General features: G+C 37.4%; 1 protein-coding gene and 2 long non-coding RNA genes across 5 annotated transcripts in view; 1 reads left to right on the top strand and 2 right to left on the bottom strand.

Moving 5' to 3' along the window:
- The window catches only part of ubtd2 (ubiquitin domain containing 2), a 65,988-nt gene extending 61,319 nt beyond the window's left edge, over window positions 1-4,669 (bottom strand). The window contains exon 1 of the mRNA NM_001002718.2: window positions 4,484-4,669. Coding sequence (NP_001002718.2) covers window positions 4,484-4,565 — 82 coding nt within the window. The 5' untranslated portion in view covers window positions 4,566-4,669. The remainder of the gene's footprint in view (window positions 1-4,483) is intronic.
- LOC141379892 (uncharacterized) lies at window positions 4,532-8,955 on the top strand. 3 transcript variants are annotated; one of them, XR_015520617.1, is made up of 4 exons: window positions 4,626-4,914; window positions 6,794-7,852; window positions 7,992-8,570; window positions 8,833-8,955. It is a non-coding gene; the product is annotated as an uncharacterized LOC141379892 (long non-coding RNA). The 3 variants fall into 3 exon arrangements; XR_015520618.1 differs by lacking the exon at window positions 8,833-8,955 and having other exon boundaries at window positions 4,532-4,914; window positions 6,794-7,802; window positions 7,971-8,429; XR_015520616.1 differs by lacking the exon at window positions 8,833-8,955 and having other exon boundaries at window positions 6,794-7,840; window positions 7,971-8,540.
- A 14,974-nt stretch (window positions 8,956-23,929) lies between these two features.
- On the bottom strand, window positions 23,930-32,905 carry LOC147838924 (uncharacterized). Its single transcript, XR_015520656.1, has 3 exons — window positions 32,233-32,905; window positions 24,202-24,350; window positions 23,930-24,056 (listed from the first exon to the last, which is right to left on the bottom strand). It is a non-coding gene; the product is annotated as an uncharacterized LOC147838924 (long non-coding RNA).
- Between the last annotated feature and the right edge of the window lie 39,184 nt (window positions 32,906-72,089).

Below are 72,089 nucleotides of genomic sequence, written 5' to 3'. Positions count from 1 at the left end.
GCCTCTGAAAACATTTTTCACAGATGCTGCTGCTGCTGTACAAGAGTATTAGAAAATGTCCACATTTCAATTGTAGTCTATTCCAGCCAAACAGACCATTAATATCAATTACTAACTTGGCACTGGGTGATTAAGATGTCCAGAAATATTCACACCAACCTCTGAAGTGGTCAAGGTTTGACTTGTTAGCGTGGTCTAATTAACTCTTGCCAGTATAATAAAGCAAAAAAGAGACTTTCTCCACTAACAGTCATTTAAAAGGAGTTATTTAGACTTGCACAGTAAATAAATCACTGATATCTTTCATTGAATTATAGCCTAGTAGTTTTGTCAGTCAGAAAAGTGAAAAATTGAGTGACGATTTTTTAAGAAAGCATACATGTTTGCAGATTTCTCTCAATATTAGTGCAAAAAAGCAGAGTTGGCTTAAGAGCTAACTGAGGACGATAACCATTTAATCATAGCTATACATTTCTTTTAATTATAGGGTAGAAAAAATCGGCTATCATGACAGCAGGGGACAATATTGTAAGAGAAGGATTTTTTCAGCAGATAAACCTAGAGTTGTGCTGACACAGATAAAGATACAGTGATGTAGTGTATCGACAATAGACTGAGATATCGGGAACAGCTAATACCTCTGACAAAATCAAGATAATATATAGCTAGTAGATCCAGAATGAGTAGATTCAGCTCTAAAAGCAGTTTCACCACAAATGCAGTGACATACGCAGAAAGTAATGTATATTTACTGTAGAATAGTCTAACCATGGTTTAAAACTTGACGTTTCTGTGAACAGGAAGTTGCTGCAGACTTTTCTTTTCAGTGTGATGATGGCTTATTTTCAACTGAAACTAAATATTGAGTAGGGGCCGGGGTTTTATTGTTGTGCACGTCCACTCATCTTTCACGCACAACAAACTAACGGTTGGAGGAGGGACATGGCTAAGCATATTTTGCCCAAGATGTCAGACTGACATCATCAGAGAAGGACTGTCATCAGAGTTCTTTTAAAGCAAGTAATTTCACACGGCAGCCATCACTGAAACGCCTCTCAGGCAGTATATGCTCGGGCGTTCTGTTTGAAGGGAAACATCAAACTCTCCAAAATTGCCTGCCAAGCTTAAGATTTAAATTTATTTTAGGAATCACCAATAAGATTAAAGAACAACTGTCACTTTAGTTTAGTTTCGAAACATTCAAACACACAAAATCTGCAGAAACTCTCGTCTGGTCTGGGCCAGTTTAGCGATCAATGATTAGCTCCTGTACTAGAAGGCGGGGCTTAATTTGCCGTATTGATCGTTACACTTTTCTCCATGTAAAACTACACAAGTGACATGCCTTGTGTATTCTATAGTCTTTGCTGCTATTCCAGAGAATAAGCACATTTTTATTAAAACCAGATTTTAATTAAAGATTAAAAATTTTTTTCCAGTGGATTAATTTGCATGGATTAATAATTAACCTTAGCACTGACATTTCTGCGCTAGCAAAAATAAACTATGTTAATGTCATGTTGACTAACTTATTTGTGGTGTAAGTGCTTACAATACAAAGCACTAGGAATGCACCAATCCCTATACTTGGATCAGATATTGGTTCGATACCTCATATTTTTGCTGGATCGGGTATCGGCCAGCTGGTACTGATCGAAATCCAGTCAACAAAAGCCATGAAGATAGCCTATTATAAGGGTTTAGAAAGTTGTCATGTAGGCCAACACAAAAATCTATTCAAGTGCTTAAATTCATGTTCACTTCAGCACTTCCCGCCACTGTGCCTGTCAATCATTCTCCATTCATTTCCAATTCAAACTGTGTGTCTTTCATATATTACTTGAGTTTATCGCCAGAACTATAGAAACTGTGCATAAAATAATAATTAAAAACGGCACAGTGTCGAGACTGGATCTGTACTGGTCGACACTCAGAGTTTTGGTATCGGGATTGGATCAGTTCCAAAAAAATGGTATAGGTGCATCCCTACATAGTACTGTATTATTTGTATGTAATAAACAAACATATCTTTATAAAATATCTTTTTATAGGGTACCTTACCAAGTTTTGCTTGTTTTGTGTTGCTTTGTGCTAGAAAGATGTTAAACTCTAACGGAGGCCATGAGAATGGCTATAGCAATTTAAGATAATCCAAGCATCCACTTTTCCTAAATTCATCATTCATTCATTTTTCTTCAGTTTAATTCCTTTATTTATCAGGGGTCGCCACAGCGGAATGAACCGCCAACTTATCTAGCATATGTTTTAAACAGGGGATGCCCTTCCAGCTGCAACCCAGTGCTGGGAAACATCCACACACACTCATTCACACTATGGCCAATTTAGTTTATTCAATTCACCTATACCACATGTCTTTGGACTTCTGGGGGAAACCGAAGCACCTGGAGGAAACAACGGGGAGATCATGCAAACTCCACACAGAAATGCCAACTGACCAAGCGGAGACTCTTCTTGCTGCGAGGTGACAGTGCTAACCACCAAGCCACCGATCGCCGACGCCTATTTTTTAAATAAAAAAGAATCAGCTGCACAATCTAAAGTGAAACAAGTGGGTGTAATGAAACAGCTGTGTGATACTTGCTATAGTTATAGCACTATAATGAACCCACAATTCAAATTGTGAGAAAGCACCATTTAGGCCCAATCTCAATTCTATTTTTGTATCCCTACCCCTTCCCCTTAGCCCTTGAAACAGAGTGTAAAGAATAAAGCTTCAAAATGTACCCCTAAGAAATGAAACATTGGCATGGGACGATAGGCGTTTAAGGTATACCGCAGTTTGGAAAAGTCAAGATTTTAAAACCACCAATATTTTCTGTAATACTGTTCCTAAGGTGTGTGTGAGATTTTTTATTTACATATTTCAGGACAAAAGTATCACCAGCAGAAAATATATCGAAAGATACCGTTTTAAGTTGTAAAGAAATCTGTGTTTTTGAAACAAATGAAGACAGCAGAAATCTTAGTCTGACATGTTTACTGCTCCAAAATACTTTAAATGTTTCTCAAAATAAAACATATTGTGTTCAAAGGGGGGAAAAGTTGTTTTTTACCCAGATATTTAAAAATATATATATTTCAGAGCAGTAATCACAAAACCGTGAAACCGTAATATTTCTATCCAAGGTTATCATACCGTCAGAATCTTATACCAACGCATGCATAGACACCACAAGACGTGCACATGTCATCGCAATCCCTTGCTTCATATGAGATCGACAAAGGCAATTGCTGTAGTTATTCCAGTTGCGCTATTTGTTGGTATTTATCTTCCAGAAATCACTAATATATCGTGTTATCATATCAATATAATGTGGCATTGTATAATAGGATTATAACTATACTGTGCATTTACACTGTGGCCATATTCATCTATGTAAACACACTAAAGTATTATTACATTATACCAGACACTGTAAAAGGGTCACTCTCAGCCACTAGACTTTTCTGACGGGGTATTCCGAGCGTCAAAGTGACTGAATGTTGTGGGACTACTATACAGGAGTTATTATAAGGGATTATAGATAGCGACATTTAGCGTTTTTTATTTTATCAGGTTATTTCCTAAAGCATTACGGTGTGAATTATGAATGTATTAAAACATATGCTTGTTTGTTGTAAAAATTTGTAATAATGACAAAAAAATACCAATTTGTGCATCTTCTGACTTCTATGTTTAGCCATGCTATAAACCAGCTTCACCTCTATCTATATGATTTCCCTATTTGCAAAGAATACTTTTATATATGTGTGAATATAAAACCAAACTGCTTTGCTTGGCAATACAACTCAATTGTGTGGTTTCCTATAAATGTTTTGAGGGGGGAAAAGCAGGATGTGTATATTCAACATCACATGCTTGCATTCATGCTGCCGGTGTGAATATTCAGCACAGGCTGTGCTTATCAGCCCAATCTTTGCCATGCTGTTATTCAGTACAACAGCACTCGTGAGTATGAGAATAATCTAATGAACAACCCTGATTCAGGATGAAATGACGTTTAAACCAAAACAACGTAAAATAAACAAAACAAACATCATGGCGAGGAGTAACCTGGCGTATTTCTGCATTCCAGGGCAAAACCATGACCCACATTTTCTTAAAAGGAGCAGAAACAAACCCACACTAGCCATGCAGCTAACACACACTTCTCTTTATACTGTATATATAACACACACAGCTAAAGCTAACCAGCTAGTAGGAAGGTGTTATATGCAAAACGACTCACTGCCCAAAGACAAAGGGCGGCGGGGGAAGAATTATGAAAACATTTGCATAATCACAAAAATCACAGTCTTAATTGTTCCTCATGTCCGTGAAGAGCGGTCGAGCTTTACAAACCCACCACGATGTTTCAGAGCCCCAACAAGCCGAGAAGGAGACAAGGGAAGCAGCGCAGACCCCCCAAAAAAACAACAGCACAAATTGACTCGCATTTCCTGGAAACGCTTCGCTTCCTACCTCCGGTTCCGTCCGAGTTTTCGTTTAAACTGCCTGAAGAATCATGATGACTGCCCACACAGCCACCCATGGATGTTTTCATGCGCCTCTTCCCCCCGCGGACCCGCTCTGGTTCGGTTTCCCCCCGTCCTCTCTCTCTGCCGGGATAGAGATTGACAGGGCGCGGGCATCAGCTGTGGAGAGGCGGGGCGGGTTTATGCACACGCGGCTGTAACTCAAAGCCTAGGCATCTGCCTGTTCGCCGAGCGTTCGGAAAGCGCACACTCGAGGTGCTGACATGCTGTTTAGGTAGGCTCCTCGGTAGGTTTCGAGACGCGGCCAAGGTGTTCGTCTCTAGTCCGCTCACGGTAAAGGAGCTGAGGGTGATGGACAGACAACGCTGCTTGAAGAGTGTATATTGATTATATGCTAAAGAAAAAGGGATTCAAACTGTAAGTCTTAACTGTAAGACACGTTAAACAAAATGTAGGTCTTGTCTGTAGGACGTGTTTCCTTGAATTAGTTTTACGCGGTTTTTAACGTGTTTTCAACGTTTATAACGGTTGCTCTGTTTTTGTATAATAATACAATTTCCAATAATTCGTTGAAATTCGTTTTAAACGAAACTAAAAATATATCAATTATCAACGCCTTGCGGCCCCAGTTTGAAAACCCTAGTTTACAATCAACATAATAATATCAACAACAACAACAACAACAATATATATATATATATATAATTGAAATTATGTTACTCTCAGACTCATGAGCGCACACAAAAACACTAGAAGAGGAATGTAAATATTTAATAAATACAAATAACTTTAGAAAAAAATTAAGAAAGAAAGAAAAAACAAAAATACAATACCCTCCTAGGGCTTGAGGGTCCACATATGTGGACAGCACATTTTAGCTCTTAAGTGGCTATTTAAAAACTTTGAATGTTTTCTATTTTGTTACATGTCATCTTGCAACTATTTTGCAGCATATGAAATGTCCAAAACCCTATTTTTAACTGTCCAAAAAAAAGTAGTTTTTTTACTCTCTGATAGTCAAAGCAAGTAAAAAATCCTTTGTTAAATATGAATTAAAAACATTCAGGAAAAAAAGTGTTTTATGTAAATTCGGACCACAAGTCCACATCATTTTTCTCTAAAAGTACATCATATCACAAGATAATACGTAGATTTTTATTCTTATTAGGTTCCAATAAGCCCAAATAGCAAAGAGAAATAAAAAAATGCATGGAAAAAACACCCTTGGCCTTAACTAATAAAGGCACATGGCAGGTAGGGTGCAGTGAAGAGTGCAGTACAATGAGACTTTGTTAAAGCGACAGAGCTATTTTTTACAGTAGGCTAGACCTATATAATAAAAATAATGATATAATAATAATAATATAATAACAGCAATTAGGGTCCAACATCATATTTGAAAATATGCATCCATGGCATCTAAAAAAATGTAAACAGCTGCTGAATTAATGAGGCTCTAACAATTTATTAATGCGTTTTACTGACTCATGATTAATATTTTTTTTCTCTTTTAATGCCAAAAATGTCTCTTCAGCTATTTGTTTGGAACTGATGTGTGGCGCGCCCTAGTGAACAAAAGTGTGCACTACAAAGTGTACACTGCTGCGGACAGATTTGCAGGCCAAAATGTCAGCGTTTATAAAACTACATTAAGAAAATTTTTTTTAAAGTTTAATAATTAGAACATTTAATTAAAAAAAAAGAAAATTATGATGAATAAAACATATTTTACATACATTATTGTTGTTGTTTTTTTTAAATATAATAAAGGATTAAGTGAACTATAAGGGACTCAAAGGGTGACTCGAGAAGCCATGATTATATTCTGATACTAATACACTGGGCTCTTTGTGGGACTTGTGGTGGTGGGGCAGTGGTTTAAAAATACAAACATCACATAATGAAACTATTAAATAATAAATTAAGGTAATAAACAGATATTTCGTATGCCTCCATGGCAACCTGCTGCAATGTCATGCCTCAACTAGATGATAATTGTATGTCTGCACAATATGTAAACACCATCTGATGCATGTGACTCATAAGAGAAGTCAGGGAGGACGTTCTCTGATGACAATCAACAACAGAAAATCATTAAAGACTGTATTTCCAGACCGCTGTCTCATAGTGCACATAGTGTCTCATGAGAGCATATAATAATATGAATATAGTGAGTACTCAGAGTTTCCATTTGACATCATCACATTGTATATGTCATAAAGCTTATTAAGTCAAAATTATTTGAAATTTAAAATATTTTTAAAAAGTCATTGGATAACTGAGGATTGTTCTGTAGACAATGCGGGAGATCTGCAGAGTAAATGGCAACATCAATAGCCTGAGGTGTCAAGACATTTGTGCTGCCCATTACATTACCATCCACAGGAGAGGGCAAATTCTTCAGCAGGACAACGCTCCTTCTCATACTCCAGCCTCCACATCAAAGTTCCTGAAAGCAAAAAAAGTTCAAGGTGCTCCAGGATTGTCCAGCCTAGTCCCTGGATATGAACATTATTAAGCATGTATGGGGTAAGATGGAGGAGGCATTGAAGATGAATCCAAGGAGTCCTGATGAACTTTGGGAGTCCTGCAAGAAGGCTTTTTTGCCATTCCAGATAACTTTATTAATAAGTTATATAAGTCATTGCAGAGATGTATGGATGCAGTCGTCCAAGCTCATCGGAGTCATCCAAAATATTAATTCTTTTTCCACTGCACCATGACTTTTATTTTATATTGTACATTATTTCCGTTAAGTGACAAGACTTTTGTCTAAGCAAAGTCAGACCTTACTGTCCTAATTAAAAATCAAGGCATCAGATTTTATTTGGTAAAATAAGGGTAATCTAGAGGCTATTGCCTTCCTTATTAGCCCCTTCTGATACCAAATGATCAACTAGAAGTCAAGTTATTATTTGTTGTTCCTAAAACTTGGATAGAAATAATACTTTTGTCTTCAACTGTATTTAAATACTCAACACAGGGTGGCAGCAAACTACTGAAAGAAGAAGTGTGGGACTTTGAAAGTGCATTATCTTGCGTTTTATTTTGGCTTAACTATAAATACTTTGAGGGGGATGGGAATCAGTATGTTTTCCATGGAGTTATGAATTTATTGCCTAGCTTAAATTGAATTATGGAAAGCTCCAAAACAGTCGATTATTTGTTATTTGTTCTAATATTTAGCTAATTATTCAATAAATAATATGTTGCATAATATCATATATAATAAAATAAATGTTTTGATACTGGCATATGTATCTACATGCACAATTGCATTTTAAGCCGTCTTTTTCATTATATAAGTGAACTGCCAAAAATATAAATTTGCCCTAAGTCACAGGTGTCAAGCTCAGTTCCAAAATGGACGCAGCTCTGCACAGTTTAGTTCCAACCCTAATTAAACACACCTGATCAAACTAATTAAGTCCTTCAGGCTTGTTTGAAACCTACAGGTAAGTGTGTTGGAGCAGGGTTGGAACTAAACTGTGCAGGGCTTCGGCCCTCCAGGAATTGAGTTTGACACCCCTGCCCTAAGTGTACACTGTAAAATTACCTTTCATTTACAGTAAATTTCTGGCTAATAATTGCATTACTTTCACAGTAAGGTACTGTATGTAAATTCACAGTAAATTACTGTGAGGTACAATAATTCTGTAAGTATTTCTAAATATGAAAACAAGTGCGTGTACTATAGCATTAGTTAATGTGAATTAATTTCTGTTGAAAAAAATAGTAATAGTGTTTGAATTCCTATAACTAACGTGCAAGATATAAGATATCTCATGTTTTACAGTAGTTTGCTCTAATCATGATGCCTGTCTTAAATTCACAATAAAATTCTGAATATGTAAAATTAAAAAGTTAAATCCTGTAAAGTGCCACTAATGTAATTTACAGTGTTAAATTAAAGTAACATGTTGTGAAATTTTACACATCCCTTTATTCATGTGCTTAATACTTTCAATACCTTGTGTCATTTCATTTTATTACACATAACATAATTTTCTTTCTATAAATGGATTATTTTGGTTGTTACTGACATCAATTAAGTTAACAGCACCTTTAAGGGGGTCACACACCAGATGTGCCGCTCAGCGACACGCTGCACCACACAGTGCAATGCATTTTAGAATTGTAAACATAAACTTCTATCAGGGTACGCACACCAGCGCTGCAAGTCAGCAACTCTCAGTGGTGCCCAGCTACGCCTCAGAACACTGTTCATATTTCTGCCATGCCACAGAGCGCCATCTGAATAGTTCATTTTAAATAACATGCGAATGTGTGCATTTGATGTGCGATACTTCCAATTGTCATGTGCACGCTGCTGAGCACATCCGGTGTGCGACCCCCTTAAGAAATATGATTTCTGAGAAAGCTATGATGTTCAATGCTTATTTTATCCGCTGTATGTATTTATGTATGTATATAAAACAACAACCAATTGCATTTAAGTATCAAAAGTCATCTGTTGTTTTATTTATTTATTTATTTATTTAATTGATAATTCAACACTTTTAATTAGCATTAATATATTAATATAATATTTTTTATAGGTGTAATAACACATTTTTTTCCCATCGTGATATACTAGATTGATTTAACCCTCATGTATAAATTAAACAGTCATAATTAGTGTTCAATTTTCATGTTAATTATTTATGATTATTCCTAATTGATGATATTCTTAATTGCTGATAAATATAAATATTTAATAAAATTGAATCAATAAATTAGCACTGTGATAATGTGTGTCATTAATAATGAGTCACTGCGCAAATGAACATGTTTTAAAAGAGATTTACAATCCATTCTGAAACATTAACATTATGTAGAGTTAAAGATGACATTATTAGCCCTCCTGTAAAAAAGAAATGCAGTTTTAATAATTAATTTCTAACAATCTTGTTTTTATGACTGATTTTGCTACTTAATTTTTAAGACACTTAGCTTAAAATCCTATTTAAAGGCTTAACTTTGGTAATTAGTTTAGGTTAACTAGGCATGTCATTGGACAACAAGAAACTATAAGAATTTTTTAAGGGGGCTAATAATATTGATCTTAAAAAAATAGTTTTTAGAACAATTAATCAATTAATCAATAAAACTGCTTTTATTACAGCCAAACTTAAGAAAGTTTTTCTCTGAAAAAAAAAGGAAATACTGTGAAGATGTTTTTAAGTATTTAAAAAAGAATTCAAATTTCACAGGAGGGCTAATGATTTTATCTTCAGCTGTACATACAGTAAGTCTATCGTAATGTCTATCGCAGGGGTCTCAAACTCGCGGCCCATTTGCGGCCCTCAGTGCAATATTTTGTGGCCCGCGCCGACCGCTGTACTCTGACAGAATCAGCGGAGCGGGGAGAGAGAGCGCTCCCCGCTCCGCTGATTCTATCTGTACACAGCGCGCTTGTCACTCAATGCGCGTTGTCGCGCGCGTTCTGATCAGCTGTGTTGTCGCGCGCGTACTCAAGAGCGGTGTTATCGCGCGCCTACTGAAGGGCGGGCCGAGGGTGTGTCGCGTCGCGGGGGCACTTTCTATGCAAGACTAAAAAGGGCATGTGCTCTGCACAGGTTGAGCCCTATGTGTGCACGTGCCTGCCCTGCATCTTATGATATTATAGGTAGATACAGACTGGTACAGACTGATGTGACTGGAGTGGGGTGGGGGTGTTTTATTTATACATATATACGCCTTTTTTTTAGGTGAGGGAATGGAAGTTTTGAGTGAGTTCCCCCACTTTTTTCCCTAGGACTTCAATAAGTCAAAGTACAGGTCTAGACTTGATGATCATCTTCAAGCCATACTGAGGGTCTCAAATGCTTCCACTCTTAAGCCAAATGTGGTTCAGATTTGTGAGAAGAAGCGCTGTCAAGTCTCTGGCAGCAAGAAGTAGGCAAAAGATGCCATGTTCAGAAGAACTGTTCATAATCTTCACTCAATGTTCTATTAATGTTCAGGACACTTCATGTTCAGAAGAAATAATTAAAACTGTTAATAATGACATCTGAGGACTTTTTTTTGTAAAAATCCCTTATGCGGCCCAGCCTCACCCAGACTTTGCCTCTTGCGGCCCCCAGGTAAATTGAGTTTGAGACCCCTGGTCTATCGTAATGTATAAATGAATCTAGTTTATTGTAAGTCAAAGATATCAGAATACATACATGTAATTAAACTGCATTTGAACTGTTTGGTTTGAAATGATCTTATAACGACAACGTAAAGAGTAAAATAAGTTGTAATAACTGATTACTCCAGCTACTGATATTAAATGAGTTGAAACCAACACAGGCTGATTGTGAAAATGTAGCTCTTTATACATTTCTGAAGGTCGCATATTATATAGCCAGTGGACTGTTAGGCTGCATTTTGTCTTTAAAGCAAATGCTACGGGGCTGTATGACACCGTTCTTTTTTGCTCTTACTGTACCAGCTGACCGCTTAACTCCATGTGGGCAGCTTTTCCACTGTTACCGTTTTGCCCAGTGGCTCGTCACGTACATCGGAGAATTTGAGATGTTGAGCGGATTTGACCGTGACAACAGGGTTTGAATCTGGTGAAGAACGATTCCAGAATGCAGGTAAGACAAAAACAAAAGGCAAAAAATAAAATAAAATAAAAACGTAAGTTTTTATTTTTTCTGGATTGCTTTAGAAAACACTGTTGGTTGGGTTTATGTAAGTGTGTGGGCAGGTCAATCGTTGCTTTTGAAAACACTATCAGTTGGGTTTAGGGAAGGAGCAGGGTGGGTCAGTTGATCAGTCAGTCAACAGCGGACTCTGGTGGATTTATGTGAGTTGAGCTGGCGAGTGAAATTTGAGATCTCAACAAGCGTACACAGCGCCTCTGGTGGATTTGCGAATACAAAAACTTTTTTTATTTTTTATTATTTGGCATATTAGCTTTCCAGAAATGTATATAGGGGTACGTAATCAGAATGAGCCTGGGTTGGCTAATGACAACTAAATGGTTTTATGTTTAATCCACTTAAATCTGTTAAATAAACTTAATGACTTTGTGTTGAGATCATATAAATGAACTGTGTGGAACCCTCATCTTTTCCACTGTGCAGGGTCAAATAAAGAAGTGCTGTTTCCTCTGGGTTTTCATTAATGAGGTTGTGTTCACATATTCTGACAAACAAGATTTTGTACTTTTGCTTTTAGTGTAGGCTGAACACCTGCTGGCAAAGTGCGAACCATTTACCACTCTTCTTTCAGGGCCATTCAGACTGATCTAAAAACAGTCTTTGCCGGAGATGAGTCAAATTATCTTCAGGGTGATGTGAAGACTCTCTTAAGCTGTGTGCTTCTTTCTTTTTTGCACCTTTCTGTCTCGATTGTCTTGATTTATTCATTTGCCTTCTGACAATCCTGTGTTTCGCTCTTTTATTCAGTTCTTTTTCAAGTCTAAAAACTGTTTCTGCACCTGAAAATATAAAATGAGCAAGAAAATTACCTTCGTCGTTCACAATGGAACTGAATCACATATTAAAAGTCTTAAGATAACAAGACTCCATTTAAAAGCCTCATTTAATGACATTAAATTGTTAAAGCATTACGTTTTTTACAGTAAATCTACAGATGGGAAAGAAACAGTACATATTGATGTACAAAAAAAGTTAAACTACTATCTTAATTTAAAGTACATTTTCACATAGGATTTTATTACATTTGCCTTAAAGGTTCAAGACACCTTGGAGTACTTTTTTAAAAAGTTTTTATAAAAGATTTGTGTGTGTTAAGCAGGATTTAAGACAATGTTAGCACCTGTTAGCTTTATTGTGGAGAAAACTGGATAGTTTTGAGCTTTTGTCAGCTAATTTCATCTTCTGGGTTTAAAATATTTTTTGGGGTCATATCAAAATCGGTGACGTAGCCTGAATCTGCTAGTGAAGTGATGATGCGTCAGTTTCTCATTATTATTTATAGCAGAGCTTTCTAATGAGAAGACCCTGCTTCTAAATTATTCATGAGAGCATGTGCTTTCCGAAGACAAAGCAGACCTGCCAATCTGTGAGACCCAATGACTGGCGCACATCATGGGTCGTATGTGTTTGTTTCCATGAGCCACGCGGTTTGTAGCATGTTTTTCCCGACGATGCTTGCCGATAAAGCAAAGATGTTGGTTTGCAGAAAGTGTTTTTGTCGGGAAAGCTGTACGAGAATAGGAGAATGGCGGACTTTGTCTTTTATCTGTAAAACTGCATATCTTCATCTTTAAAATGTTGCCAAACTTTGACATATGCCATCAATGACTGATGCAGAAAAGCTTATTCATGCTTTTATGACCTCTCAATAAGATTATTGTAAAGCAATACTAGGCGGTTGCCCTGTTGGTCTAGTATAAAAACTTCAGCTAGTTCAAAATGCAACTGCTAGAGTGCTTTCTAGAACAAAGAAATATGATCATAATGCTCCAGTTCTTTCATCATTGCATTGGCTCCCTATTAAATATTGTATAAAATCTTTAAATTTCATTGACTAGCTACAAAGCCCTGAACGGCTTAGCTCCCCAGTATTTGGGGGAGCTAATGGTGTATTACTGCCCAACACGTTCTCTATGCTGAATTAATACTATAATTAATTACAAGCTCAACTGAGCCAGATTTTTTTCAAGTTTTTTTTTTCCCTTCACTTTTGCCAATTGGTGAAGTTTATTCCTTGCCGCTGTTGCCACTGGCTTGCATGGTTTGGAACTTGTGGAGATGCACATCAATGGATTAGCTCTTCAGTGGTTAGACTTTCAGCAGTGAAAATTAAACCACACTGAACTAAACTGAACTAAAACTGTTTCTATTTACTATAATCTTCTATGAGAAGCTGCTTCGACACAATCTACATTGTAAAAGCGCTATAGAAATAAAGATGAATTGAAAACTGAATTGAATTTTATCAGTTGAGTTTGTGACCATTCAGACACATTGCCTATATCCGTGCTGCTGTGTTCACACATGTTTAAAATCCTCCAGATTACCGACAGGGCTAATCGTTGAAATTGATAGGGCAAGGGACCTGCTGCACTGTTATCCACTGTTTATTATTAATAAATTACTTAATTAATAATTACTTAGGTTGCGTCCGAAACCACATACTTCCATACTATATAGTATGCTATAATCAGTATGTGAGCCGAGTAGTATGTCCGAGTTTATAGAATTCGAAAATCAGTATGCGAGAAGTGTCCGTATGGCTCACTAATTCCGGCGAGCTTCTAGACTGCGCATCTCTTGATGCCCCGCGAGCGAATTCATGAATGTGAGTAAAGTGATGCAACTGACGCAGGTAGGTCATGTGACCATGACAAAATGGCAGATGTAGTACGTCCGAATTCTATTCACAATGGTCACATTCATACTGTATAGAAAGTACTTTTCTAACGGCCGAGTACGTTTAAATTCAAATGCAGTACCTACTGTGTAGTAGGAGGTTTCAGACGCAGCTTTACTGTTTATTTATTTGCATTTAAACTTTGTAAACTATTAAATTATGGGTCTCCTCACAGTTTGTGTCATATTTTGTGAGCCAACTGACAACAGTTGTTTGCTCCACTCTTTTTCCCCTGTACTGCCAGCCACACCCTCTCCTCCCTCTGTTCACAGCGCTCCATGCCCATCTCGGAGAATTTTTTTTTAAATTTCTGTGGTAGACTTGAACTATAACAGAGGGGTTCAATAACCCTTTAAAGCAAAAAAAAAAAAAAAAAAAAAAAAAAAACCCTAGGAAAAATTAAAAGCATTATTTTTCTCAAAATAGTATTTTTAATTCAAACCAGCAGTTTCAAGCAAGAAAAAAAAGTATAATTTGAGGGTAATTTAGCAATTTAGGGATAACAAATTACAGCCATTTATTTTTAGGTTAGTACAAACCAAAATTAATCATTGATCTAATGATAAAATTATATTTTTTCTATAATAAAAATCTATGTTGTACCAAAGTAAAACAAAAAACAAATTAATGTCTTTATAGTAAAAATTATTTTAACTTTTGTGTGAATGTAATTTTGTTTTTTTAACCACAACAAATATTTTTGATTGAGATTAAATTAAATTAACCACATTTTCTGGTGTAAGTGAAGTGGGGGTTGGGCTTTTGCTGTTATTACCCCAAAAAACTGGACCAAGCTTCCACCCCACATTGTCCACACTTCGACTTTATCTGTCTGTAAAAACCTTCTGAAATGGCATCTTTGCTCTTCAGCATTTAAGCCTTTTTTATGTTGAGTAGTTTGTCTTATGTTTTAATTGTTATGTTCTGTATGACTTGTTATTTTAATTAGTACTGATTGTGTTCAGCACTTTAGGCAACCTTGTCTTGTAAAAACAAAAAAGTGTTATATAAAAAAGCTAACTAACTGAATTTTAAAGTTTGAACTCAAGGTAAATTATAATTTGTAAAAGACAACATTTTTAGCTGTAACACATTAAAGTATTTTATTTAGGTTAGTACAAAGTATAATTTTTTTCAGTGTATAATACATAAGTTTAATATGAAGGAACGCTGACAAAGGAGTGTGGATCCAAAATGCAGGTTTATTAAAAATGGTCAGGTAAGCAATGGTCAACCGGGTCAAACAGATGTACTGTATACAGGAAATCCAGAAATGTGGTCAATAAACAGGCACTTGACCAAAATGCAGGCAGCAGACAATGTAAATGAACAAAACAACAATCAAGGCAAGCACAATGATCACAATACAGCTAAAAATACTCAGCAATTATGTCTCTGTGCTGCTTTTAAAGTCCATGAAATGAGTTATGAACAGCTTCAGCTGTATGTGTTAGCAATCAGCAGAAAACCGGAACAGGTGTGAGTCAGTGGTGCATGACAGGATTTGTAGTCCATATGGTGACAGATTTGTAGTCCTGAGTGAAAGTGAATGATTCCCAGTGATCTACAAGCCTGGATCATTGGTGATTGTGACAATAAGAGATGCAAGATTAATAAAACGAGAGAATAAAGTTTTTTTCATAGGTTATTGCCTTAAAAAGTTTGTACCTAAAAACTAGTAATCGTAAATACAACACCAAGTGTGTTTAAGTTAATGGTTGGCAGTGTACCACATTACATCTTTTGTCTGTTTTGATGCTTCAAAACACATTTATTTATGCAGAAAAAAATTCAGAAATTAAATCTAAAACTAAAATAAATTAGTTTATTTAAAATTTGACAGGGTAATGCAGCATAGTTCTCTGAAATGCGCCAAACACACTCTACACAATATTTGACTATTAAAACTACTAATATATGAAATGATAAAGTAAAATCAATAATTAAAAAACATCAAATACTATAAATTATAAATGATCTATACAACAATTTAAGAGCACGATATCTTAAGAAATCTTAAGAATGTTTAGATATTTATTCTAAAAAAGAAACATTTCTTATAATCAAATTTTGAAGCCAATTTGTTTGTTTGTTTGTTTAAACTTTATTAATCCCAAAGGGAAATTCACAAAATTCAGTGGAAATTGAAATTAAATTGGCGTATGTTTTATTTTTTTTAATTTCTTGTATCTTTCTAACTCGTTTTTTTTTTCGTTGTTTTTTGTTGCCCATTCACCAACATCACGTTTCCCTACTGTAATTAAAAGTAATTTCACTAAAAAAGATTTAGTGTTGCTGTTGATAAAAAGTGACCAGTAATATAGAGCATTAAAGTTCTGAATATAAAAATATTCACATATGGGAATAAGTTATTAAAAATTAAAACTTTGCAGACAATGAGGATGCTAATTTATGGTATATTCTTTTGCCGAAGACCTTTTTTTTTATTATTATTGACTGCCAAAATGACTAGGTTTCTTGATTTTGCTAAATGATTCTTCATCAGCCAGAAAATTAAAACAAACCTAGCAAAAAAAAAAAAAAGCTTTTTAGCACCCAACCACCCACCTTTATGAAGCACCGCAGATGACATATTATTGCCTTATTCTCTTTTCTCCTCATTCTATACTAAATAGCAAAATACATCAAATATATTGTTGCTTTTGACCTTATTCTATACATCCCTACAGCAGGTCTTAATCTAAATGGTTTAGAATACTTTGAAAAGCTTAAGATATGTAATACCTAAAAGTAAAAATGTATTTATATACACCTTTCACAGAAAAGAAGCAACAAGTGCTTTACACTTTTCTCTGTTTAGAATCAATTCATTTCAGTGGATGCAACATTTACTCTGTCTTTTTAAAACTTTTTTTTAAAGTTTATTAATAGAAGAGGCTGGGCAACCAGCGAATAGAGCATTAAAGCAGGGGTTTTCAAACTGGGGGCCGCCAGATGGCGCTAGGGGGGCCGCAAAAAAATTTAGATAAGGGGTAATCAATGGGCCCACATGGATGAATTTTGTGTCCCGCATCATTCTGAAGGTTAATATATTTTTATTATAATTTGAGCTCAAAAGTACTACAAAAATTAAGCTTTATGCTTATGTCATTTAAATGCAGTTGACCCTTTCGTGAAACAGGAAAAGAAGCGCAGCGGCTCGCCTCTGTGCACGGGGACTTTTATTGAATAAGCGCTTTTGGCCGGCCGCTTCCTGTGATTTTTGGCGCTTGTCTGCCGCACCTGACGGCGTTTACCTTTAACTTACGCTTACCTCTTTTACGCTAAACAACTAAATGAATGCTCAGGTCTATTTACTGACAATATTTCAGTTAAAATACATGATCAATAAGAACATTATCGGAGGCTGAAAGCACTTCCCTGTTTATGGCTTGCGTTCCTAAGTAAGCGATCAGCTGGGTGCTGCGGAGTGCGCGCCTCTCTGCGCAGGCTTCACTCATAGGAAACAAATATCATTTTAAAGACACGGCACAACATTGCACCTCGTCCACAGTGTGACAGGCTTTACACTTTGCATTGTACAAATATAAGACGGTCCTCTTTGCAGCATGGCAAACAAACATATTAAAATTGTAAAGCAAAAATTGTAGTGTCACTCCTGCTACACTAATGACAGCTGGATGAGCTCTGCAGTGGACCTCTTACTCACATTCGTTCATAACTGGATGATTAAAAAAAACTAAATTGTATACACCCTGAATAAAACCACTATAGCCTATAAAAATTATAATGTATCTGTTTGTGTTATGTTATAGGGCTAATTAATTATTAAATATTAAAATGTATTAGTGCTCCATATTTAATAGAGCTCAACATATCTGATCAAATTTTAATACTCTGAATATAAATACAAGATGTTCCACTTTTTCCCATATTTATTTGTGTAACTAATTTAAATGTAATGTTCAGTATTATTATTAATAGAACAAACTGGTATGAACATTTTTAAGTCAGCAAAGCTTCTAAAATTATGCAAAGTAAAATTTGTGGCTCTTTGAACTTGAATACCCAATTCTAGATTTCATTTAAGAAATAGTTTTTTATCAGTGTAAGTCAGGATTGTCGACCTGAGTAAATTATGATGTGCACAAAAAAAAAAGGAATAAAAACAAACAAAACACACTGAACCACTACAGCCTCTATTGTAGTATTGCTAGTTACAACAGTACAGTTAACTGTTAACAGGCTGATGAATGACAAAACTCTTTAAAACTTCAAAGCTTTAAATCTTTAGATACATTTAGACTCTCAGCTGTAAGGGTAAATACAGAAGAGTCTAGCTGTGCATAGGCAGAAAAAAAGCATAAAAATGGCATAAAAAACTGTGTAAACGTGATGACTTAAACACAAAATATGGCTTGATGGAATCCAGTGAGAGCAGACCACAATAAACACTGAACATGAAGATTTAATCAATAGATTGAAGCACTGAAACCATGTCAACTCAACTAACATCTTACAAAAATTAATCCAGATAGTGAATAATATAGAATTATTGAATAATATATAATAATATAAATGTATTGAATGATACAATTATAAAAAATTAAGTACAGTTGTTAATTTGAGGGCGTGGCGTCATTTTTATTTTTTGGGGGTCCCTGAAAGAATTTGCCCTACACAAAGGGGCCCTCAGCTGAAAAAGTTTGAAAACCCCTGCATTAGAGTAATGTAATCTAGTGGTCATAAAAGCATGAACTAGCTGTTTTGCATCTGAGACAGATAACATGCCTTGTAACTTGATATTTCTGATTTGTCTGGGTTTAATAGTAGAAAATTGTTGGTCATCCAGTCTTTAACATCTTTAATACACCCAGTTAGCTTAGACAGTTCAGATGTTTCATCAGACTGTATTGAAATATATAAGCAAATTTATCTGGATAGCAGTGAAAACTGATCCCATGTATATTGTAAACAACAAAGGGCTTAAATTGATCCTTGATGCACCCTATACTTTACTGGCCTATCTTGTGAAAGTTGTTGATTTATATTTACAAACTGGTAACAGTCAGTAAAGTATGACTTCAATCATTGTAAAGCCTGTCCCTGGACACCTATAAAATTTAAGTGATCTATGAGGATACCATGATTGATAGTGTTGAATGCAGCACTGAAGTCAACTAATACTAGTAGTGAGATGCAGTAAATTGTAGCTAGCTTGAAAGGGTTTTGTAGGTGACCTAGAGATAAAGAAGAGTTGATAACATTAAGAAGAGGTTCTCTTACTACAGGTCAAACTCTTTCAGTAATTTTGTTGGAATTGGATCTAACATACATAGCTGATTTATACCTATTGATAACTTTATCTAGCACTTAAAGTTTATACATCTGGAAAACTAAAACCATTGACTTCTTAAAGTCATTGTTTTTCCTACTCTGGAAGTCAATGCATTACACTATTTACATTACACTCTAAAAACAATGCTGGACTGTTGTAATCCAATGTTTGGTCAAATATGGACAAACGCAACTGAGTCTGACTTAGAAGCAATATTAGTAACTGAAGCAGAAGCAATTGTCAGCCATGCCACCGCTTTAACCCTCACTCCAGACAAATGTCATGTTGTTCACTTGTGATGTAGCACAAAAATGAGGGCAATTTGCCATCCTTGTTAAGCACAACAGTACTTAGAACATTGTGTGTTCAGTGAAATGGAGCAAGCTAATTAGCCTTGTCTTTTTGCATCTCAGCAGAGATTCGATTTTATTTAACCATTTCTGCTCTCTACATTTATTCAATATAATTTTGAATTTAGACGTTTTTTTTTATTTGTTTATTTTTTAAAGGCTGGATTGTACAATGTTGGTTCAATTATGGACAAACCCAAGAGTCTATTCTTTTTGAATATATTTATACACATTTATAACCAACTGTAGGGGTAGTGCCAACATTCGCCTCATTTAAATGTGAAAAAGAGGAGCTCGACACTATTAGCTTTTAATTCACCCTGACAATTATTTGATCGTTGACATTCATGAGCAAATCAGCCATGTATGACCGCAGGGCAAGTTGTTTCAGACAGTTCACAGCCAGGCTACTGAGAAAAGTCAATATCTTGTGAAAGGTGTATAGTCACCCAAGGGGGTTTCTATAGATGTGTGTGTAAAGAAACAGCTGAATGCGAGCTTTATACCTTTTCATTGAACTCATACTGTGACAATTATTGTTTTCTGAGATGCACTGAAAAATATATTTTTGTGTAAACTGAAACATGCTAATACACCGTTATTGTTATAAACCCCTTTCACAGCACAAAAGGTTCTTTAGATTACTAAAATGTTCTTCACACTATGAAAACTGGTTATTTAAAGAACTGTTCACTAAATAGTGCAACCAAAAATTGCATAAGCTAAAATTGTCTGTACTGTGAATGCGTGTGTATGGTTGTTTCCCAGTGATGGGTTGCAGCTGGAAGGGCATCCGCTGCGTAAAACATGAGCTTGATAAGTTGGTGGTTAATTTTTTTTTTTTTACATATTTCTAATCATAATAGTTTTAATAACTCATTTCTAATAACTAATTTATCTTTGCCATGATGACAGTAATTAATATATGACTAGATATTTTTCAAGACCCCAAGTGACATTTAAAGGCTTACGTAGGCTAATTAGGTTAACTAGGCAGATTAGGGTAATTAGGCAAGTTATTGTATAACAATGGTTTGTTCTGTAGACTATCGAACCAAATATAGCTTAAAGGGGCTACTAATTTTGTCCTTAAAATGGTTTTTATAAAGTTAAAAGCTGCTTTCATTCTAGCTGAAATAAAACAAATAAGACTTCCTCCATAAGAAAAATATTACCAGACATACTGTGAAAATGTCCTTGCTCTGCTAAACATCATTTGAGAAATATTTCAGATAGCAAAAAGAATTCAAAGGATTTCAAAAGGTATAATTAATGCCACAATAAATGTTTAATATTGGTTGTTCATTTTGAAATAAAAAATAAAAGTAGCAAAATGTTCGTTAAGAGTTTTTTTTTTTTTTTTTGCTGTAGGAAACAGCTGTGCTGATGAGAAGAAAACCCGACTGCTCTTTCATGACATTGAGATGCAGGTGATACAAGGCTATCTATATTAAAGAACTGCAAATAAGCAGATATTATAACAATTTATCAATAAGCACACACACACACTTCTCTCGCTCTCCATGGCCGTGGTTTTCTTGATCTAACGAAAAACAAATGACGGGGAGGAGCTGAATTCTGTCGCCATTTTCTTATTAAATTCAAAGGGGCCTGATGCGATAATTTAGTGTACAGTTTTTAAGCTATTCGCAAAAGTTTTAGGGGGCTGAGCAGAAATATAGGCCTTGCAACACCCATGAGTTCAGTTATGCTGAAAGTATGCAATCAAAATGGATGGAAATTATATATGGAATCAGACATAAATCTCATTTGTTTGTTTGTTGGCCTAAATACTTTTAATGGCATTTTGATTAAACATCTTTTTTTATTTTTTAAGAATAGCAAGTAAAACTTTAGTTTAGGGACCAACATAATCTCATCTGTAACTTGATTTAGTGGCTAATTCATATAAATTCGTACAATTTAATTTGTACAATTTAGTACGATTTGCTCATCACCCAATGACGTTTGGGGTTAGAGGTGGGGTTGGGTGCCACGCCTCCTTTTTAAAATCGTATATTTTCGTCTGACTGAACTCGTAAGAATTTGTACAAATTAGCCACTAACCTGGCAAAACGTAAAATACTTACGTTTCCTCATGAGATCAGGCTGTTGGGACCGATTCTCAGTATTACATAGTGGCTAATTATCTGCTTATTATTAAAATATTGACTCTTTATCAGCACCTATGTATAAAGTGCATATTCTACATGGTCTTATTCTATATTCCCTAATACTTCAACCTAGCTAACTATAAAAATGCAGCCAGTTAGGAGGTTGCTGATGCAAAAACCATAGTTATTATGAATTGTACTTTAAATATTAAGCATGAACATTATTCTAGACAATTGGTGTCGAAAAAGTTCCTGCAAATTTTGAAAGCAGTTGAATTACTTATTGGGCCTAAATCCTGTACACAGCAGATCTCACAACTCGACCTACAATTCGAGGGATACAAAGTTATTAGAGGGATTAGAGGGATACAAAGTCATATATCCCATGCCACAAACACTCTGGAATAGCCTTCCTGATAATGTCCGAGGCTCAGACACACTCTCCCAATTCAAAACTAGATTAAAGACATATCTTTTTAATAAAGCTTACACTCATCAATTAGCGGTATAATACATAAATGTGCTCCACACAGGTTTCTTCTTGCTTCTTTACACTATGAACAGCAGCTACGCTAATTATTCTCTTTATTCTATGTTTCCACTTGGGGATCCCGAGGCCCTCAGACTATGGAGCACCACTGATTCAATTCAAGCCCAGCGACGAGATGATCCCAAGGTTTCCATATCATGGACCAGGCTGTATTCTGAGCTGCTGCTGTTTTGGTCATGGAAAAGTGGAGAGCATAAGACTGATTCCTGTGGCGCTCCAGGTACAGACGAGTCTTCGCTGAGGTCCTGCTTCCGGCCTCCGACGCCTTGACTGCAGCTCTACACACGATGTTTGGCCAGTGGAAAAACGGTGGTGCCCAATTGAGGTTTTTCTCAAGGTTTTTTAATTTTTCACTTTTGTCAATTGGTGAAGTTTTTTCCTCGCCGCTGTCGCCACTGGCTTGCATGGTTCGGGATCTGTAGAGCTGCGTATTAATAGATTGCTCTTCAGTGTTTGGACTCTCAATAGTGATCATTAAACCACACTAAACTGAACTGAACTTAAAACTTTGAAAACTAAACTACAGTGTTTCAATTTACTATGATCTTCTATGTGAAGCTGCTTTGACACAATCTACTATACATTGTAAAAGCGCAATAGAATTAAATGTGAAATGAATTTGTTGCGAATAGAGGAAAAAATATCGACACGTTCAAACACATCATGGAATATACACTTGTATAATGACTAAATTTCTTTGTATAGCAGTATCAATCTCAGAACATGTAGTACAGAGTTATGAGAATAATTGAAACTCTCTGCTGTCATTCTTCTGCTAAGTAGGCAACAGCTTCTCTGCAGGGGTTCACTAGAAAAAGTAACAATCATGAGCCTGTAATTTACCATCCAAGTGATTGCGATGAAAGAACACAAGCTATTGTGATTGTGGTTAATGTTATCATCATTTTCTGCACTTAAAAGGTGAATGCATGAAATGTCAGAATTGCATTAATGCTAATAATATTCATAAACATCTTTAACATTAGTATTGCTACAGTATATATCAGAAGCAGATTCAGGTTGCTGCTGACTTGAGAACTGAATGGTGGCTAATTTGCAGGCATTGTATACGAGTTGTGTGAGTGTAAAAAGCACCAGTACCTTACCTCACTCACACCTTAGCAAATAAATGCTAATAGATGCTAATGGCTAAGACAGCTGTCTAACTCAGAGTGGAATCGAACGATTGATCTGTTGGGCCAACAAATGGCCTTTGGTTTCTCCTCTTATCAGTGACCTTGTCGTTGATGGACTAATGCCCTGTGCAACAATAAAAGTTGACAAAACTCCCTGTGTGCTATTTATATCAGTGTTAGCTTAGTTATGTGCAGTATATGTGCAGTGTGGTTGTTCAATATCAGAATGGCTGCTTATTATGAAAGCCTGTTCCACCTACTGAATAAAAAAATATAGAATAAAATAAAATAAAAAATTATAAACTCAGAATTCTGAGTTATAAAGTTCCAAATCTTAGTAAGAAATTCGCAATTCTGAGTTATAAAGCCGCAATTCTGAGTTTATAAAGTTGCAATTCTGAGTAATAAAATCAGAGTTCTGAGTTATAAAGTCGTAATTCTGAGTTCTAAAATAACAATTCTGAGTTATAATGTCGCAATTCTGAGTTCTAAAATTGCAATCCTGAGTTTATAAAGTCGCAATTCTGAGTTAGAAAGTCGCAATTCTGAGTTAATAAAGTCCCAATTCTGAGTTATAAAATAATAATTCTGAGTTATAGTCGCAATTCTGAGTTATAAAATAACAATTCTGAGTTATAAAGTCGTAATTCTGTTATAAAGTCGCAATTCTAAGTTAGAATGTCGCAATTCTGAGTTAATAAAGTCCCAATTCTGAGTTATAAAATAATAATTCTGAGTTACAAAGTCGCAATTCTGAGTTATAAAATAACAATTCTAAGTTATAAAGTCGCAATTCTGAGTTAATAAAGTCCCAGTTCTGAGTTATAAAATAACAATTCTGAGTTAATAAAGTCCCAGTTCTGAGTTATAAAATAACAATTCTGAGTTATAAAGTCGCAATTCTAAGTTATAAAATAACAATTCTGACTTTATAAATTTGTAATTCTGAGTTATAAAGTTATAATTCTGATTTAAAAAGTTGCAATTCTAAGTTCTTTTTCAGAATTGCAAGTTAAAAGTTAAAAGAGTTTCCCAAAAACGTAAAATTAAAATTTCAATATTATTTATCTATTATATGTCTAACAATATGATTTACATTTTGTTGCAGTTGTTTTTTGTTATTTGTCTGACTTTATAACTCGCAATTCTGACTTAATAATTCGCAATTCCGACTTTATAGCTCACAATTCCGACATAATAACTCAACAATTCTGACTAATAACTCGTAATTCTGACTTTATAACTCGCAATTCCGACTTTATTACTCACAATTCCGACATATTAACTCACAGATCTGACTTAATAACTCGCAATTCTGACTTTATAACTCACAATTCTGACATAATAACTCTACAATTCTGACTAATAACTCATAATTCTGACTTTATAACTCGCAACTCTGACTTTATAACTTGCAATTCCGACTTACTAACTTGTCCAACTTTATAACTTGCAATTCTGACTTTATAACTCACAATTCTGACTTAATAACTTTTAATTCTAATGTTATAACTCGAAATTTTGACTTTATAACTCGCAATTCTAACTTAATAATTCGCAATTCCGACTTTATAGCTCACAATTCCGACATAATAACTCAACAATACTGACTAATAACTCGTAATTCTGACTTTATTACTCGCAATTCCGACTTTATAACTCACAATTCTGACATATTAACTCACAGATCTGACTTAATAACTCGCAATTCTGACTTTATAACTCACAATTCCGACATAAGTCAACAATTCTGACTAATAACTCGTAATTCTGACTTTATAACTCGCAATTCCGACTTTATAACTGACAATTCCGACATAATAGCTCACAGATCTGACTTAATAACTCGCAATTCTAACTTTATAACTTGCAATTCCGACATAAGTCAACAATTCTGACTAATAACTCGTAATTCTGACTTTATAACTCGCAATTCCGACTTTATAACTGACAATTCCGACATAATAGCTCACAGATCTGACTTAATAACTCGCAATTCTAACTTTATAACTTGCAATTCCGACTTAACAACTTGTCCAACTTTATAACTCGCAATTCTGACTTTATAACTCACAATTCTGACTTAATAACTCTCAATTCTAATTTTATAACTCACAATTCTGACTTTATAACTTGCAATTCTGACTTAAAAATTTGCAATTTTGACTTAACACGGAATTCCGACTTTATATCTCACAATTTTGACTTTACAACTTGAAATTTTGACTTAGTAACTTGTCCGACTTTATAACTCGCAATTCTGACTTAATAACTCACAATTCTCACTTTATATCTCGCAATTCTGACTTTATGACTCACAATTCTGACTTAATAACTCTCAATTCTAATTTTATAACTCACAATTCTAACTTTTTAACTTGCAATTCTGATTTAAAAATTAGCAATTTTGACTTAACTCGCAATTTTGACTTTACAGCTTGCAATTCTAACTTAGTAACTCGTCCGACTTTATAACTCGCAATTCTGATTTAATAACTCATCCGACTTTATAACTTGCAATTCTGACTTAATAACTCACAATTCTCACTTTATATCTCGCAATTCTGACTTTATAACTCACAATTCTGACTTTATAACTTGCAATTTTGCAATAACTCGCATTTTCGACCAAATAACTTGCAATTCCGACTTAATAACTCGCAATTCCGTCTTTACAACTTGCAATTCTGACTTTACATCTTGCATTCCGCCTCAATAACTCACAATTCAGACATTCTGACTAAAATATGTTCAGTTTTTCCTCACAGTTCAAAGACTAGCAGTACAGTGCATATGACGAATACAATTTATGGTAAAATACTTTAGTGTTTTTTGAACAATGCTATAGTAAAGTGTACTATTCTGCATATATTATAGTATTTACAACACATCGGTAATGAATACTTTGAACTGTATTAAATACTGTATAGTTTAGTTTTTACTAAACTATAGTGTATTGTACTATATTTTAACCTGAAAGACTACAGTGCTGTATTCTCATGCAGAACTCTCACTGTGAATACAGGCATTCATTGGATATACAGAAAAACAGCATGTATAACTCTCTGTGTTTGCTATAAAAGAATAAACCATTAAAATGCTTGTAGTATTCATACCTCTAATGAAAATTCTGCTGTACAGGCATTGAGAAGCATGTCTGTGGTGGCATTTTGTACCAAACATAAAAGCATAAATAAGCTTTTCTGCATTGATAGCATATGTGATTGATGGCAACATTTTTAAGATGAAAAAATGCAATTTTACAGATGCTTAAAATCTGGCCTTCAATCGACACCCCCAAAAGTCACCCCCAAATCTTAGACTGAAGATGAGGACTGAACTGAGAATCCATCAAGGGTTAGACAGTGTTCTAGGTTTTTGCGTGTGAGATTTTTAGGTCCAATAAGCAAGACCTCAGTTTTATCTGAATTTATTAATAAGATGTTTTAGTCATCCAATTTTTAATATGAGTGTGGAGAGGTAAGCGTGATCGAACACCCAATAAGGGGGGAGAGCATGCTAGGAGCCCGGCGGCTAATCAGCGGGTCAATCAGAAATGATAAATAACACCTGTCTTTCTAGTGATTGGGCCGGAGAGACTCCCTTCTTAAGGAGAACGGGAGGACCAGTCGGGAGAGGAGAGAGCACACACACACACAGACAGACACAGTTTGCAAGTGGTGTGCAAAAACAAAATAAAATATATTGCTTACCTGATATCGCCGACCCTGTCTTCTTCTTCCCACACAACAACGAACTATACTACAGTGGTGCCGAAACCCGGGAAAGGAGAAGAGCCTAACTGCCAGAATGACCACTCCGTCAAGAATGCCATAGCGGAAGCTATCCAGGCCCTCTCGGTCCTTCACCAACAACAACATGAGACGCTGGTGGAACTGAAGAACATCCAGGAACAACATTTCCAAGTCCTCATGGAGGCCCAGCGGGAGGACCGCGAGCAAATCCGGAGTCTGCTGTCCCAGGGGATCCGGCCCGCTCCGACATCTGCCGCCCACCCTCCCATCGCCTTACAGAAAATGGTGCCGGAGGATGATCCGGAAGTGTTTCTCGACCTTTTCGAGAAGATGGCGGAGGCGTGTGGCTGGCCGCGAGCCGAGTGGCCGGTAAGAGTCATCCCGCTGCTTTCGGGCGAAGCTCAGATCGCAGCACAACAGCTACCGGCCCAGAATCTCCTGGAATACGCTCATCTGAAGCGAGCTATTCTCCAGCGGGCCGGCCGCAACCCGGAGGAGCAACGTCAGGCCCTTTGCGTTCGCCCAGCAGCTCCGTGACGCCTGCCGCAGATGGCTGGTACAGGATGGCCGAACCACCGCCCAACTGGTGGATGCCGTGGTGCTGGAGCAATTCATCACCCGCCTCCCCTCCCGAACATCGGAGTGGGTCCAGTGCCACCGGCCTGACGATCTGGAGACGGCCATCCGACTGGCGGAGGATCACCTGGTGGCGAGTTCCAGGGTCGGCGAAATAACCTCTCTCTCTTCTCCCCCTCTCTCTCTCTCTCTTCCTGTTCCCAGGCCCAGACTGCGGGGACCGCCCACACCTGCACCCAGACGGTGGTGCGCAATGGCGGATCTGCCAAAGGTCCCAAGAGGGGTGGGGCCCCATTCGGGCAGAGCAACGACCCCTGGCGGTTACCCAGACACTCCCAGGATTCTCTCCGGTTCAATCGGTTGCTCCTGCTGTCCCCGGGGGTATAGTGGGAAGGTCCGGGCCGATGCATTTGCGTCGCGGGCACGAGGATAGCACACCAAAAATCTGCTCCGTGAAGGAGGCGAGTGCGCTGATTCGCGTCCCCGCCACGCCAATCGTCGCCCCTGGTCGCAACGGGCTATACTGGGTACCAGTGAGTATAAAAGGGGGTACATATCAAGCTTTGGTGGATTCGGGGTGTAACCAGACTTCCATCCACCAAAGCCTGCTTCAAGACCCGGCATTGGATATGAGCCGCACGGTAAGGGTAAGGTGTGTGCACGGGGATATAATTCACTACCCGCTAACGGCAATAGACATTCAATTTCAGGGGGAAAAAACATAGAGTTAGCAGTTAACCCGCACCTCAAACACCCGCTAATTCTGGGAACTAATTGGCCTGGATTTAATAGATTATTGGGAGTCTTATGTGCGGGTGGTTCTTGGAAGAAGAAATCGCCGGATAGGGGGCGGGTCGCTCAGCTGGGGGAATCCCAGGCGGTGAGGTCACGCGCTGACTCAGGGGAAGGGCTGGGAATTTCCCGGTGTAAGGACTTTCCCCTGGAGCAGTCGCGTGATGACACGCTAAAACATGCACTCAAAAGAGTGCAGATTATTGATGGGAAAATCCTCCAGCCTGATAGATCCCTCTCCTATCCGTATTTTGCGGTTATTAATGATAGGGTGTATCGAGTGACCCAAGACGCTCAGACAAAAGAAGATACAACCCAGCTATTAGTACCAAAGAGCCGCCAGGAAATGCTTTTTCAGGCGGCTCATTCTAATCCTATGGCCGGACATTTAGGTCAGGCGGCCACACTAAATTGCCTCATGACCCGATTCTTTTGGCCGGGCATTCACGGTGACGTCAGCAGATGGTGCGCGGTGTGCAGTGAATGTCAGCTGGTAAATCCACCGGCCGCCCCAAAAGCGCCGTTGCGACCTTTACCAATTATGGAGATCCCCTTCGAGAGAATTGGTATGGATCTCATCGGGCCATTAGAGCGATCTGCATGCAGGCATCAGTTTGCATTAGTTCTGGTGGATTATGCAACCCGCTACCCGAAAGCAGTCGCGCTCCGTAACATCTCAGCAAAGAGCGTTGCGGAGGCGCTGTTTCGCATCATCTCCCGTGTGGGAATCCCCAAGGAGATTCTCACTGATCAAGGCACCGCGTTCATGTCACGCACGATGCACGAGCTTTACGGATTATTGGGCATTAAATCTATTCGCACCAGCGTCTATCACCCACAAACAGACGGGCTGGTGGAAAGATTTAATCGCACGCTTAAATCAATGATCCGTAAATTCTTTCACGAGGACGCGAAAAATTGGGATAAGTGGTTGGAGCCTTTATTATTTGCTGTGCGGGAGGTTCCCCAAGCCTCCACGGGGTTTTCCCCCTTCGAGCTTCTCTACGGCAGACAGCCCAGAGGGGTTTTGGATGTTGTTAGAGAGGCTTGGGAGGACGAGCCTTCTAAAAGTAAAAATGAAATTCAATATATCCTGGACCTTAGAGCAAAACTCCACACACTGGGGCGGCTCTCTACAGAGAATTTGCTGAAGGCCCAGGATGACCAACGCCGGCGATATGATAAGGGCACTAAACTCCGTAAATTTTCACAGGGAGATAAAGTACTTGTACTGCTACCCACTTCCAACTCTAAATTACTCGCCAAGTGGCAAGGGCCGTTTGTGGTCACACGACGAGTCAGTGATCTCGATTACGAGGTGGTTCGTTCGGACAGGGCTGACTCGCGTCAGATTTATCACGTTAATCTGCTTAAGCAGTGGAGGGAGCCGGAGGACGTGGCGCTGGCTATGCTTGTTACAAACGAGGATGACCTGGGGCCGGAGAGCTCCGGCCGGGAACAGCCGAGCGCTCTGGTCACTGGGGGCGATCATCTCTCAGCGAGCCAGCTCCTTGACATCCGGCACCTCCAACAGGAGTACTCTGACTTGTTTTCGCCCCTGCCCGGTCGTACTAACCTGATCCAGCACCATATCGAGACCGAACCGGGCGTGGTTGTTAGGACCCGGACATATCGCCTTCCTGAACACAAGAAAAAAGTGATTCAGGAAGAATTGAGTAATATGTTGAAAATGGGAGTAGTAGAAGAATCCCACAGCGACTGGGCCAGCCCGATTGTCTTGGTACCCAAGACGGACGGCTCGGTCCGGTTCTGTGTGGATTATCGCAAGGTGAATGCTGTGTCGAAATTCGACGCTTATCCAATGCCGCGTATTGACGAGTTGCTCGACCGGTTGGGTTCTGCTCGATATTACTCGACATGGGATTTAACGAAGGGCTACTGGCAGATCCCCTTATCTGCCATATCCCGCGAAAAAACAGCCTTCACTACGCCGTTTGGATTGCACCAATTTGTGACGCTTCCGTTCGGGCTGTTCGGGGCACCGGCGACGTTTCAGAGCCTGATGGACAAAATACTCGGCCCTCATTCAGCATATGCCGCATTTGAGGGCGGTATTGTCGGCGCTGAGACGGGCCGGGCTCACGGCCAACCCACGGAAGTGCGCAATTGGGCGAGTGGAGGTAAGGTATCTGGGCTTCCACTTAGGTCACGGGCAGGTGCAGCCCCAAATTGATAAGACTGCAGCTATTGCAACCTGTCCGAGACCTAAGACCAAAAAGGAGGTGAGACAGTTTTTGTGGCTGGCAGGATATTATATTATATATTATATATATTGCTGCAGGCCGGACGGCTCCCCAGCCTGAGGCGGGCGGTGGGGGTATGTGGAGAGGTAAGCGTGATCGAACACCCAATAAGGGGGGAGAGCATGCTAGGAGCCCGGCGGCTAATCAGCGGGTCAATCAGAAATGATAAATAACACCTGTCTTTCTAGTGATTGGGCCGGAGAGAATCCCTTCTTAAGGAGAACGGGAGGACCAGTCGGGAGAGGAGAGAGCACACACACACACACACAGACAGACACAGTTTGCAAGTGGTGTGCAAAAACAAAATAAAATATATTGCTTACCTGATATCGCCGACCCTGTCTTCTTCTTCCCACACAACAACGAACTATACTACAATGAGCTATACAATCTGTTAATTTCGCAAATTCATACAAATGATTAGATTGAGAGGATATGTACAGTTATATGTACAATCAGAAATGTAATATGATAAATGATTATTCATTCATTCATTTTCTTGTCGGCTTAGTCCCTTTATTAATCCGGGGTCGCCACAGTAGAATGAACCGCCAACTTATCCATCATGTTTTTACACAACGGATACCCTTCCAGCCACAACCCATCTCTGAGAAACATCCACGCACACTCATTCACACACACACTCATACACTACGAACAATTTAGCCTACCCAATTCACCTGTACCGCATGTCTTTGGACTGTGGGGGAAACCGGAGCACGCGGAGGAAACCCACACTATTGCAGGGAGCACATGCAAACTCCACACAGAAACACCAACTAAGCCGAGGCTCGCACCAGCAACCCTTCTTGCTATGAGGCGACAGCACTACCTACTGCACCACTGCGTCACCTATAGATATGATTATATTTAATATAAATATTATATTTATGGAACATGATATTCACTTTAATATATTTTAATGTAAAGCAATCTGCCTTATTGGTAAAAGATAATTGCGCTTATCAACCACAAGAAGGAGCCTTGAGAAAAAGTTGCATAGTGTTTCATAGTGAAAGCTAAAATGTAAAAAATTATTGTTGAGAAAACATAAAAAAATAAGGCAACTTGATGCAGTAGGAACTTTGAGTTGTCTCAACAACTGCGTTTTAGTTTTTCTCAGTAACATTTTTTTGTTTATTTATGCAATGTTGATTATTGTATTTTACTAATTAAGATATTCTTGACACATTAACAGTTACTGCTATTGAGTCAATGAATTTTTTTTGGTTTAGTGGATGATTTTTTTCAAATTTGTAAATTAAGTACTGTAATTAGTTCTAGTGCATATCATCCTGTTTTTAATAATTTTACCTAAAAATGAAAAAAATGAAAAACTCACTACTTCATCCATTCATTCTTTCATTTATTTTCCTTTGGCTCAGTCCCTTTATTCATCAGGGGTCACCACAGTGGAATGAAGCGCCAACTTATTCAGAATATGTTTTACACAACGGATGCCCTTCCAGCTGCAACCCAGTACTGGCAAACACCCATTTACTCTCAGACACCTGTACCTCATGGCTTTGAACTGTGGCGGAAACCAGAGCACCCGGAGGAAACCCACGTGAACACAGGGATGCCAACTGACCCAGCCGTGTCTTGGACCAGCGACCTTCTTGCTGTGAGGCGACTGTGCTACCAACTGCGCCACAGTGTCACCCCTCTTTCAAGCAACTGATAAGCAAGCTTAGTTTTCAACCATCACGTCACGCATGCAGGAATTATTTAAATATCCACATTCCTGTTCAACACAAAAATGTTTGTCCAGAAAACTCAGTTAAACATGCAGACATAACATTTTAGCAAATATTGTTGACATACCATATATTTTTATGTAATCAATTCTTATTCACAATTCTTAGTATATACAACAGAAAAAGTATAGTGTGCTGAACAAATGGTGATTTAGTTTTACAGTGTAAAGTGAGATATCACATTGGCTAAGACAATAGCAATAGATTGTTCATGAGTACTTTTATCATGATTTTATGTTTTCGAGAAATTGTACTTCCACCAAAAAAACTTGCAAGATCAGAAGAACTAAAAGTCTGTGCTTTTTAAAATACTGTTGGTTGAGTCAATCAGTCCTTCAGTCAGTCAAACAGTCAGTCAACAGCGACTTCTGGTGGATTTTTGAGAGAACAGAAGGTGCGAAAAGCACTTGAGAGAAAAATTTGGAATTTCAAAAAGAGCACACAGCGGCCTCTCGTGGATTTGCGAAAACCAAAACTGCAAAAAAAATATAAAAATTAAATAAAAATAAAAATAGCATAGCTCCTGGGATGTATTTGATGGTCTGTTTTCAGAATGAGTCTGGGTTTTATACTTCACAAGTACAATGTGTAATAGATGAGCTAAAAACAACTTGCAAAGTCATAAGAACTGAAAGCCCAATCTGGTAGACACAAAGCTCTGCCCATCCCTGCCAGTGGAACCATGGACTTTTATAGAAATTTCTATGAGCTGTTACCTACTTTGTTGGTAACAGACAATTGCACTTATCAACCATAAGAGGGAGCAATGAGAGAAAGTTGCATAGCCTTGCTTTATCAAAAGCTAATGTAAGATATAACATGGGCTGAAGCATAGCAGTAGATAGTTTTTGAGTACTGTTAAATTTAAGAGCAAATTTACTTTGATTTCCATTTTGTCAAACGTAAGTGCTATGCTTCCAACATAGGCTCATTCTAAAAAACGTAACCCTATATACATTTCTGGAGAACAGGAACTATTCAGCCAGAAGTATGTATGGCTGCATTTCATTTTATTAAATGAATGCTACAGTGAGGTATGATGCCGTTCCTTTTTGCGCTTACTAGCTGACCGCTTACATCTGAATGGATGGCTTTCTGGCTGTAACCCGCTTGTCCAGCTAGCTCACAATGTATGAGAGATGAGGTGAGGTTCAGAGAAGACATTACCACAACGACTGGGTTCAAGTCTGGTGAAGAACAGTTCCAGTAAAATACTATTGGTTGAGTTTAGGGAAGGGGGAGGGTGGGTCAGTCAATCGGTGAGTCATTCAGTCAGTCAAACAGTCGACAGCAGCCTCTGATGTATTTATGAGAGAACAGCAGGCGGGAAAGGCATTCGCGAGAGAAATTTGAGATTTAAAAAAGCGTACACAGCGGCCTCTGGCGGATTTACATGAGAACAGCAAGCACAAATGGCACTCGCAAGAGAAATTTGAGGTGCCTTTATTTTGACGATCTAGGCGCAAAGTCCAAAGCGCAGGGCGCAAAAGCATTAAGAGGGTGTCAGAATCCACTTTTGCTATGTTAAGGATGAAAAAATCCACTTGGGCTGTGGAGCATGGTCTAACAGGGTTGACCTTATTTTCTTAATGAGATTTAGGGGTGTGTTTTGAAAATAAACCAATCAGAGTCTTATCTCCTATTTCCTTTAAGAGTCCGTTGCGTTGCGCCATAGCAGACTTGCTATTTACATGGCGGACTTTGTAACTGGAAAAACTGAACGCTTCACTAGAGAAACAGTTAAACAGAGCATCTGCAGCACAAGAATGAGAGAATGAGCCTCCTCATTATTTACTTTCACTTTCACTCTTTTTCCTAGATAAGGAAACGTGTTGTACGCACAAGCATCCATTAGCCTACATAATTAATTTAGTTAGTTAAGCGCAAATATTTGTTTTGAAACTATTTCTAAATTCAGTTTTAATTTTTAGCAATTGAAAAACTGAAAAATAATAACGAAGTGTGGTTAAAAAGTTATATCCAAATACATATGCTCTGCCCCATATGGTCCAAAATCTAACAGGTGGACAAATCTAAGATTTTTTTTAATAAAACAAATATAAATATGCATTTAATAAATAATAATACTACTAATAATAATGTAACAAAGGATCTTTGGGTGGGAAGAAGAAGACAGGGTCAGCGTTGACGTAAGTAACAGACTTTTTATTTTTGTTGGTAAATGCAACAGACACTCCCACTGTGTGGTTGCAGGCAGCTCTCTCTCCTGACTGTTCCTCCCGTTCTCCTTAAGACGGGTGTCTCTCCGGCCCAGTCACTAGAATAAACAGGTGTTGCTTATTATTTCAGATTGGCCTGCTGATTAGCCGCCGGGCTCTGAGCATGCTCTCCCCCTTTATTGGGTGTTCAACCATGCTTACCTCCCCACAAATAACATTATACAAAAGCAAATTGTAATGAATAAACTGAGAAAGCCGTATTGCTGTACATCCTGTGTGTATTAAGCCAGGGGTTCCCAAACTTTTCAGGCCGCGACCCCCAAAATGACAATGCCAGTGACTTGCGACCCCCAATATCCTCTGAGGTGGTCATAAATACAGAAACCTTGCATGCAATGGCGCACACACACACCAATGGACCCAAGTCTATTCTTCTTTTAATTTTTTTAATGTATGAGAGCTGTAAACGGGCCACAAAGTTTAACCGGGTATTATGAAATCTGCTGCATCTGACGCTATTGCTGTGTCTTTAATATAATTTTAATAATAATAAAAATTTTAATCATAATTTTAATATAGTTTTAATCATTTTAATATAACTTTAATACCCCAGGGGTTGCAATCCAATAGAAGTAGTAACTATAAGCTACTATAGTAACTATATATGGTATAAACGACTACTTTTTTCTCTTCAGTAGGTTATGGATAAAATATGGTAATACTTATTGTTTAATAAAAATAAATAGATTTTTGGAAATCAACAGGCGACCCCCCTTCATTGTCCCGCGACCCCTCGGGGGGTCCCGACCCCCACTTTGAGAACCATTGTGTTAAGCAATGTGTAAGCAAGGCGCACAACCAATTCGCTCTGTGCTGGACTTAGGACTTGCTTTTAACTGGTCTATTGTGCAGTCTATCTTAGTTCCTCGAAATAGCAACGTGCCAGCAATGCATCTTGACACACCTCCTTTTTTGGACACACATATGAGAGAAAAGGTATTTGTTACTTAAACCGCATGGTGCAAAACGCCAAAATGACTCATTTTGCATCCAGCTGAAACTATCAAACAACAATTGCGTCGCATTGCGCCAGGTGCATGATAGTGCCCGAGATCTCAAAAAGTCTCGTGGATTCGCGAAAACAAAAACTGCAAAAAAACATAGCTCCTGGGACGTATTTGATAGAAATGTATATAGAGCTACGTTTTCAGTATGAGTCTGGGTTGTATACTTCACAAGTGCTAAATATGTGAGCTAAAACAGCTTGCAAGATCAAAAGAACTAAAAGCAGTGTAAAGAAAATGAGTTAATAAATATATATTTAATGTCTCAGCAAAAGAATATATAACAGAGATGATTAATCTTGTGTCTATTAAGGAAGTGGCATACATTAATTGCATTCCAGTAGGTTAAAGTGTACTGTATGGTGCAAGCGACATGTTCACTTCCCAGAGAATCCATGAACCGCTATGTCTATCTTGAATGTCTAGGATAGAAGTGTTTGGCAGGTGTATAAATCCAATCCAGCACCTAATGACTCATGTTGCCAGATCAGATCGAATTTGGAGTTCTCTTGTGTCTCTCTGTGTGTGTGTGCTGCTGTGGTATTCATCACTTTGTGGGAACCTTATGTCTCCACAAATATAGCAAGGTCCACATTTTTTTTTTTTACCTACTTCAGACATTGTTTTGGTCCCCATGCAGAAAAACATGCAGTCGGTATGTTATAAAAATCATTACATCTATGAGAAGTCCCTATAAAACAAATGTGTGTGTTTGTGTGTTTCACAAACAGTAGTATCATTCTATCACACTCTATCAAGAAGACGCCAATTAACAATTTACATGATGGAAAAGTACTCAAGAGTCATATGTCCAGTAATACTTTATTTAGCATTATTGAAATTCTATAGCCGTCACTGATAGTTGGCAAGATGTGTTGGTCACTCAGTAGAATTGTGTGTGCGTTTTCTAGAAGGAGGTACAATCCAATCTTTTGTAAACAATCAAAATACCATTTCATTTGATTAAAAAAACAATCGCAGTAACAATCCCCTTCAATCCGTTAGCTTGCCAGTCAATCTCAATAATCATTAGGCATCCAATGAACCACCTAATACAGCTCATGCTAGTCCCATTCAATGCTATTGTACATAATATCTGCCTGATGGCATTCTTCCATGCTGGCACTGCCTCAGAGTGGAGCTGTGATGTTTAAGGGGCTCGTAATGAAACATTACGGTTCATTTTGTAAGCGTGATCGGTCTATTTTCTAACCCCAGAGATCAGTTTACCTGGCAGCGCTTGAGATTGAGTGCAGAGCCAAGACTCTCGGTGGAGCACTAGTCTCTAAAAGGTCACTGGAGGCCTGCCAGCGTGTTGGGCTTCCTTTATGTAAGAGATTGTACTAATGCGAAAGTGTTTTGCTCACATGGAGAGGCTGAGGACTGCGTTGGGATGGCCAGTGGATATTGATTACACACTTTGACTCATGGGAATTAAGATACTCCAGAGGTAAACTGTTAGATTTTCAAAGGACACTCCTGGGAAATATAACGTGGAGCTTGTGAAATTAGCCTGAAATGATATATTACTGTAAAGGTTAGGGGTCAGGGTTTGGGGTAATCCTGATCTCTTGAAGAGCACTTAAAAGAATAGTTTCACCAAAATTGAAAATGAGTAATAATTTTTTTTTTTTTTTTTAAAACATGTTTGATTTTCTTATGTGCAGAATACGTGGAGATACTTAGTGAATTGTCAGGAAAATGTGATTTCAATCTGCTGTTCCACCACATCCCAAAGGTGCTTTATTGGATTGAGATCTGGTGACTGTGGAGGCCAGTTGAGTACAGTGAACTTATTTCCATGTTTAAGAAACCAGTCTGAGATGATTCATGCTTTAAGACATGGCATGTTATCCTGCTGGAAGTAGCCATCAGAAGATGAGTACATTGTGGTCATAAAGGGATGGACATGGTAAGCAGCAATACTCAAATAGACTGTGGCGTTGACACAAAGCACAATTGGTACTAATGGGCCCAAAGTGTGTCAAAGAAAAATCCCCAACACCACCACCACCAGCCTGAACAATTGATACAAGTCAAGATGGATCCATGCTTTCATGTTGTTGACGCCAAATTCTGACAATACCATCCGAATGTCGCAGCAGAAATCGAGACTCATCAGACCAGGCACATTTTTCTAACCTTCTGTTGTCCAATTTTGGTGAGCCTAAAGTGTGAACTGTAGTCTCAGTTTCCTGTTCTTAGCTGACAGGAGTGGCGCCGGTGTGGTCTTCTGCTGCTGTAGCCTATCCGTCTCAAGGTTGGACGTGTTGTGCATTCAAAGATGCTCTTCTGCGTTCTTCGCTTGTAATGAGTGGTTATTTGAGTTATTGTTGCCTCTCTATCAGCTGGAACCAGTCTGGCCATTCTTCTCTGATCAACAAGGCATTTGCGCCCACAGAATTGCTGCTGACTGTATATTTGATCTTTTTCAGACCATTCTCTGTAAGCCCTAGAGATGGTCTGTGCATGAAAATCCCAGTAGATCAGCAGTCTCTGAAATACTTAAACATGCCACATTCAAAGTCATTTAAATCAACTTTCTTCCCCATTCTAATGCGCGATTTGAACTGCAGCAGAATGTTTTTACCATGTGTACATGCCTAAATGCATCGAGATGGTGCCATGTGATTGGCTGATTAGAAATTTGCGCTAACGAGCAGTTGGACAGGTGTACCTAATACAGGGGCCGGTATAAGCATATGTATATATATATATATGCATATGTATGTGTACATATATATATATATATATATATATATATATATATATATATATATATATATATATATATATATATATATATATGGTTTAGGGAAAGAGTAGGGTGCGTCTGTCAATCACTTTGTCAGTCCGTCAGTCGACAGCGGCCTCTGGTGGATTTACACAAGAAGAGCCGGGGCAAATGGCACTGACAAGAGAAATTTGAGATCTCAAAAAGCGTACACAGCAGATTCGAGCAAAAACGGCAAAAAACATACCTCCTGGGACGTATTTGGTGCTCTCCAGACATGTATATAGGGCTACATTTTCAGAATGACCCTGAGTTGTAAAAATCCCATTACCTGCATTTACATATATTTAGGGTTTTACGTGAAACAAAATCCAGAAAAAAGCTGGGTAAACAAATAAAACTTCAAACTAACCTAAAAATGTTACAACATTAAAAAAAAAACTGTTTGCTGAATCAATATTTTGTCATATTAATTGTTGACAGACAGCAGCAAAATTAATATGTAGGCAGATAATATGAAAATGTTTCTTCTTATTCTATTAATTGTTTTTCAAGCATAAACTGCAAAAAAATATTTTTGGTGTTATTAGACTAATATAAACAGCTGTATCCATTCTGTCCGACAGAAAATATGATTATTCTGACCTGAGCAGATACAGTATACAGAATCAACCATGAATCAACCATGAAGTCATCTGTTGCTACTTGGGGTTTTATTGCTGTTTGAAACAATCATTTCAACCGCAATACCTGCTCATCGGAACTTTTTACCAAGTTATTTTTAGAACATGCAAGCAAAGTTACTGGACACAGATGCTTGGATCGACACACACAGACTCTGTGTTCTGTTCAGACACTTTTCTGTTGCAATGATGGCACACAGTAAAAAATCATAGAAAGTAAAGGGGGCACAAATAAAAGGGGTTTAAAAGGGGAGTTATCCTGCTGCCTACAGGTGGTTTATCAAGCCAACTCACCTGCATGAACCCCATTGTGCAAGAATTGCACAATGTTTTTTCCAGAAAAATGGAGTGTTTATAAGAAAGTGTCTGGTGCATGTGGAGAAAGATTAAGTCCCACTGGTGTCTTATTTTATTACTATTTATTATTGTTATTATTATTATTTTAAGAAAAAATGGTAACACTTTACAATAAGGTTCATTAGTTAATGCATTTACTAACATGAACTAATCATGAACAACACATGCACAGCATTTATTAATCGTAATTGAACATTTACTAATGCATTAAGAACATCCAAGTCCATACTTGTTAACATTAGTTAATGCACCATGAGTTAACATGAACTAACAATGAACTACTGTATTTTCATTAACTAACATTTATTAACATGAACAAATACAGTAGTAGATGTATTGTTCATTGTTTGTTCATGTTAGTAAATGCATTAATTAACATTAACTAATGAACCTTATTGTAAAGTGTGACCGAAAAAATATATGTAAAGGAATCTGTTAAATTGGGTGGCACTGTGGCTCAGTGATTAGCACTGTTGCCTCACAGCAAAAAGATTGCTGGTTTGAGTCCCAGCTGGTTCCTGTGTTTTGGCTGAAAGGTAATCTGCTGTGTAAAACCTATTCTAACATATGCTGGAGTATATGCTGGAATAGTTGGCAGTTCATTCCGCTGTGTCAACCTTTAATAAATCAGAAACTAAGCTAAAGGAAAATTAATGAATCTCTAAAATTGGGCAGAACTGTGGCTCAGTTGTTAGCAAAAAGGGTTTCCTCCGGGTGCTCCGGTTTTCCCACAGTCCAAAGATATGCAGTATAGGTGAATTGGATGAACTAAATTTGCTGTACTGTATGAGTGTGTGTGCAATATGAATGCAAGAATATTTTCCAGCCCAATATTTTCCAGTATTGGGCAGCGCCTGGAAAGGCATCCACTGCGCAAAACATATGCCAGAACAGTTCACAGTTCATTCCGCTGTGGCGACCGTTGACAAATAAGGGACTATAGGATGATTTATACTTCTGCATTAAGAGCCGAAGTATGCTCCAGCGCAGACTTTTGCATGGTCACATAGCCCTTGCCGAGGCTGACGAAGACGCTGACACACACCTCTCAAAAAATTTAACTAAACATCACAATGACGCATAGCACAAGCTCTGTGATAGGTCGGCTTGGTAGCTGTGACCAGTGTGGGTGGGGCTGAGACTCGCGAGTTCCGAGAAGGGGGTCCAGATGGAAACTGTTGTTTTGTGTTTACCTTATGATTAAAGTCATTGCACGTCTGTCGGTTCCCGCCTCTGAATGAGTTTTAGCCACTTGTATATTAAGTTAGCGTTCAGAAAAAACAAAACACCCCTGAAGAAACTTGACACAGAGGAACATTAAAAAACCTACTGCCAGATAGCATTTCGGAAGTGTTATTGCAGAGTAACAGAAATAGCACAAGCAGTTGTATAAATGCACGACTACGTGCAAGGCATGTGCTGTGGGTCACACCGATTACTTGATGCAGAAGTATAAATCAGCCGTAAGCAAAAGGAATTAATCTATACATATAACAACGGGGAGTGGCACTACAACAGAAGGTAGGATCCAAATGCAGGTTTATTCACAGTCAGGCAAGCAATGGTCAAAATCAGGTACGAACAGGTATGTGTGGGCAAATCCAGAGTTGTAATCAAGGAACAAGCAATAGGTCGAAATTCTGGGGGCTAAACAGGATAACAAGGATACAAAGCTAGGTTCAAACACGGAGAAACAAGACAGGGAGAAACGCGTTGTAATGTCACTAAACAGTAAACAAGACTCTGCAAATTGGATGGGTTCATGAATGGCTTAAGTATGGTGTGTTATCAGTCTTTGACAAGGTTCAGCTGGTGAGCGTAATCAAGCGAGATGAATGAGCAGGCGTGCGTGTTTGGAAGAAGTGCATGTATGAATATGTAGTCCTGGGGAATGCGGAAGTGAAGTTCATGATGATAGTGGAAACTAGCGATCCCCTGAGAACGATCGCTCGTTATCATAACAATACAATTATATAGGTGATATTCAACTTTGTCAAAAAAAACAACAACAAAAAAAACAATACATTGCATATGCTGTTGACTAAGCATAACTTATTGAACATAGAATACTCTAGTACAGGCGTCTCAAACTGCCAGCCCGCGTGCCATTTATGGCTCGCCCTACTCCTCCCTCCAGCCTGCAACTGACGTCAAAAATATAACAAAATTCAGCCTGCCAAAACAAATATTTTTGAACCACCATCATTGTTGTGCAGTCAGCCACCTAGTCAATTTTAAAGTACTGCATTCAGATTAGTTTTACTTTCATTTTCTCACAGCGTGAGGTCGAGAGTAACACACATGCATTTGAATTCTGTGACTGATTTAAACATTAAAATACATGTCTGTAAACTGCTCTATTTTAACTAAAGCTCTATTTTTGTAAATATTCAAGGGTCGTTTGATTATTATCCTTTTTATTCCACTTGTATTTTGTTGTACAAGCATAGTTTCATAGCTTATGTGTTATGCTGGTGGTGTAACAAATATGATAATTTTGCTAATATTCTATTCAAATTGTCTCATTTAATAGATTTTCCTCATATGCTTATTTAGATTTGCATAAAAATTATGTTCATTAGTAAAATTGTTTGTTCTGCCTGTTGAATTTAACTTGAATATGTACACACTTTCCCCCTCTTTGTTGTAGATTTACTATTGACAAGATTTGCTATTGAGAAGTACACTTACCAGTAAAGTTGGGATACTATTGGGATAATATAATTGGTTGGGAAAGAATAATAATTATTATGCCTATTATTTTTAGCATTTTCATAGTTGTTAAACGAGCTCATTCAATATGTACAACAAGAAATAAAAAGATAGAGTTTTGACTGCATATACTTTGTGAAAGAATGAAGTGTGTGTCTAATGCTGGGCCATAAACACAACAACCACAGATATATTTCAACAGCTGATGTGTGACACGAGAAACATGCTGATTTGCATTATCACTGGTGACAGGTAATGCTTGAAATATAAACTTCATGTCTGGTTTCATCATCAGGTTTCCACTATTATCGTGTACTTAAATGTTACAACGGCCCTCCTATGAATTGTCAGTCACTGAAATGGCCCCCACCAATTTGAGAGCCCACTCTCACCCTATGCTATCTGTACCATGCCCAGGCCCATTTCCTGGATCGTTTGAGAAGTGTGAGTGTGCTGAATCGGGCTCGCATGGTTCACTTGGCTGGCCCTGGCCCGGTTGGAAGAGGTGTGCCTGACCGCGGTTCACTCGGGTAACCTGTACCCAAGTGTAGGATAGCAGAGAAGGTAATAAAGTCCTCCAAATAGCAACAATCCATCGCTGAATCTTTCCAGAAAACATACCCCACTGGTTCGGAGAGGCACATAAAAATAACAAAGGCAGTGCGTGTGTTTATTGCTAAAGGTTTGCAGCCTTTACCGGTGATTGGAGATGACTTTTGTCATCTTATAAAAGCACTCGATCTGCTTTACAGACTACAATCTCGCATGTTTTCAGCACCGAGATAATTAAGATGGTTTCTTTTTGTTTACTTAAGTACAAAGATGTTAATTTGAAATGGCCAATTTATCTTTATTAACTTCACATGTATGTTTATTTTTTTAAATGTAGGAATGTATGTGTTCCCCAGTTTGTACATGGGCCGCCAGCAGCTGTGAGATTTCAGTGTTAATTTTTTTTAAACATTACACTAGGAACTAGTGTACTTTTCTTGTCTTTTAATTAAAACAAAATGAGTAATGCAATAAATCTTTTTTTATTTTTTCTCCTTAACCTCTTACTGTTCCTATTGCCTATAGAATAAAAAAAACACACGTGTCAAGCCATGAGAACCGAACCGAAAACCATGATAAAAAAGGCACAAGGTATGTATTGAACCGTGGGCTAACTGTATTGTTGCATCCCTAGAACAGCCCCATTCAAATTTAACTTGAGAGATACAAGCACCGATCTATAGTAGATATAGTAGATTACAACTTATTACACACAATTAAATATATTTTGCAAACTACACAAAAGGAGGCAACAATTTTAATCAACTCGGGCTCATTGTGGAAACGTAGCCCCGTGGACGTTTCTGCGGACCGCGATTTACGTCCCGGGAGGTACGTATTCGAGCGTTTTTTTGTTTTCGCGGATCCGCGAGAGGCCGCTGTGTGCGTTTTTTCGCGTCTCGGGCGGGCGCCTTTCGGGAGCGTGCGGCGTTCGCGCCCGCGCCGTTCTCTCGCGAATAGCCGCTGGATCTAAAAAAAAAAAAAAAGCAAAAGCCCCCGTCTTCGATTTCGACCGCGTTTTCGGATCCCGCCGCGTTCTCGCCCTTATTTTCCAGATTCCGTTTTTTCGTCTTACCTGATTTCCGGAACCCGCCGTTCCCCGGACTCGATCCCGGTCGTCATCCACTGCGGCCCTCGGAAGCGAGCCGTCGGCCGGCGAGCACGAAGAGGAGGGGCGGAGCGGCGCCACACCGCCCCGCGGCGTTCCCTCGAAAAAAAAATACGTACCTCCGGCCACGTAAATCGCGGTCTCCAGAAACATCCGCGGGGCTACGTTTCCAGAATGAGCTTGGGTTGATTTTAATGATGCTTAAATGTTATGATGTGGAGGAAGAAGAAACTGGTCTATTTGAACTGTAAAAGTTACTGACAAAGTCCCTGTCAAAGTCTGACAAAGTCCCATAGTCTCTGCTGCTCCTTCAATATCAAACGGCCTAATCTCCATCTGTCAGTGATCGGCATCTTCGCATCATGATCAGTCCCGTGATTCCCCGCGCCTCTGCTAGTGTGTGGAGGAAAATCGCGTGCACATACCGGAATTGGAAGTACATATTTGGTGATGTATCGTATCGACATCAATGCGATCAAATAAAAGTTACAAACCCAACTTGATTCGTTTATTCAACTTTGAGTCAACTATTTGCTAAAGAATCAATAGTTTTAAACAAAATGCACTTTTAGATTTAAACCTCAGCTGGATGTTTTCATTTACTTAGAGCTGTGTTAAACACTGCAAGGAAGCTCATTTTCAAAAACCCAAATTAGGGGCTCTTTAAATATATAAAGTCCATACATCTTTAATATTAAGGTTACATGGGTGAAAAATGATTAAAAACCATAATTAAAATGTAAGATTAGGTGAAAACATGGTTTAATGTGTTTTTGCAGTCTCATTTATTCCAGTGTTAAGAGAGTGGCACCAGGCTCAGTCTAAAGACTGCTTTGCTTTTATTTTTCTCTCTTCCCTTTGGCTCCATCAAACACAAACAAGATGTGGACGCTGTCACCATGGTTACTGAAACACAGCTGATTGACTTGCCGTACATCAGGTACACATTAGGACTATTTATCTGACCACCAATGGTCAAGTTTCCCATCACCATGGAGATGTGATGGCAAAATGCTCATGGGACTGTATGCACACCCAGTCGGTACAAGTCTGTACACAATGTACGACAGCTGCTACTTGAAACTAATTTGCATCTATGGCCTGATACAACGTCTATTTTGGCAGTGATATTTTTTCTTTGAATGCATTCCAGTGGTCAAGATGTGGTGCTTACGCATTGTCTCACCCAGATCAAAGATATTAGCTGGAGAAGTGTGTTGGAGTAATAACATTCTTTCCTAGCCTTAGGTACAGTGGAGCACATGGTGTTTCAGCAAGTGACACAGTGATTCTCCAACGCTCCCGTAGCAGATAAGTGGAATATGATTCACTGAAAGTTCAGCCAATGACTGCCAGAAAATGCTGAAATAAATGCTCCCCTGATTTCAAACACGTACACATAACTATGTTTATAAACAGAAAATGATAGCTTTTATATAATTTGTTACTCTGAAAAGGTTAGTTGGCTGCATGGGGGCGCAGTGGGTAGCACGTTCGACTTACATCAAGAAGGTCACTGGTTCGAGCATCGGCTGGGTCAGTTGGCGTTTCTGTGTGGAGTTTGCATGTTCTCCCTGTGTTGGTGTGGGTTTCCTCCGGTTTCTCCCATAAGTCCAAATGAAGTAGGAGAATTGGGTAATCTAAATTGTCCGTAGCATACATGTGTGAATGAGTGTGTATGGATGTTTACCAGGGATGGGTTGCAGCTGGAAGGGCTACCACTGCATAAAACATATGCTAGATAAGTTGGCGGTTCATTCCTCTGTGGCGATCCCAGATTAATAAAGGGACTAAGCCGAAAAGAAAATTAATGAATGAAAAGGTTAGTTCACCCAAAAACCGAAAATGCAGTCATGGTTTACTCACCCTCCACTTGTTCCAAACTTATTTGAGAAGAACATATTTTGCAGAATGTTGGAAAGCAGCAGTCATTTACTTCCATAGCATGTGTATTGCCTCTATGGATGTCATTTGCTGCAGGCTTCCAACAATAAAATCAAAATAACGAAACATCAACCTTGGGCGGCTCCCGGCTGATGACCCTGCAGCCAGATTAAATGGCACCGGCGGAGGTGTGTCAGGCAGAAATACCTTGCAGGTAGTTCTACCTGTGCTTACATCTAGATTTTATGTTCAACAGAGGAAAGAAATTCATAAAAGTTTAGAAAGAAGGAAAAATTATTTTAATAGGCTATATTTATTTTTAGGCCATATAAAGGTGCAAATTAAATATTTAAAAAGCTGAAAATAAATTTGGTAACACTTTATAACAACTACACACTATGAACCAATTATTAAGCATTAGCAAATAGTAAATGATTAATAAACTATTCAAATTAAATGAATAATTCTTATTATTCAGGCATATGCTAATAGTTCATTTATATGTTAATAAATGCTTTAATAACTTAACTTCATCCAGTTTTGTGACCTAATCTAAAGTGAGGAATATTTATGCTTTATAAATCCCTTATAAATGACAAATAAAGGCTCAGTTATATTATAAACAGGAAAAAAAAAAAACATAAACAACGTTATTGTCACACAACCAGCGATCGCTTCCCAGAGGATCGCTGGTTCTCACACGAACTCTCATGACTACATTTCCGCATTTCCCAGGACTACATTTTCATACATGCACTACTCCCAAACACGCACGCCTGCTCATTCATCTATCCTGATTGCAATCACCAGCTGGACCTTGTTCACAGACTGATATCATTCCATTCATAAGCCACTCTCTCACGCTACCAGTTTGCCGAGTCTTGTTTTCCCAGTGTGACATTACGAAGCGTTTCTCCCTGTCTTGTTTATCCGTGTTTATACCCTAGCTTTGCATTCCTAGTTATCCTGTTTAGCCGCCTGCCTTTCGACCTTTTGCTTGTTTTACGTTTATGATTCTGGACTGCCTAAATATACCCGTTTGCACCTGATGACCACTGCTTGCCTGACATTGAATAAACCTGCATATTGGATCTTACCTCCTGTTGTCCTCTGTCACTCCACCCAGTCGGTTACAGTTATTCATTAAATATGCACAAATAAAACTGTACTTCAAATGAAAAATAAATCTTTGCAACCTTTTTTACCTAAAATAAAGTTACTGTACAGTTTAAACATTGCATCTTTCTTATACTGTTAAATTATTATATTGTTGTTGTTTTATCCAATTTTATGTCATATTTTGATTGCTCCTGTTATTTAGCAATCATAAATAGATACACTAGATATCGCATAGCGACCCCGAGCATGTATCAATAGCACCGCCATATTTGTACAGTGCTCCCAGCACAAGTGTCGTTCAACTGCACTAGTCAAGACAGTGTTACTACATGAAGATGCTGGAGTTCAACGCCATCTACGGGTGTTGTAATGAGCAAACAAAGCACAAAGGCAGAACATTTCATAGGTGAGATTTAGTTTTGTACGTTTTTTTTTTTTGTATGTTAGAGGCGACGCAGTGGTGCAGTGGGTAGCATGTTCGCCTCACAGCAACAAGGTCGCTGGGTCGCTGGTTCGATCCTCGGCTCAGTTGGCGTTTCTGTGTGGAGTTTGCATGTTCTCCCTGCGTTTGCATGGGTTTCCTCAGGGTGCTCCGGTTTCCCCCACAGTCCAAAGACATGCGGTACAGGTGAATTGGGTAGGCTAAATTGTCCGTAGTGTATGAGTGTGTGTGTGGATGTTTCCCAGAGATGGGTTGCGGCTGGAAGGGCATCCGCTGCGTAAAAACTTGCTGGATAAGTTGGCGGTTCATTCCACTGTGGCGACCCCGGATTAATAAAGGGACTAAGCCGACAAGAAAATGAATTAATGAATGAATATAAACATTGATTGCATAGTTTATTAATCATTTACTAACTCAATTGTGTTGTTTCAGCTCATTTTAAATAAGTAGTTTGAACAAGCAGCAATTTTTTTTGAGTGTGTAAGAAATGAACAAAAAAAAAACATTTTGAAGAAAAATCAAATAAACAAAAAAGACTTTTTGCTGGTGAAAAAAACAATGATAACAAAACTGCACAATTTCGTTTTATGTGATCGGCCACCCCAACCTCAGAAGGAAACTATTTCTCGTATTGTCAGAAAAGTGACTTATTCATACAAATTTGTATGATATTTAAACAGAGACATGCATGTAATCATCATCACTAAACCCAGCTGTCATTGCGGAGAAGCGAATCGTACTAAAATGTACAAATGTTATCACACAAATTGATACAAACTAGCCACTAAATCAAACATTACAAACTGCTGTGAGAATGCATTGAAGAAGAAACCAAGTCATCCAGGTTTGTACTAAAGCAAGAGTAATCATGTAATTTGTCAAATCTAATTGTGGTATGTCATGCAAAAACATTCAAATGAATATTTATTCATTTTCCTTTAGCTTATTCCCTTATTTATCCCACATTTATTTAGGTTTGTGTTTTTCAGCTTTGGTGTTATAAATTGTGTAATATAAAGAAAGAAAGGTAAAGATTTTTTTCTTTGTCATTTTTATACAGCACACAGACTCTGAAGAAAAGCTGAGCAGAGGAATGACTCCTTGAAATCAAAAAACTGTTGATGAACACTGGAGCAGATATTTGCAGTGCAAGAGTACGCTCACTTTAAAATACATTGAAATAAACATCTGACTTTATAATCTTACAAGTTCTGGTGTCATTTCTTCTGTGTCTGTGTTAGTTGTGTATTTAAGAGTTTTGCATTTTTTTTTCCTCTTGAGATTACTTTTACTTTACAATTAATTTGTACAAATATTTTATAAGAAAAATACTTTGTAAAGACAATTATATTGTAAGTGTGTTGTGTGTAATTGCTAAATTGGGTATAAAGACCTTTTTAAAAAATGTGTAATTTATTTTGTTGTGTGTTCTGTTTCTAATTGAGAAAATCTGCTATAGATTAAGTTCAGTGAACTTGAAAATGGAAGTTAATGTATTTAAAGTGAACTTGACAAGTTCTGCTGACTTGATAATGTAAGTTAACCTATTAAAACCTATTAAACTTTGCAAGTCCAGTTAACTTAAAATAGGTAGCTGAGTCAATTATTTAACCCTGTCAACTAAACATTTTAAGATGAGAAAACTTAAAGGTTCACGAAACCCTCGAGTACTTTTTTTTTTTTTTGAGATCTTAACAGATTTGTGTGTGTTGAACATCCGTTAAGACAATGTTAGCACCTGTTTGCTTTAATTATGGGGGAAACTGGATAATTTTGTCAGCCATAAATTTGAGCTTCCGGGTTTAAAATGATTTTTTGGGCGGAATCAAAATCGGCGACATAGTGTAAAACTGCAAGTGATAAGATGACGCGTCGGTTTCTCATTAATATTCATAGCTGAGTTTTTTTTTTTTTTATGAGAGGAGCCGGCTTCTTTATTATTCATGACTGCGCATGTTTTCCGAAGGCAAGACAGAACTGCCAGTGCCAAGCTGTGAGACACGGAAACCACGGCACACAGTATTTAGCTGTTCATGAAGAGTCGTATGTGTTTGCTTCCATGATCCACAGGGTTTGTTGCATGATTTTCCCAGTGATGCTGTCAGGGAAGATGTTTCCAGGAAGCATTTTTTTTTTTTTTTGCATTAGTGAATGTCAGACATTGTCTTTTATCAGGAGTTTGTTCACATTTAGACACATCGCTTTGCTGCTGTGTTTGCCTAAATCCTCTAGATTACCAACAGTGCTAATGGTTAAAATAGACAGAGCAAGAGACCTGCTGCACTGAGTCTGCATTCAGACCTTTGATTCAGGCCCGGGCATTGTGGAAAGTCCTCATTCACAGTGTTTATATGGACACGGCTATGTTTATAATGATATAAATTGTGGTTATCTGTACATGAAATTACCAAAAACAAATGTAGCAGGGCATTACATTTCTTACTGTTTAATTCTTTGCATTTGAACTTTGTACACAATAAAATCATGGGAATCCTCATGGTTTGTGTCTCATTTTGTGAGCCAACTGACAACAGTTGTTCGCTCCCCTCCTTCTTCCCTGCTGGCCATGCCCACTCTTGCCCTTTGCTCGCGGAGCTCCACGCCCGTTCTGATGCATCTTTTGAAAAAATTCTCAAGTAGACCTGAACCGAAAGTGGGGGGTGTCATGACCCTTTAAAGAATTAAGTCAAAACAACTTAACTGAGTCAATGCCACAAGATGACTTAAATATATTTAAGTTATATGAACAAATAATTTTTTTATAGTGTATGAACTATGTTATTAAGAATTATGTTATACAGCTCCGCTTTCTAGATTTATTATTGTTTTAAATAAAATTTGACTATTATTTTCTATTTTTTTCTACTTGTGATAGAAATATCTTCCATGCAAAAACACAACATTTATGATTTCTCTCAGTGTTCCTATATGATTAGCATACACTTTGCTGTTGACAGTTTATATTCTAGACATCTAGACACTCTATGCTCTTGCACCATCTATGCAATTAATTGCACAATTGATTGATCTTCTGTCAGTACCATATTTACTGATAGACGAGTTGGAGAAGCAAGAATCAAGAAAAAATCTTTACAATAGTGAAGAATCAATTCTCAGAATCGATTCCAAACACAGCTCTATCTATATGTGATGGAAAAGAAATTGATGTGCAAAATCCAATCACTGCTTAATCATAATCTCCTTCTTTGACGTCTCATCAAAAAACCCTACAGAAATATAACACAACTTTCACATGTTAATTTGCATGTGATCACATGACCGTGAATTTGCAAATGCGAAACTGTATGTGACACACGAGAAGATTTTAAAACCACTGAAATAAAATGTGTGTTTTTGGAACGCTTTTGCTTGTCACCCATGTTTCACGCAAGATTACATGTGACACTCATTTGAATTAACCAGTGGTGGTAAGAGTATTGAAAAATCATTCTTAAGTAAAATACCATTACTTTCCTAAAAATATAGTGCAAGTAGAGTAAAAGTGTTGTAAAAATTACCCAAATTGTGTGTAAAACGTAACATTCTGTAGTGCATTTAGTTATTGCCCAGCAGGCACAGAATGTCACAAGATGTTAATATTAGGTTAGATTTACGTTGTGATGTCAGGTGACCAAAATAAAATGTCTAGTCAGCGTCTAAACACAATGTTATTTTGATGTCCCATGACGACGTCAAGTGACGTTGATATTTGGTTGATTTTAGATTGTGTTGGAAAGTGGCCAAAAACCAATGTTGAGCCAACATCTTAAACAAACGTCGTATTGACGTCAAATGGTGGTGGGTGGGGTTGGTGTGGGATTGGTAGGCAAGTGAAGGGGGGCTGGGGGTGTTGGGGGGTGGCAAACGCAGCCGAAAGTTAGGAGGGGGGTTGAGGTGGAGGGGATTGGCGTGGGCTTTTGACAATGTCTCTGGGGCTCGCGTACCTTTTTTCTGAGAGTGTATAGGTGAATTGAATAAATCTAAATTGCCCATAGTATATGGGTGTGTGTTTGTGTCAATGCTAGAATGTATAGGTGTTTCCCAGTACTGGGATGTGGCTGGGAAGAGCATCCGCAACGTAAAACATATGGTATATGGAATAGTTGCCAGTTCACTCCACTGTGGTGACCCCTGATAAATAAGTGATTAAGCCGAAGAAAATATTTGAATTATTAATCATGGCAAATCATCTAATGAAAGATTGCATCAGCTTCAATCAGACACTAAATAGAGAAATGTGTTTCTGCCAGTGAAATGAGATTTGTGTACAGAAAAAATCTAATTAGATTGTGAATTTTACATGCATTATTTTGTCCACTAATAATTCTGTGTGGATTTTAAACAGGCCTCACAGTTTAAACAGCTACACAATTATATTCTACGTACACTACAGTTATATTCCAGCACTTAATGCTTTAACCTTTTACACACTTTTGTCTTTAACAATTCCACTTGCATCTAAAGCTTTGTCCTGCTCTCCATTTGGCAATAACTTTACGGAAGCCGCCCCTTCATTGTTTTATAGGAAGCCTCAACACAAATGGTGCATTAAAAATAATGTTTCATTAAGTTTGTTTATAGGATGTCTACTCTCTGCAGTGTTTTATCAAGCAGACTTTTTAAAGTGATCTGAGTTGAAACTGCTCTTGTCCAGAATGTGCACACTAATGAGAAAGAGAGAGAGAGAGAGAGAGAGAGAGCAAGAGAGAGAGAGAGGAAATGTATAACCATACTAAAGGCTGATACAGCATTCACATAAGAAATAATAATCATTATAAGGTGAATAATAATCATCACCTTCCTTTGGGTGGCACTATTGACAGGCTTAATTGTGAATGCTTGTTATCAGCTTGTTTATATTTTACCAACAGGTTTATGTGGTAATTCTAGTAACTGGTACATTAATTAAAGGATGCAATTAACAAAGTGCAATAGATTAGTTCACACAAAAAATTCAATAGGGTATTTTTGGTATAACTTTTTATTTTCAGTAGCACAGTTAAAGCTCTTCTGGTGAACTGTATGTCATTATAAAAATGTCATTATAAAATCTTAAAGTTTTCTTTAAAAATCATTGATCTTTACAGCCTGATTGATATACAACATAAAGTTGGTCTCAAAATGTACAAGCACTGCATTAAATTCCATTTTTATTCACGCCATGTCTTTAAAAAATAAACATTTATTTTACTTCAGTATTTTCAATTGAGTTGTTATGCTAGCCTGCTGATCCTGTTGAGGATGCGTATGTGTAAACGACTTTTCCTCTCGTTTTCATTCTAGAACAACTAAAAGTCTATTTAACTGATTATATTTTAGATACTTTACAACATCAATGCTGTAAAAGGAACCGCATAAAATTGAAAACTGTGACATTAACTGTTCACCGGAAGTTTATCAGTAGGAGACAAAGCACTTGCTGTGCATATTTACCTATTCGATTATTAATTCACCCTCAAGTCAAGATCAGTCAATACTCAAAAAAAGAACCCCCAAAAAAGTTTTATGTACTTCAGTGTTCAACTGTAATCATAAGAAGCTCCAAACACACAATTTTTAGCCAAAAAAAAAAAAGTGCGAGATCAAATTTGTTTACAAATAGTTGTGTTTCCATTCAAAGATGCAAACTATATTTCTGTGCAAAGCTGATATATCGCATAGAAGACATGCAAATAAAGCAGCGTTTTCATCCAATGAGTCAAACAGAACAAAATCGTCACTTTCCGATAAAACGGGTGCCAAATATCAACAGTAAACATAAAATTTGCTGCAGTAGGAGAAGCTGAGTAAATCTTTTGTTCATTTCAAGAGTTCACACTTAGCAGATAATTGATAATAAAGCTTGTTTGGCATGCTGTCTTGGGAGAGGGCCCTGGCTTATAAGATCCTCAAGTCCTGGGTTCCGTCCCATTGGCAGGGCGAGAGGGGAGTTATTTTTAGCTAAATGACGGATATGGAAGACTGAGGAGAGGTGTATTTGCTAAGAGCTTGGCTATGATATCAATTTTGTGTGTTTAATTTACTTAGGTTGAGTGTTTTTGGACCGCGAGAGGAAACCAGAGAACCCGGGGAAAACCCACGCGGGCATGGGGAAAACTAGTAAAACTCAGAAATGTCGTCTGGTTTAGCAGGGACTTTAACCAGAGACATTCTTGCTGTGAGGCAACAGTGCTAATCACTGGGCTGCCATGTCACCCATCTGGAAAGGAGGGGGAGTAGGGGTGGGTAGGGGGGATTCTTCAAAATAAAGATGTTGAGATAAGAAAAATTCTGGTTATTTATAGTGAGTTAGTAATCATCTGATTGGAGAATTAGTTTAAAAATAAACTTATGAATGACTTGCACCTTAGAAGACGATGCGGACAAGCAGTGAACGCGAAGTGGCGTTTGAAGGCATGAGACGCAAGCACAGATGCTTTTGACGGTTCTGGAGGTCATTAATAATATAATAACACTGAAGCGGTTAAGGTGTTATAGAATGACCAAAACAACATTGCAGATGTTTTACAATGTGCTCAGCCTGCTGGTTTGTCCATTCACACACATTTTATCACAAAATCAAATTCCTTTAACAAAATCATATGACTTTTTTTAAACGCGCATAGCCTACTTGAATTTGTTCGGTAAACGTGTTTCCATTGTAGTTTATGTGCATCTTTTCTTACCGAATAAAACGTTTATCCTACTCAGTTATGCGCATATGTTTTTTACATGCATTTTCAAAATCGATGTGCATCTTGGCGTTTCCATCAACCATTTTTTTATACACATTGCCAAAATGCACATAAAATGCTCATAGCCACAATGCACACAGTGATTGTTGCACTGTTGACTCTAATGGCAATAATTTGTCATATTCTCTAAGTAAACACACACCACAACCTGATAAAAAGAAGGATATTGGCGAGGAATTTTATTTTTCGTGTAGGTTAAAGGCAACCATGCCTAGTGTGAATACACCCTAAGACTGCATGTCTAAGACTGCGTGTCTCAACTTGCATATGTCAATCTGCCGCCAGATACTATTCAAATGTGCAATCTAAAGGAGGCTCCAGCAAGATGGTTAAGAACCATCGCTTTTCAATAATCAAGAAACAATGTTTAAGCTTATTTAAAACAAGTAGTTCATGAGTTCAAACTCGCAGATATTTGACTGAATAGAATATGTGTATTTGGCTTGCTGTCGAGGGAGAGGGCTCTGAGCTCGGAAAGACACCCTAACTCGTGTTTTCCCCTTTATCAAAATAGAGAGAGATATTGTCTGAGCGCAGTGTCTAGCCCGGCTCCAGAACGCTTTCCCCTCAGATTTAAGTAGGTATCGGGATTAATAGTGTTAATAGAGTTGGGGTGGAGGGACGCTGAAGTCAAGAGAAAAAGAGGTATGACTTGTTTGACTATTTATAGGGGTTTAGACTTGAGCTGATTGGATAATAGAATGGTTGTCTGTGATGAATTAAGCTGCGGTCACACTCGAGTTTGAGCTTGCGAAATTCTGGTGTGCGGAACTTCGAAAAGGGGCAGGATTAAACAATATGATTAGACATTAAAAAAGCAAGCGATTGATCCATATTTTAAAAATCTGTACAGAGAGGTCATGTTTTGATCCTTGATTGGTCTCACATAGTGAAGTGATGCGATTTCGCAGGTCAGAGTTAACCCAGCTTGAAATTACCAACGCAGTGATCTGCGAAACTTGACGCACAAGCTTGCGCTTCCAGTCTGACGAATTCACGTGCGTGATTTGGAAGTCTATGGGAAGAAGAGTCCAGTGTGACCGCAGCTTAACACACTACACATAACCAGAGTTTTTCTTATCCCAATAGGTGCATTCAACTTGAACCATGGCTGCAGCCGGTGATCAATTCTATGGGAAGAAAAGTCCAGTGTGACCGCAGCCTCCTCAAAGACTGATCATGCTCCTCCTGAAATTTGCTTACAAAGCATCACTTTGAGAAAACAGAAAATGTCATTTATTGAATACATAAAAAACAAGTGCAAAAAATGGGAAATTTAAATGCCTAAATTAAATGAGCAGTTAAGACAAGTGTGTTTTTATTCCACAATATAAAACACATGAGTAACAAACTTTTGTGATTTGTATTTATCTAAATGAATATTGTTCAATGTTATCTTACCACAAAAACTTTTGTGGGGGGCACACAAGCTTCTTGTGCTTGGAGCTTCTTAAGATTACAGTTGAGTCACTTAAGTGAGAATGTTTTTACAGTTTTTTATGCTTGAGGAAAGTGACAAACTTTCAGGACTTCTTGTAAAGGTCAATGTTATTAAAAGACAATGCCGTGAATTTCACATACTGTATACTTTGGCAGAAGATAGCTAAGTGCATTTTATAACATCCTGATGATTTCCAAACAATAAAAAAAATGTCAGTGGTATTCTGTAGACAGTCCACATCAGATTATAGAACATTAAAAAAAGTTAAGTGTTTTTAAGTTTTAAAAAAATTTAATTAAAATATAGATGTAGTTGTGTAGCTAATGGCATATATTTGTGCTATAGACAATTCAACTTTGAACACCTAATGGTACTTCACTTCCTCTCTGCTCTCTGTGCTGTACTCACTACACCAGTGGTTCCCAGTGGTACTTTTTTTGCCTGAGACCCCCCTTTCCCCTGGATAACAAAGAATGTTGTTTTCAAACAAACGGTATGTTTATTATTATATATCTAAATATGTTTATGCACAAATAATAGCCTGATGTAAAAAAAAATAAAAGCAAAACATCAATAGGCCATTTGTAAAGGAAAAACGTAAGCCTTTCCACCTTGCGCTCAAAAACTGCTCTGGACTTGTTGCGGTATTGGGGATGAGTCGTCTGCAAATGTCTTATTAATTTGGACAACCTCATGCATTCATCAGAAAGAACTTTGGCACAGATAATGCACTGTGGCTGGGTCAGGGACTCTTTGCTTCGAGAAAATTGAATAAAACATTGTTACTATCTTCGTATTTCCTGCATTTCATGGTTCCAGTATTGCTAGCACTGCAACCCGAAATGTTTTGAGCTTACTCGCCCTGGTCCAGTATGCTTGGGTCATTACTGTTAGCTGCTGAGGCCAAATCAGTGAGACTGATTCTTTTTTTTGTAGGGAACGAATTATAAATTTGTCCATTTCTGGTAAGCCAGGGGATAAAATGAACTAAGGTAACATGATTATTCTCCTAATTTTCCACTGCTAATTTTTTTAAAATATGATATGACCCACCACAGAGCTCGCTGAGGCCCCTTTGTGGCCCGGGACCCCCTTGTTGGCAACTGCTGCTGTAAACACACTATCGATTTGTGTTGGGGCAACATGAAGGAATTAAGTTATCTTGTTAGTTTTAATTTAAGTGGATGAAACATTAAACAATTAAGTTGTTCCTCCAAAAAACTAAAGAATTTCAGCTCATTTAACATTAGTAGTTTGAGCAAACAGCAAATGTCCTTTTTGAATGTATGAAAATAAGTGCAAGAAAATGGAAAATTTAAATGTCTGAGATAAGGTCAGCAGTTAAGACAGGTGTGTTTTTAATTCTACAACATAAAACACATCAGTAATAATGGCTCACCACATGCTTTGAGTGTTTTAATACTGAGATGAGTGATCTGTATCCATTGCTAACAAGTGGCGAAATAGAATTTTAGGATTTTGTGCTAACAAACTTTCTTAAACAAATGTTCCTGAAATAAAGACTATATAGTAGCTTGGAAACTGTAGGGATGAAGACATTTTTGATGACTTTTTCTGATGTATTCATTTTAGACTATTTAAAAAAAAAATTAGAAATACATTACTTTTGGAATATTCCAACACAATCTCAGAGCAATTCGTAACATTTTGATTTAATGGTTTATTTGTATGAATTCATATGATCTCATTTGTACAATTTAGTACGACTTGATTATCCCCCAATGATAGTAGGGTTATGGGGCTGGGGTTGGGTGCTACGCCTACTTTTTAAAATCCTACATTTTTTCATACAACTGAATTCGTACGAATTAGCTACTAAATTGACAAACCGTAAAATAGTTATGTTTTCTCGTGAGATCAGGCTTTATGTATATGGAATCATAATATAGAACTTCAAGCATTTTCCATTGATTTTTCTTAAACTGGAGTGTTTTCCAGTGATGGGTTGCAGCTGGAAGGTCATCCGCTGAGTCAAACATATGCTGGATAAGTTGGCGGTTCATTCCGCTGTGGCGACCCCAGATTAATAAAAGGACTAAGCTGAAAAAAAGAATGAATAAATGAAAACTGATGTAAACATGTAAAGCTTGTAGTTTGTCTCTTCCGCCTAAATGGACCAACGGTTTTATTTACGTCATATCACATTGTAGTTTCTTATCACATCATAATCAATCAAATGCTCTCTAGTGTCTGACATTCCCTACAAGATGCTTCTCATTTGCTTTTCATTTGATGCAATTGAGCTCAACCATAGATATATACACTAGATATCAAATATGAACCCTGAGCAAGCGTCAATACTGCAACCACATTTGTACAGTGCTCCCAGAACAAAGGTTTTTTAACCACACTTAGTCAAGGCTAAAGCTAATCTGAAGATGCTGGACTTTTGCGCTGCGTACGGGTTTTGTTACAAGTAAACAAAGAAAACAAAGCATAAAGGCAGAACGTTTCAATGGTAAGATTTCATTTTTTACATTTTTGTATGTTACAAATTTCTGTGCTAAACAAATAGCGATATTGATGATAATAGTCACTTTCCGCACTGACCATAAGACAAAGTAGCATTAGCTCACACTAAATTCTAGACTAGAATGCTAAAATTGTTGAATAAAATCAGTAAACAATGTAAATTAAATATGACAAGAAGACTGCCATAAACGTGTATTATTTTTGGCTAAGTGAAGTAACGGCTAGTTTTTGAAGTAGTGTGCCTGATAATATAATTGTGCCTGCGCCTCAATGTGCATACTGTCCACCCTAAATTATTGAATATTACAAATGTTACTGCTTAGATTAGAAAAGTGGATATGCACATTGAGAGGCAGGGATATTGATGGTTCACACGAGTCGTTTATAATGGAGATTCATTAATAAACGAATCGCTCCCTCCGTTAGCATTAGAAGTAAAAGCAGGAGAGAGGAGGTGTGTTTCAGGACACGGATTAGATCAAATTTAACAGGGAAGGAGGATAATACATTTCCTTGCACATGCTCTTTGTCGGCAATGCCCGTGCGGTCACTTATCCATCAGTATAGAAAAAGTATGTACAAATATAATTTTTTGAAATAAAAAAATAAATAAATAAATAAAGCATAATGACTGATTACAGTTGAAGTCAGAATTATTAGCCCCCTTTGATTTTTTTTTTTCCTTTTTAAAATATTTCCCAAATGATGTTTAGCAGAGCAAGGAAATGTTCACAGTATGTCTGATAATATTTTTTCTTCTGGAGAAAGTCTTATTTGTTTTATTTTGGCTTGAATAAAAGCAGTTTTAAATTTTGTAAACACCATTTTAAGGACAAAATTATTAGCCCCTTTAAGCTAATTTTTTTTCGACTGTCTACAGAACAAACCATCGTTATACAATAACTTGCCTAATTACCCTAACCTGCCTAGTTAACCTAATTAACCGAGGTAAGCCATTAAAAGTCACTTTAAGCTGTATAGAAGTGTCTTGAAAAATATCTAGTCAAATATTATTTGCTGTCATCATGGCAAAGATAAAGTAAATCAGTTATTAGAGATGAGTTATTAAAACTATTATGTTTAAAAATGTGTTGAAATGATCTTCTTTCCGTTAACAAACATTGGGGAAAAAATAAACAAGGGGGCTAATAATTCAGGGGGGGAGGGGGTGGGCATAATTCTGACTTGAGCTGTATGTAATCTTATATCTACAGCGTCTTCCTCGTGTTATTTGCGTTACGCTTCGGGATCACCTTGCTTTAGCCTCATTGCAAACTTTCCTTCCAATTCTCCCTCCGTGCACCTACAGTAAATTGTGGAATGCACCCACAAACATCAGAAACCACCAGTTCCCTGGATTGTTCTAAAAAAACTTCTTAAAACTCACCTTTTTATTATTGCTTGTAATTTTTGAGGCTTTCTTTTTAATTTGTATTTTTGCATTTTATGTTTTGTTGTGCTTTGATGCTCTTTTTAGTGTTTTATAGTGCACTTTTGGTTTGAGAAAAGTGCACTATAAATAAAACGTATTATTATTATTGTTTTCCTTATATTATGGTTTTCAAAAAGAAAATCCAGTGAAATATCACAATAACTGAGTTGACTTATAATTAATCTGCTATTGTTGTATCCCAAAACATTTGTACAAATGAATGGGAGTGGAATAATTACATGGCTCAATGCCTGCCAGGGTTTCCCGCTAGAGGACGCGACATCGCTTGAGGTAAGTCACATGCTTTTTCTAACAGTGCTTTGAAGATATAACTGATGACCAAAACATTTAATATCTTACACTATTTGTATTTATTGTTATAACAGAAACTCCTTTTTTCCCTTAAAGAAAAGCTGGAATCTGATTTGACCATTTATTTCAGAACGTTTTCGGAATTGCTAAATGCTAACTCTCTCATTTGAGATTCTCACAAAACCACCAAAAACAATTGAATCTAAAGTATGGCTACAATCATGTTATGGATTGTTTTTTAAAAGAAACAAAGAATAAATGATTGAAAAAAATACATTAAACATTCTTCCGCTCTGACCATTTCCAAAGCTGTCAACAGTATCACAGAGAGCTGTTATAGTCAAACCGCGTCACTTCGGAACATGAGAATAAACCAGCTCAAGAATGCGATTAGCCTTCTCGTCTGACAGCAGAGATAAGTCAATAGCTGTGAACAGTTGGTCTCTTGACTGCATGACTGATTGGAATTCTATTATACATAGTAACATAAATGTTTGCATGAGTGAGTATAGGAAAACAGGCTATTATGATTCAGTAAGCAAATATGTCGTTATATGTTGAATGTGGAAATGTTAGGCAGCAGTACATCAGAATATAATGCAAAATGATCAGTGAAAAAATATAAATCGTATCTATGACCTGCACAAAATGCGCTTTTCCAAAATAGAGGTGGAAAAACAGCTCAGTAAGGCATCTGAAATTATTAGAAAACATTTACTCAGTGGGACAGAAGTTGTATTTTCCACAAGCAGATTCCAAAAGATGAAATAAATAAGATGTACATGTGAGAAAAACACTCCAATTTTCTTATTTTTCTTGCACTGTTCAGTACTTTAAGGCAGGGGTTACAGACATTTCAATTATTATGCATTAATATCATAATACAGGAGCTATAATGAAAAATAAATAAAATTATTATAATCACTATTGAATAAATAATTAAACAACACTGTATGATTAAATAAGTTAACAAGTAACAAATAAAAACATTGTCCAAAATTAGATTTCAAAAGATAAGTAACTAAAAATGTGCCTATAAATGTATAATAAGATTTTATAAAATAAATAACTAAGTAAGAAAGAAGTGACACGGTGGCTTAGTTGTTAGCACTGTCACCTCACAGCAAGAATATCACTGATTCGAGTCCCGGCTACGTCAGTTTGCATTTCTCTGTGGAGTTTGCATGATCTCCCCATGATCACATGGGTTTCCTTAGGGTGCTCTGGTTTCCCCCACAGTCCAAAGACATGCAGTGAATTACAGGTGCAGGTACAGGTGAATTAAATAAACTAAATTGGCTGTGGTGAATGTTGTGTGTATGGATGTTTCCTGGTACTGGCTTGCAGCTGGAAGGGCATCCACTGCATCAAACATATGCTGGATAAGTTGGTGGCTCATTCCATGGTGGCGACCATTGATGAATAAAAAGAAAGTATATACACATACAAAATTAAAGACAAAATTATTAACTTTCTTTTTTTATTTAAAATTGTTAATTTAATTAATGTTTCATTCATTCATTCATTTTCTTTTCGGCTTACTGCTATTAATCTGTGGTCCCCACAGCAGAATCAACCGCCAACTTATCCAGTATATGTTTTACGCAGCGTATGCCCTTCCAGCTGCAACCAATCCCACACTCATTCACACACATTCACTACGGTCAATTTTAGCTAACCTAAATCACCTGTACCCCATGTCTTAGGAATTCTGGGGGAAACCGGAGCACCCGGAGGAAACCCAAGCGAACACGGGGAGAACATGCAAACTCCACACTGAAATGCCAAATGACCCAGCCTAGGCTCAAACTAGCGACCTTCTTGCTGTGAGGTGATCGTGCTACCCACTGTGCCACCTCGTCACCATAATTAATATTTATTCATTGTTAAATTTTAAGAACCTTGCTTTGCAGATCGCAGGAAAACATACACTATCATCTGGACTAAAATTCTGCCACCTAACTGCACTACATCTCCCATTAGGCACCTCACTCACACACCAGTTCGGGATCACCACTGATTACTTGCACAGTTATAGATCATGAATACTTATTACATGGACCATACAGTGCATCCGGAGAGTATTTATAGCGCTTCACTTTTTCCACATTTTTTATGTTACAGCCTTATTCCAAAATGTATCAAATTTATGTATTTCCTCAAAATTCTACACGTAATACCCCATAATGACTTCACAATAATGTGAAGAAATATTTTTTGAAATTGTAGCAAATTTATTAAAAATAAAAAACCTGAAAAATGACATGTATATAAGTATTCACAGCCTTTGTGAGCTCAGGTACATTCTGTTTCCACTGATCATTCTAGAGATGTTTCAGCAGCTTCATTAAAGTTCACCAGTGGTGAATTCAGTTGATTGGACATGATTTGTAAAGGCATACACCTGTCAATATAAGGTCCCAAGGTTTACAGTGCATGTCAACGTACAAACCAAGCTACAGCGTTCTTCTGTGGAGAAAGGACAACCTTACAGAAGGACACCCATCTATGCAGCAATCCACTGATCAGGCCTTTATGGTAGAGTGGCCAGACGGAAGCCCATCCCTACCTGAAATTTGCCAAAAGATAAAATTCTCCGGTTTAATGAGACTAAAATTGAACTCTAACGTAAATGCCAGGCGTTACATTTGGAGAAAACCAGGCACCACTGATTACCAGGCTAATACCATCTTTTTCAGCAGCAGGAAATGGAAGAATTGTCAGCATAGAGGGAAAGATGAATGCAGCAGTGTACAGAGAAATCCTGAATGAAAACCTGCTTCAGAGTGCTCTTGATCTCAGACTGGCACGAGGATTCATCTTCCAGTAGGACAATGACCCAAAGCACCCCACCAAAATATCAATGGAGTGGCTGCACTGTTAACCCTTACTGTAGATTATGCAGTAAATAACTGTAAAATAGCCAGTGTTTTGCTGTAATAAAAGGAAACAGTATTTTACTGTAAAAGGAGCAGGATTTGTATGAAATTTTGTAGTGCAAAGATTAAATTACAGTAATTTACTTTATGTACCCATTACAGATAGTTACTGTGATAATAAATGGTAAATTACTGCTCAACCATTATTACCCCATGTACTCTGATGCTTCATGTTGCTATATATATATATATATATATATATATATATATATATATATATATATATATATATATATATATATATATATATATATACTGTTCAGTTTTGGTATGTGTATGGTAAGTATTGAGGAGAAAGTGAGACAATGCATTAATGATAAGCTAAATTTCTCTGCAGCCATCTTTGTGTTTTCTTTGGTTCATTTTATGTTTTTAACATTGAGTATCAGGAGTCAACCAATGTCAATGTCACAGAGGTAATTAAAAGGTAAAGATATCGACGAGATGCATTTAAAGGCAAAAATATTCACACAGAGCAACCAAATTATCACAATCATTTTTATAACTTTGTTTACTTTTCTATAATTAATCTAATTTGCCTATTTTAGCCTATAATTAAGCTTTTAAATTGCACTTTAAGCTGAATACGTACATACATTTTTGCAGAGACTCAATTAATTTGTCTGGAAAACTTCAAATGAAGTAGGTAAAAGTGGCATTAACAGTATAGTGTAAAGGCTTTCCTAAATAAATGTATTAATCAGGTTATTTTATTTATTTATTTATTTTTATTACTACAGGTTTGGAACAACATGTGGATCAGATTATTTATAACTATTATTATTTATTTATTTTTTTTTTTGCTTTGGATGAAGTTTTTATATTTTTATTGTTTTTATTCAATGATATGTGCATGATTGTGATAAATGTAGGCAATTCCTTTGAAAATATGCTATGTACCAGGGATGTCAAACTCCTGAAGGGCCCCAGCCCAGCAGAATTTAGTTCCAGCCCTGCTTTAGCACACTACCTTTAGATTTAGTTTGATCAGGTGTGTTTAATTAGTATAACTGCACTGTTACTCTGTAGATTGTGCAGTAAAAAACTGTAAAAAATAATTATTTAGGCATCACCACACACTCCCACAGGCTGTCAGTCTAATTGTAAACACAAAGGTGTTAGAAAAAGTTTTCAGAAAATGCTTGCCCTTTAAGGAAGCCAGGTGTTTGATTTGTTTACTGCTGAGTGTGCTCTCTGCTATGTCCATCAATTGAGATGTAGAGTCTGATATGTTTTAGGCTTTAAATAAGAATCTACAATGAGTAAGTAAAATGTGTTCAAATGTTTTTGAGGGTTTTTTAAAATAAGGATGTGTTTTAAGTTATACTGTTGTTATCTTGAACTGTGTACTTGAAAGCTACATTGTTAGCTAGTTAGCCTCTCCTCATATAACTTCTTACATTACTTTTGTTTAAGTACAGTATATGTATTTATTTTATATTGCATACTGCCATAATGTACAGATGCTAACAGTTGTTTATATCTTTCTGGCAACTAAGCCAAAATTAAATTCCATCATCTCTGTAAGGTAACATGTGCACATCATCACAGGGAATCACAAAAACATGATACACATAGCCATCCACACGCAAAAGCTCCACTGTCCGGTCCCAGGTTGTGAGTTTGTTGCTAAGTATTTTTCAGAGCAGTGTTTCCACCTATGAATTTATATTAAAAACAATAAAAAAAGTTTCTTGTCATGAGATAATTATAACAATAAAATATTGGATCCTTTGGTTTTTCCGTGTTGCCAACTTTATTTTTGTTTTCTACAATTATTTTAAACTTTTTATTGAGAGTTGACACAGTTTTTAATTATTTAAAACTTTAAAATAATTATTTTGTGTTTTTTGCTGTTCAGTTTTTTTTTTTTTTTTGCATGGTCAGCATTGAGGAGAGAGTAACACATTTCACTGCAGCACTTTGTGTGTGTGTGTTTATTGGATATGTGATTGTGATAAATGTTGGCAGTTGCTTTAAAAGTATTGCTAATACCAGGGGTTCTCAATCCTGTTCCTGGAGATCTACCTTCCTGCAGATTTCAGTTGCTATCCATATAAAACACACCTGAACCAATTAATTAGGACCTGAACACCACGTGATAATTACAGGCAGGTGTGTTTGATATGGGTAGCAACTGAAATCTGCAGAACAGAGTTTAGTTCCCACCCTTCTTTAACATTACCTGTAGAATTCTAACAAGCCTTAATTAGTTTGATCAGGTGTGTTTAATTAGAGTTACAGCTTAAAGTCCCGGTCACACTGCACTTTTCTCCCTACAGACTTCCATTCATACACATGTGAGTACTGCAGACCTGGAATGATTGCTCATGTGACAAATTTCATAATTTGCAGCATTGGAAAGTTCAAGCTTGGAGAACGCTGAATGCGAAATCACATCATGTGATTGCTTGAGACCAATCAAAGATCAAAACATGACCTCTCTGGCTTGCTTTTTCAATCTCTAATTAGTTTGTTTAATTCCACTACTCGCTTTGTTTAATTCCACTTCGTAGTGCAGTATGACAGAATTTTGCATGCTCAAACATTAGTGTGACCGCAGTCTTACTGTACAGACCTGTAATATGCAAGACAATATTTATATCTGCTGATTTCTTAATTTTGTTAAACATTTTCTGTTATTTATTTGTTTGGTGCCAAAACAATAAAATAAATTTGTCTGAAAAAATGTTATGACTTCTATTTTTAAATAACAGCTAAGAATACTGATTAATTTTAGTAACACTACAATAACTATATATGACATACTATTAATGTGTATGCAGTATAGTGCTGTGATTTGTAACACTACAGTACAGTAATTAACTGTGCACAGTTTCCAGTTAGTTACCACTGCTGCTCTATTACAGTAATTCACTGGCAACACTGTTGCCAGCTACTCACTGTATCGGTTCAGTTACAGTAAATAACTGGCAACACTGTTGCCAGCCACTTACTGTAATGGTTTAGTTACAGTAGAATACTGGCAACGCTGTTGCCAGCCACTCACTGTAATTGTTCAGTTACAGTAATTACCTGGCAACACTGTTGCCAGTTACTTACTGTAACCAAACTTTTACAGTGAGTAGCTGGCAACAGTGTTGCCAGTATTCTACTGTAAAAAAACCCCGGTAAGGTCTAACAGTGTGCACACCACTGTCCTTGAGTGGCCCAGCCAGAGCCTAGACCTAAACCTTATTGAACATCTCTGGAGAGATCTGAAAATTGCTGTATACTGTTGCTTCTCATCTAACCTGATAGAGCTTGAGAGGTACAGCAAAAAGGATTGGTCAAAAATTCCCAAAGACAGATGTGCCAAGCTTGTGGCATCAAATTCAAAATGACTTGAGGCTGTAATTGCTGCCAAAGGTGCATCAACAAAGTATTAAGCAAAGGCTGTAAATACTCATGCACTGGAAAAAGTGTTGCATGCAGAACTGTTGCAAACAGTTTATTTGTGTTGAATTTAAATAAGCAAATTAAATGTAATGATGTTCAACTTAATTTGTTTGTTTAAATTCAGCCCAAATAAATTGTTTACAACCACCTAACGTAAAAAAAATTGAGTAAATCCAAGGAATCATCTTTGAATAATTTTTTTCAGTGTGTACATGTGTTTTTCAGTTTTTTATTTTTAATAAATTTGCAATAATTAATTTTTTTACATTGTCATTATAAGGTATTGTGTGTAGAATTTAGAGAAAATAAATTAACTTAATCGATTTTGGAATAAGGCTGTGACATGTAACCTACAAAAAATTAAGCACTATAAATACTTTCCAGATGCACTGTACTGTAATGCACCTCAAATTCACACCTCAGAGTCTTGTTCAATGGAGACCCGAAAGGGACGTGATAGTGGGAGGGAAAAAATGGATGGAATAAAAAAAACAGGGTGGGATGGAATAAAAAAAACTAAGTGTTAGGAAAATATATATTTATTTTACATTTTTGCATTCCCCCACAAAACTGTTTTACGACACCACTGTATATGCTGTATATTTAAAGTGACACCTCTGTTATCAAACAAGTGAACAGCAGCAAATGAATCTTTAGTTTTGTGAATTCACAGATCTATAATGAAAGCCTTCGATTACTTTAGTAACTGTTTGTGCTCATTTTAGAGAAAATGTGTTGTTTAAAAAAAACACATAGGACGAACATGTTTATGTATTATTAAGTGTATTTGTCTGTTTAAACACTCACCCGAATGCCAAAGTGTCCTGCATTTTAGCTTCTCTTTAAATGGCGTGTACAGAAACTAATCTGGGATCAGATTAGCATATGAAGCGCGTCTGTCCGTCAGCACTTATTCATAAATTTGCTGATTCAGAGGTTGCATATGAAGGGCGATGATTGATGCACAGCTTTAATAGAAAAATAGTGAGTGTGGACATTTATATATTAATTTCAATGTGCTTTCAAGATTAAAAATATGGGAGAAATATGGGAAAATTCTTAAGGATAGGATGATTGCGGGATAGAATGTTAAAATACAGGAGAATTCTTGCGAAAACAGTAGGGTTTTTTGTCCCACCCAATTTTTTTCCCCACCATCACATCTCTTCCAGGTCACTGTATTGTTCTGCAACATTACAAAGCGTTATTCTTGTCTAGTCTTGGTGTGCCTTTTTATCCCTGCCTTGTTTATTGTTATTGCTGTTTGCCGCCTGCACCGACCTCTTCGTCTGTGACCACAACTACACTTTGGATTACCCTCATGCTAATTTGTATTGTGTTTAAAATTTCGTTTTCCTTATACAAACACAGAAAAACAATAATGTAATGTTTCATGTGATCCATGAAGTTTTTTGGCAGCAATAGTAAGGTAGTTTGCCATTGCTTTCTTTGCTCCTCTCCATTTATCCAGGCTTGGACCGCCATATAGCTGTTTCCAGCTACATGGCTGGATTCAACAATTGTCAATGAGGAAATCAAATCAGTCCAAGACTTCATCTTCCTTGGATCCAAGATCGACTACAATAGCAAGTCAGGCCTAGAGATCAGACAAAGAATCGCACTTGGCCACAGTGCAATGCAAGGAATGGAGAAGGTATGGAAAAGAAAGGACATCAGCATTGTAACAAAGATCAGAATAATCAATGTCATCGTTTTCCCAATCTTCATGTATGCATGTAAGAGCTGGATACTCAAGAAGAAAGACAGAAGGAAGATCGATGTGTTCGAATTGTGGTGCTGAAGGTGAATGATGTGCATACCATGGACAGCGAGGACCACAAACAAAACGATCCTGGAGCGTGTCAAACAAAATGTATCACTAGAGGGCAAAATCACAAAGCAACTGCTCTTGTTCTTTGGTCATATCATGTGAGCCGACTCCATGGAAACAGCTTTAATGCTCGGTGCAGTCAGTGGATCGAGAAGAAGAGGGCGTCAGAGAACATGATAGCTGGACACAATCAAGACTGACACGAACTTGAACATGGAACAATTGAAAGAAGCAGTCAGAAATAGGAAAGCGTGGCAAATCACGATCCATAAAGTGGCTGAAAGTCAGTGCCGACTGATTGGCTAATCATCATCAATGTTTCATGAGTTTATATTTCAAATTTGATATAGATAGCATGCAAAATGAGATTTCTGTAAAAAGTTTTCTGAGGCTATATTGGTGTCCTTTTTTCCTCAAAGTCAGAGGCACTTTCTCCAAAATGACCATCCTAAACTAAAACATTAACAGTTGCAGAATGATTTGGTCTACATTTACGGTTCATGTATCTTTGGAAAGAAGATAGTCTGGGCTTTATTAATCATCATCTAGAGCAGGGGTTCCCAAACTTTTCAGCACGCGACCCTAAAAATAACAATGCCAGTGACTCGCGACCCCCAATATCCTCTGAGGTGGTTATAAATACAGAAAACTTGCATGAAATGGTGCACACACACACACACACACACCAATAGACCAAAGTCTATTCTTCGTTTAATTTTTTTTATGTATGTCAGTGCTGTAAATGGGCCAGAAGGTTTAACCTGGTGTTATAAAATCCATCTGCTGCATCTGACGCTATTGCTGTCTTTAACATAATGTAATTACCCCTGGGGACGCAATCCAATAGAACAAGTAAATAAGCTGTTATAGTAACTATAAACGACTGTTTTTTTTCTCTTCAGTTGGTCATGGATAAAATATGGTAATTCTTGTGGCCTAATAATAATAAGTAGATTTTTGAAAATCACCAGGCGACCCCCCTTCATTGTTCCGCGACCCCTCAAGGGGTCCCGACCCCCACTTTGAGAACCACTGATCTAGAGCAGAGGTGAGGAACCTTTTTTCTATCAAGGGCCATTTACATTTTTGTAACATCATTTAGGGGCCATACTAAGTTATAGGGCTGCTCGATTATAGGAAAATCATAATCCCGGTTATTTTGGTCATGATTGTAATCATGATTAGTCAAAACGATTATCAGTTGAAGTCAAAATTATTATTCACTCCTGTGAATTTAGTTTTTTATATATAGATATTTCCCAAAGATGTTTAACATAGGGATTTTTAACAGTATTTCCTATAATATTTTTTCTTCTGGAGAAAGTCTGATTTGTTTTATTTCGGCTAGAATATTTTGAAAACCTATTTTAAAGTCATTATTATTAGACCCCTTAAGCAAAATACATTTTTGATTGTCTGCAGAAGAAACTACTGGTATACAATGACTTGCCTAATTACTATAATTAAGCCTTTGGATGTCACGTTAAGCAAAATACTAGAATGTTGAAAAATATCTAGTAAAAAATAATGTACTTTCATCATAGCAAAAATAAAAGAAATGAGTTGTTAGAAATGAGTTATTAAATCTGTTATGTTTCAAAATAGGTTGAAAATAAATCTTTCCATTAAACAGAAATTGGGGGGAAAGAGTCGCTAATAATTCAGGAGGGCAAATAAATCTGATTTTAACTGTATGCACAGTTATTTTCCTCCCTGTAAATAAGGAAAGGGAAATAAATACAATAGAATAAAAATATGAAACAAACTGTGCTTTAAGCATCTTCACTGTAAGAAAAAAACATGCACTGTTAAACAACATTTTGGAAATATTTAAAAAACAAAACCAAAAAAAAATTCAAAGGGTGGCTAAAAATTCTGACTTCACCTGTTCAAAACTGCAGTGTGTATGCAAGATTCTCACTCAGTAAAATAAGATCGTTCTCATACAGATATGAGAACAAACTATTTATTAATACAGGTAATTACTTATGTCAGCGTGTTTGATGAAGTGGTAGCTGGCCTGTATAAAGGAGAATTGTATTTCGACATCTTTGGCCTGCTTTACGTCCTATTACGCTCAGATATAAAGGTTGTGCTTATGATGGCAAATAGGATGCAGTTAAAAGTGACAGGGAAATGAATTACACTGCATGGTAATAGATATATTAAATAGTGACATTTGCCTGAATTGGCTTTGGGTCATATAGTATGTTGTGTGTGATGTGTATTGAGTCAGTGGTTTTAGAGGACATGTCTTAATCAGTTAGATTTTGAATGACTATTTTGCTACTGTCTATTTTCAGTAGTGTAACAATACTGTAAATAAACCAAAGCTCCCAAAAACATTTTTCAACCACAGGCCAAATTCCTGATTGCACAGATTTCTATTGAAATGACTGTATTAAATTATGAATTTGTACAGAGTTACAGCAGGAAATTTAATCACAAATTGAAAAGTCACATCTGACCGGCAACAACCAGCATAAAAACGTACCTTACCAGCGAATACAGTGGTGTGAGAAAGTGTTTGCCCCCCTACAGATTACTTTTTTTCACATTTTAATGTTTCAGATCATTAAACAAACCAACTCAGGATCCTTCTGATCACAAACCCCTATATACATTTTTGGAGAATGGCAAATATATCCCAGGAGCTACATTTTTTGCAGTTTTTGTTTTCACGAATCCACCAGAGGTCGCTGTGTATGCTTTTTGAGATCTCAAATTTCTCTCACAAGTGCCATTCGCGTCTGCTCTTCTCATGTAAATCCTCCAGAGGCCGCCGTCTACTGACTAACTGACTGACCAACCAATCCCCTACCCATCCCCTTCTCTGAATCCAACCGATAGTGTTTTAAAAAGCACAGATTGACCAGCGCCCACCCACTTCCCTAAACACATCCGACAGTGTTTTGAAAAGCAAGGCAGAAAAAGAAAAGCTCTGAGTAAGCCCAGCCTGATTTTTACCGCATTTTTAGATTTTACCACATTCTCACCCTGTTAATTACTTCATTCATTCATTTTCTTTTTGGCTTAGTCCCTTTATTAATCCAGGGTTGCCACAGTGTAATTAACCGCCAACTCATCCAGAATATGTTTTGAGGCAGCGGATGCCCTTCCAGCCGCAACCCATCACTGGGAAACCCATACACACTCATTCACACACATACTTGGATAATTTAGCTTACCCAATTCACCTCTGTACTGCATCTGTACCGCATGTCTTTGGACTGTGGGGGAAACCGGAGCACCTGGAGGAAACTGGCCCAGCCGAGGCTCGAACCAGCGACCTTCTTGCTGTGAGGTGACAGCACTACCTATTGCGTCGCCCTGTTATTTACGTGTTTATTTTATGTTTTTGCCTTTTGTTTTTTGTCTTACCTGCTTTCTGGAACCGTACTTCGCCAGACTCAAACACCGTTGTCATGTTCAATTCTGCTCTGCGTCTCAAATCCTCCTGAATCGTGTTCTCTAATCCAGCGGTAAGCGCGAAAAGGAACAACGTCATATCCAGAAATGCATAAAGGGCTACATTTTTTAGAATGTGCTTATGTTGAAACAAACTTAAATTATCAGTGAAACTTTAGACACACCACACAGTTTTTAAATTAAGGTTTTTTATTGTTAAGGGAAAACACTAGTTTTAGAACTAGTGTAAAAAAAAAACTAGTGTAGTTCATAGCCCTGGTAGAAAAGTTTGCCTCCATCCCCTTACCCCCATGTTAAATCATAATTTAACCCTGCTTTGCACACCTGAGTTCAATTTCTCTAGCTACATTCAGGCATGTTTGCAATCACGAATTACGTAAATAGTGTTCATGGCTTCACCATAAAGAAGAGACTGGGAAAAAATGGTTTCCATGGCAGAGTTCCAAGACGAAAACCACTGCTGAGCAAAAAGTGCATAAAGACTCATCTTGGTTTTGCCAGAAAACATCTTGATGATCCCCAAGACTTTTGGGAAAATACTCTGTGGACTGAGAAAAATGTGCAACTTTTTGGAAGATGTTTGTCCCTTGAATATAGGCTCTTTCTGAAAACATAGCCCTATATACATTTCTGGTGTTCGCTAATTATATAGCCAGAGGAATATATAGCTGCATTTAGTCTTTAAAACGAACGCTAAGGGGTGGTATGACACCGTTCTTTTTCTTGCTTACCAGCTGACCGCTTATCCTCCGATTGGGCAGCTTTCCCGCTGTTACCAGTTTGTCTAGTAGCTCGCCAGATACAGAGAAGAGTTGATC

This window comes from Danio rerio, chromosome 21 (genome assembly GCF_052040795.2).
Source record: "Danio rerio strain M-AB ecotype USA chromosome 21, GRCz13ab, whole genome shotgun sequence".
Taxonomy (NCBI): Eukaryota; Metazoa; Chordata; class Actinopteri; order Cypriniformes; family Danionidae; genus Danio; species Danio rerio.
The sequence above is the reverse complement of the archived record's forward strand: the minus strand, read 5'-3'. Positions and strand labels throughout refer to the sequence as shown.